Raw genomic sequence first — 72,089 nt, 5'->3', positions numbered from 1 at the left:
AAATGAGCCATCATAAAAATGCAATCAACATTCAAAGGAATCTTCCAAAAAAAAAAAAGGACTGGGAACTCACGAGGGTTGAGTACCCTCTCAATAACGAAGCGTGACCTTCACTCCTACCAGGATTTCAGGGCAGCCACTGAATGCATACCCTGCTGATTATCCCTGGCAAATCATTCAGCTCAGTGTGACTTCGTGGATCTGAGATGGGGTAAAACCAGGGAAGAATGTACTTGGAAACATAAGAGGCTGAAAAGAAGGCTGTGGACCAGCATTGGGCCTTGTTGGTTTATTTATTCTTTTCAAAACAGGAGGGAGTGCGTTTTCCTGGTCTTCAATACAAGAGGGATTGAATAAAGGGACTTACAAGGGGTTGGCTAAAATGGAGTCCCCCACCTCCAATTAACTTCCTGGAGATGATGCCTGTAAAGGCAAACAGGCAACACAAGAGGTGTGTGCATGACTGGGGTCTTGTGGCTGCCTCTAAATCAGGCTGAAAACCTGTAACAAGGACCAGAGTCCTGGATCCACCACCCAGGGCAGGAAGCAGAGCCAAGACTGGCAGGCAGGCCCACACTCCACAGCCCTGCCCCCGCCATGCCCCCTGTGACATCATCCTAGGTCTCTTTCATCTCCAAACTTTAAAAAGGGTGGGGACAAATTCTTTCTTTACCTCCTGCTTTCTCTCATGACAGTCATTTTTAAATACCACCATAAAGCAACCGAAAGACTAGAAGGAAGGCTCAAAGTCGTATAGGCCGGCATGTAAAATTAAATAGTGTTTTTTTAAAAAAACAAAAATATGCATACCTGAGGCCAAGGCCTAACGTGAAAGTTGGATCATGAGAACAAAACTGTATAAAAGAAAATATATTGGAACTTGCTTTTACTTCTGTTTGTTGGGAGCAGTAAGAATTCACTGGGCAAAAAAGATTCTGCAAATCTATGCTAATAAGCCCAGGCCTGGTAGAAATATTCAGAGGAGGAATGAATGGAGTGGAGAAAGGCTAGGCTCTCTTTCCATAACCCATTGAAACATTTCCTCTGAGAAAAACAAAGGATGCAGAAGAGAAGTCACTAGAAAGTTAGCCAGTTCCTGATTCCCCTGGTCCATGAAAATCTTTGGTATCGTGGCATTGTAGAGAAGAGACTGACATGTTCTAGGGACCGAGAGAGGATGTTGTTTGGAGATGGGGATCCAAAGCATCCTAAGAAGCTCCTCCTGCATCATATCATCCGACTTCAGATTTCAGTAGTTCTTACTTAAGGTATCCAGCTGGAAGCTTATATTCTTGTTTTGGGATATCCAGTGAAAGCCAAGTGCTTTATAGTCTTTCATGATGAGTTAGCTACTGGCTCACACTGTTTGGCCTTGGGTGACTCAAAGCAACCTGGTGGTGGTGGGTAGGGGAGTATTGTATTTTGCATTTAAGGAAGTATATTCTAATTATGTGACTATTACATGGGTGGCCTGTGTATACTTAACCTTTCTCTTCAAATTGCAGACTCCCTGACTTTATCTGAAAAAGGAACCCAGACTAGATACTAAACTGAGTCATGCTAAATGCCAAATGGAGCCAAAGGAAGGGAAATGGGAGAATAAGCTAGGTTCTACAATTATTTGAAAAGGACATTCAAGCAGAAATAAAATAGCTTTTAGTGGGCCATTTTTTGGGTAGGTTCAGTAGCTGTCAATCAACCTGTCTCTAAACATGCTCAACAGCGGGTAACCTGCCTAGTCCCGCTGAGAAACACGATGACAAAAAAATCCTTTTTTCCGTCCCTCACCTGCATGCTTCCTGTCTGAGCTAAAATCACTTAGGAATAAAACACTAGGAAACCCTACCTTTGATTCTCAAGGAATTGCCTCAAAAACCATACATGCAACTGTATGCAGATCGAGGCACAGGGCGGCTGGAGGGGTACTGACCTGTAAGCGTCTCCTTCTGACTCTAGGGAATGAGAATGAATGAAACCCTTGTAGGAGTCAAGATGGAAGAACCTTGAGTGAAGAACCAAGCTTTCCCTGGGTGGGATCTTAGGTGAGTGGGTACTTAGTGGTTCACAGGGGATACAAGATCACCAAGTTCCCGCCTGCCCTTTACTGTATGAATGAGGGTCTGCCTTCGTGCTGGCGTCTGTTCATGGTTTCTTAGCAATGTGTTGGAGTCCTAAGAAAACGAGGCTGGAAAAATGTGGGCCCAGGTCTCTTTAAAGCTCGCTGAAAGGCACGGAGATCTCTTCCTAGTGCCCCAAACCTACTTAAGCCCAGGAATGACCACACACCTCCGCAGGAGGAAAATCCAGGTCAAGTAGAGGTAATTTTGAGGTTCTTGTGTTTCCAAGGAAAAGGACATTCATTGGCACAGAGGTTGAGTAAAAACCCTTTAATAACAAAATAACATTCACAATGAAGCTACTTCAGTTGTCTGGCAAACTCAGCTTACACTTGATTCAACTGATCACTTTCCACAGTTTAAAAAAAAAGGAAATAAAACAGCACAACAAAGTCTACCTGGAATTTCATAAGACAAGTCTTCTTGGCAAATGCTAGTGAGCCAGACCCCAGAGTTGCTTGTTGTAAAAAGGGGCCAGGCATGCTCCTGTCTCACACACCCCTTTGTCTGCTTTGGATCAAAAATAACACTAGGACATTGTAGGTACTATAACATCTGCATCAAGAGGAACAGTTTGCAGGCTTGTGAGCTTAAGGAGAATTTATGCAAACAAATAACGACTTGACTTACTGCAGAAGACTAGTCAACGCTTTCTGGAAGGTTAAACACTATTACAATCAAAACCCGGCTTACAGAAGCTGATTTTAAAGTTCCTGTATCCACTCCCATCTTTGGCAGATTAGTAAAAGAAAAAGAAAAAAAAAAAAAAAAAGAAAACACAAAGATTACATCACAAAGTTGTCATCCTCACAACCTACTTATGAAGCTGCTCCTTCCTGTGTGTCCTCATCAGTGACAGACTCGCGTGGGATGCTCTGCTGTCTGTTGGTGGCTTCCAGAGTTCTGCATGGCAGACTGGGGCTCCATTGTGTATTCCTCATCTCCGTTCTCTTCTGCAGACCTGCAGGACCTGGCAGCTGATTTAGTTTTATGGAGAGCATACTGGTGTGGGACATAGGTATGAAACTCAATAATGGATCTCAGAACCCAAACTTAAGAATATGTGTGCCCAGTCCTCTGGGACCAAAAAGTACTTTTTGAGATGAAGAGACCTCAAAGACTGGGGAGTTCAAACAAGATGGTTTTCGTAAATTGGTTCTCAAACAAAACAAAACAAAACAAAACAAAAAAAAATAAAAAACAAAAAACAAAAAACCCAACCCCCCAAAACCTTATACTCCCCTCTAGAAAATAGACATAGCTTTGTAAGGAGCAATCTAGAGTCATTTCTGACCGTAAGGAGGAAGAGCATGATAAACCACAGGAGTGAAGGTTTAGGGACTAACGACATCTTTTTGTCCAAATAACTGGTGGAGTTATCTGTGAGAGTGTACAAAAGGCCAGGGAAGGAGCGCTGCTATGGATGCTCTGCTAATTTCAACTGGGAGCTGTCAATAGAATCCAGTTCCCAAGGGAAAATCCAAAAAAGTGAGGCCTAGCTGAACTAGCCCAAGAGGTCTGAGATGGTGAACATAAAGACAAGATTCCCTTTGGTGGAAATTAAAAATGCAGAGGTGAGCTGCTGTCTACTGCTCACTTCTAGCTTGCTCAGCTTGAGTGATATATCTGGGTTATGAGGCTCCCTATTTGTGGGGTTCTAGTAGGCTATCCTCCAGCTTGGATGACCTTTCTCATGATAAATCCAAACCCGATTAGATCTGGCTCCTGTTGAAATCCCAACAGAGGTGAAGGTATTTTTCAAGGTAATACATCTCCCAAGAAAACCGGTGTTATCACTGTCTGAGGCTGAACTGTGTACATTTTTCACAGTTTAATGTATACACAACTGTTCACGACTGCTAACAAACAATAGGCACCCATGCATAAATAATGTCTGTCGAACCAAAGGAGAGGATCTAGTACAAAATGAAAATGTTGCTATTAAGACCACAATGCATCACACTGCTAAGTTTTTAGCCTCATGCATAAAAATTAGAGCACTGATTGGCAGTTGCTAATTATAATACTACACCATTAACACATAACAATTAGCACGAACGTAGAAAATAATTCTTTTTTTTTTCAACAGAGCAAATGAACACAGATTGTTTCTTCAGCAAAATATGAAACTGTAAACTTTGGGCTCATTCTGCAACTTTTCCCCAATCCAGAATAAATAAAATCCAAAGGGGGAGGAGAAAAATAAAAAGAACATATGTTTCTTTTTTTAAGCGCACATTTTCATCTATTACAAAATCACAACCTAAACTGTATAAAGCTTTTTTTTTCCTTTTTTCTTTTTTTAAATCACAGTTACCAAAAGAAACAGTGAATAATTTATTACATACGCTATAATAACATTACTCTAAACACTATTATCTATGAGGTATATCTGAGAAAATTCGGTAAGGAATTGCGCGGTCTGCATTGCCAACATGCCCAGGTTCATATTAAAGCTTTGGAACCGTGAGGGACTAGAAAAGGGGGACAACGGGGAGGCAGAAGGAAGAGAAAGAACCTTTGGTATTAGTACAAATCTTGTTCTTTGCAGGGTTGCATTGCAAAGCACCACAGTACAATAAGCCTACCAATTTACTCTTTGGAGGCCCAGTTGAAGCTGAGGTATTCACAGGAAGGATTAAGAAAAGCACAGAGAGGTCCAGACTGGCTAAATCGTTGCTTTGGTTCAAGCAAGGCACTCGTCCCGTGGTGGTAATGTCACACTTTGCAAGTGAAGCATGAGGCTTGGGGTGGGGTTGTCGCTGAAGAGGGGTCTGCTAATTGAGATATTTTCTGTGTTCAGGCTGCCATTGCTCTTTCTAGGTCCTCCCTCCTAGGAACTCAGTGGTAGGAAGGGTCGGGAAGGTGATGTTGCTTACAGGGAATTTACTCTGCTGCTTGGTGAATTTATTGTTTCCCAGATATTCTGAAAATTTTTATTGCCAATAGGAGTTTGGTGGTCAGCTGCTTGGAAAAAAGGCCCTGTATGTTTGCCTTCTGTAGGGAGCACATATGTAGGGAGGTCTACATAGGTAGAAAAGACCTTTCACATATGTCAGGATGGAGCTTGCAAACTTCAGAAAGAAGATAACTGGCTGGACATGGTGGCTCACTACTGTAACCCCACCACTAAGCACATAGAAGCAGAAAGATTGGGAGTTTAAAGCCATCCTCTACACAACTACCTTGTTTTAAAACTTGAGTTTAAAACTACCTTGGAACCCATGAGACCCTGTCTTTTTTTTTTTTTTTTTTTTTAAGGGAAGGAAGAAAAAGCGAGGAGAAATGGTGCATATTTCATAGTCTGCAAGTCTGTTGCAAATTCTTCAATCAGCTACACTCTGTTGGTGTGTGGAACAGAGGGGTAAATTGATCTTCGATTCTTAGCTTTATCTAAGAGCCTCTTTAAAAGCTTAGTGATAACTATTATGTGAAATGTAAAACTGCAGTATCCAATAAAGAGCTCTGTAGACCAGAGATAGAAATCAGTGTGGAGTTAATTCCCACTTGACCAAGAGCCAAAAAACAAGTCACTGGCTAATGTTCTAATCACCTTGGTGAATGATCCTAATAATGATTTAGCCATTTTAATAGAACCTAAAGAAACTTAAAGAAGACCAATTAAGTTTTGATAAGGCAAAAAGAGAAAAGTAACTTTAACCATTATTTAAACTGGCGTATCCATTTGTCTGCTTTTTGGGATATTTTTCATTTGCAAGGAATACACTTTAGCGTCAAACAATGCAAGGCTTATTGTATTGCATTTCTCTTTGTAAGTATAATTGACTCAGAAACGAAATGGGAACTGTTAAGTAAAATTAAAAATAGACAATATTTTTTTAAGAAGCTGACAACTGTAACATCCTATCAAAAATGATAGTCAAGTGCCCTTGCTTGGTAAATGCTGACTTTAGAATAGCCATAGTAATTAAACTCACTAGGTCAGGATCGGGCTTTCTCTCCCACTGGTTGCAAGCTTATTTATTTAAGATGCTGTAATGGGTTTATTCCAAAGTCACATTACTGTCTGAGTCACTATGCTTCCCAGGACAGAACCCTGAATGAAGTTCAATGCTGGCCCCCTTACTTTGCAACAGATTATACTATAGACGATTCTGGATACACATTTTAGGGTGTGGGTGTGTAAAGATTATTCTTAAAGGGATGAAAATATTAATCCATGAACTATAGCTTCTGTTCATTGCTAAAGGATTACTACTGTCCTAGACTCAGATAACTACTACTTTGACCTGGGCCCCAGTGGGGTAACAGAATGAGTCCTAAGGTCCATTCCAGCATTCCTACCCAATGCATAATTCTGTAGTTGCAGTAGCTTGGGGCACTTTTCTCTGTGATAGCTCCAGGGCTATCACAGAGGTCAGGGCTAGGACTGCAAACCTTTTCCAAGCAGTCTTCTCCACCAAAGCAGAAAGGGAGCTTTAAGGAATCCAGCAACAACAGCAGCATCCCAGCATGCTGAACATTTGGGAGGGGGCAGCAGACAGATGCAAGAGACACAGAAAATATCTCTTTCCAGGTTAGCAGCCGCCTTCCTTCACATGTATCATTGTTTCTTTGGGGAGTCTGAGCTGTGGCTGTCCATACCATACGTCAGAAAGAAGAGTTCAAATCATAACAGAGCACAGGCGAAATGCAGACCGCACAGAGAAAGGAATCTTTGGTATCTTTGGTGTCGTCAACACGATTAAAATTACAAATGGAAAAAGTCAGTGAGGTAGCCTTCTTTGGTTCTCACTACAAATAGAAAGTTTTTCCGGTTCTTTTTTTTTTTTTTTTTTTTTTTTTTTTTTCCTTTTGTTGCTTTACACGCACACTGAGTTCTTTCTTGGAAGCAGCTAGAATAAGGGTTCTCTCTTTTTCGGTTTTTATGATTTCTTATTTATTTGCTATTTATTTATTTGGTTTTTTTTCCAGTTTCCATTATAGAAGCCCCAGAAATCCGGGCTGGTGACGTTGGATCTCAGCTTGAGTTCTGAAGCAGGGTCAGGCTGATCAGTCACTGCTTGTCCACAAATCTGCTCTGTTGTTCTGACAGCAAACAGACCGCAGTGCTCTCTGTTTTTAAATAACAAACACAAACTATACAGCGCATCTGTCGCAGATGCTGAATAAGTTAAATAAATAAGTTACAATAGAAAGGCTCTGAGGGCCCCAGTAATCAAGAGAAGTTTGCCTGGTACCAGGTGGGGCTTTGAACTTAAATTAAATAATTTAATAACCGTTAAACCATTTTATAAGTTAATCCAAGAAGGGAAGTACACTGGATTGTTTCCTCATTTTCATTGTAACCTGTGTTTCTTCCCCATGACACTAGTTCAGCGCTCTATGAAGCACACTGCTACACTAGAATGCTGTACCAGACGCACCGCTCTGCTCTAGATTTTGATAAATAAGAACAAAACCAAACGAAGGAAGGAGAATAAATAATTACCCAAATCCTACATGCTAGCATACAAGAAGCTAATTTAAATAAATTAATTATATCAACAGCTTGTTGGGGCACAACTGAAAGAGAAACGTTAAAGTAGAGCAGAGGAGTGGGGAGGGGTTGTCTTCATTGTGGTTTGGTTTTGTTTTGTTTTTGGTGGATAAAATGGGTCCTTTTATTCGATAGTCTAAGATAAATTAAAGCAGCAAAGTATAACTTCTAAAGCCTTATCACATTAAAGACCACTTTGATGTGACAAACGTGGAGGAAAAAATCACCCCCCCAACACACACACACTAGCTAACACAACCTCCACAAGACCACACCACCTCTCTTTCAACCCTGGAAACCAGGCCCCACTTTCTGCCACTGGTCTGCACAGTATTCTGTGTCCCCCCAAGAACCCCCCTTTTCTGTTCTTCTTAAGGTCTTTGGATTTAGCTTTAGTTACTAGAGATCCAGGATAAAGCTATTCAACCAAAGTCATTAAACATCTAACACAGACAATTAAATAATATCCAATGTTCCACCTAAAGTTGTTTGTTGTGGCTGCACCCACATGAAAGTAATTTCAAGTATGATGAATGAGGATGGTGAGATACTTTTGCTTACATCTCCGCACTTTGGTTTTCAGCATTACAAGAAATAATAAAGACAAGGTCCATTGTTAAAGTATCACATACATGTTGCATGATGATTTGAAATTTATTTATTGTAACAGATTACAATTTATATATGTATTAAGCATGTCTGTACACACTTGCATGTACACAGTCTAGACACCTCTGGGCAATGTATGTGGATGTAAAGTCAACTATGAGAATATCTGTTGAAGTACTTATCTAGATCTGTATACATTCAAGCTCACAGACTGTATAAATGTCAGGCAAACTATTCTGACAAGGACGAGCTCTATGCCATGTAAAATGACTGCTGTGAAAAATGGAGCCAAGTGGAGGTCCCCATGAAACAACTAAGTTTTGGTGATTCTTTCTCCTTACATACATTTTTCTCACTAAAAATGTATAAAATGGGTAATGTCAACCAACCTAACTCAAAACCTAGAGAGGTAGAGTTTGAATTCTATCTCTCATTTCCCCATAACTGTGTTAGTCGCTTGAGTAACTTGAGGTCAGTGAGCACTTGAGGTCCTGTGGATTTATAGCATAACCCATGGGCACTATTGAAAAGTTTTGCATATATATGTATATATGTAATATATACATATATGATATCCCATGTTAAGACTAAGTTTTGTTTTGTAAGTACTTGGAGCTTTCTAAGATAAATCAGTCATCCATATATCCTTACTTCCTACCTCGAAGCTATCCAGCTTTGCAAATAACCATCAGAAAGGCTTTTCCCTTCTTCTTCACCTGCTTCCTGCTCACTCATTTGGTTTGACTAGCAAGTTTAACCAGAGCATTACCACCCTGTTGCTACAGGGCAGTAAAAAGTCAGCCCTGATTGGGTAGGAATCTAGAAAAGATATTGTCAAAGTAGTGTTTGGACCATGTCAACATTAACCACAGATACCTACTTTCCCCTGTTTTTAATGACCCTATTTTTTTTTTTTTTTTTTTTTTTTGTTAACAACCTTGGAACTAAGTCTGTTTGTAGATTTTGAAAAAATCTAATTAGACAAGCTCCCAAAGACCCATTTCCTCCAAAAGTTTATTCCCGTGATATTTTGATACCATCAAGCTAACAGGCACATCTATTAACATTTTTGATCATGGAAAAGTCCCTCTCTGTATCTACTAAATAGTGACTGTTTGAAAATTATTCAGTTTTAATTTTCTGGCATTAAGACATGAATGCCCTATATAGACAACATTTGATTACCTGAATTTTAATTATTAATATTTGACTTTGAAACTCACTGCTTGCCTTAGAAAACTGTGTGTATGTGTGTGTGCATTTGTGTATTCACATGTGTATGTATTTGGTTTACCTTCCTAGGTTTTGTTTAGCTTTACTTTGAAATGACAATGAGATTTGGTTTCCAAAGCTGGAACTGCAAAGAGCCTTTGGAAAAACAGGAACCATGTATTCAACTCTGATCTTTCCTTCCTGCCTCAGAATGCCTGTACCACTATGTGGTACAAACAAAATACTCTATTATGTTATGGAAAAACCCTTTAAATACTGGAATTGAATTTTATTATTGTCATTGTACTTTTAATATATTAACTTTACTTTAAAAAATTCTAAGAACAAAAGAATTGAATCTTCATTATTAAAATCACATTGAAAACAAATAAAGCTGAGTTATATAAAGGCTTAAGGAAAAATGTACAATTCACTCCATAGCTTTGGATTCCTGTCACCCTATGAAGGTGAAATTTGGATGTGAACTATTCTTTCACAGTGTCCCACTGTTGCTGATGGTGGCAGTAGCCTGGAACTCTTTTTGGATTAAAAATGTAGACTGTAGAATATAGCCAAGTCCAAATGGTTATTTTCTCTGGAATTGTTATTTAAAATAAGGAAATTTAAAGGCTTTGAGAAAAGACACTGGATTAAATTCTGTAACCTTTCAGCATACTACTTTTTTTTTTCAGCTATCTAGAAAATGATACTTTGTATGGCCTGAAATTTAGACATATATGTGCACAGATGCACATACACATTTATGTGTATGTCTGTATGTATAAATAATTTTTTGAAAGCAAGTATTCTCTTTGATATGATCTGAGATAAAAGAGCCATTTATCAAGAGTTCCTAGAGGGAATTTCTTGTCTTTCTTCATGCCATCATCTTCCAAGGATGCAAAGCCCCAAATGCTGTTAATTAGAGTCAGTCACTAACCAAAGCAAGATGCTTGGTTCTGCAGTCTGAATTCCAGCAGAACCACTGTTCTCATTGTCCCCAAGTCACAAGGACTCAATTTGTAATACCCAAGTTGATATTCATCTGACCAAGCTGAAATGGGAGGAAGCCTCTGAGGAAATAAGCTTTTTTTTAGGTCATTTGACCAAAAGTCTATGGATTACAAGCAAGGGACAAATGGAAAGTGAAAAGACCACTCCCTAGGTAGGACAAATTACAAAAATAACACAGAGTCATATTCTCTTGGCTCTAGATATGACGCCCCCTACACAGGACTGCCCACATAGGATGAGTAAAGAGGCAAGGGAGATGATGTGGCTCTCCAGGAACAGGAATTTGGAACTCTCCTCACAGTCTGCTGTATGTCTTTTCTCCAGGACTGAGAGACCTCCCCCCAACCATCCTGTCCTACCCCAGTCCCATCTATGGTTGCGCTCAAGTTTGCCAGTGTGAACTGGTAATTGCTACCCTGAGGAGACCTGGTTGACCTATTGCAATAGAAGCTGGACTTCCCCCATGAGAAGCCTCTGTTGGATCTACTCACTGAGAGGAATCTAGAATAGCCTTAAGGATAAGGGCAGCTACTGAAAAAATGGATTTCTGGTGTTCTGCTCCACAGCAGATGGGAACGAATCACCAAGCCTTCCCATCAATGATGTAGGATAAGTTCCCTACTGCTGGCAGGCAGCTCTGAGCTAGTCTGGTGGATAAACCTTGCTTATCATGGTTGAGGCATAGAATAGAGATGACCAAATACAAATAAAACTCACATCATGGATCCATTCATCGACAGGTTACATGTAGAAATGCTTAAATGGACTTCAACTTTTACCACAACTTACATAGAAATATGAATACTGTCAGACAACTACAGTGGCAAACTAACTCTGGGATGGCATGAGAAATGGGCACAGTTGTGAATGGAATACTCAATGAATGGTATGTATGATAAAACAAAAAAAAATGGACAGCAAAAATTTTGGGTTATCACCAATGCAGGTTAATCTATATGTGTACTCGTACATTTAATATATATATCTCTATATATCTTTCTTTAGAAATGCAACTTTACAGCTGATCTTTTCCTTAAAAAGCTAATAGAAAAGTAGAAACTGGCAATTCTTTTTACATGTTTCCCCACCCCCAAATGAAGCCCTGTTAATATGTGGCAATCACATGAAGATGAGGTTGTAAATTTCTCTATAAATTCTTTGGTTCTGGAGAGGATGGATCACCTTGACTCCTACCCCTGATCCTTGCTCCCCTTCCCTCCCCTAATGATGAGACTGAACACAGAAGCAACCAAGTCTAATGGTTAAGCCACGGACATTCAAGCGACAATAGTACTTCCCATGCTCTGCTGAAGAGAGAAAGGAACATCTTTCAGTATCCCAGCATCTCAAATTTGGAGTCCATGGAACCATATTTTGGGGGGGGGATTCCATGTTGGGTAAAAAGCCATAAAACAAAACTAAAGGGAAACAATAAAATCAAATAAATGATCCTGTTGCTTAAAGAAACAAAATCGATTACCTTTGTACAGATCAATGATGCTATAAGTATTTTAGCCAGGCAAAAGAAGGTAATGAACTGAGACAAAAAGGTGTGAGAATCCTCATCTTTGGTATTGTAGCTGTTGAGGTTTCTGTTGCTCTGTTTCCATGTTCTTTTGAAAAACTGCATAGGCACAAATTAAAGACAATCTTTAACATTAAGATTACCGAGTGAGTTGTCACATGAAGCAGCAGCCATTGAGGCTCTTCTGTACTTTGATTTGTGTCTCAACCCTTTCTTTCAAATCTGTCTGCTTCCAAATAAAAAATAAAAAATAAGAGTGTCCCAAAAGTTCTGTTTGAACACAGTGTGTCTTCGGTGGTTTTGTTGTTTCTTAATTCTAGCGTGCTTTTTTTCCGTTGGTGGTGATTTCCAGTGATTGATGGAATCATTTACTCATTCAATGGGACAGTTCTGTTTGTTGCAGAAGTAGGTGCAGAAAAAGTTTCTTTGGTTTCAATTAAGTAATTCATACAAAAATCAGTCTCAAGTGTCTGTCAAGAGTTGTCCGAAGCTTTGGTTGGCTCCGAACACCCCGTGGTGCCCACCTGGGGCCATTCACTGGTAAATATGCACATAGTGACCTTTGTAATCTCCCAGAGTTCTGTGGGCCCTCTTCCACTTGCTAGGGAAGGTGACAACCAGAGCTGGCATGGTGAAGCCACTGCCTGGATGTTTGGCTAATGTCATTGGTGTAGCTGGTCTGCTCAGCCAGGTGGTGAGCCCAAGACAAGAGCCGAATGCCACTCAGAATTACAGAGGTGCTCTGATCTCTAAAAGTAATCACAGTATTTGTAGGCTAGAAAATGGCAGGTAACAAATGTCTTTGGTTTGCAGTATTCTGCTTCTTTGGTGTGCTGTGTTCTCTCCAGATTCTGTCAGCTGTTTTACGAGGATGAATCAGCAATGGAAGAGAGTTAGGAAGTGGCTTATTAAAACTGTTTCTTTGTAGAAAACAATAGAGGCATCCCAATAATGGGATGGGACAGGGAACAACACAAATCAGCAAGAATGAGAACGAACCAGTCGTATGCACATGGGAGGGACCGGGTGACGAGTAAATCAAGGGCACAGTAATGATCTAAAAAAATCTAGATCTTTTTAAACGATGCATTTGCTCCTGTACTGTAACAGTTAAATTGGCCTCCTGAGTGTGCATCTGCGTTCTGTACAAACAGAATTTGTAGCAAACTGCAAAATGTGCTTGAAGCCATATTCCCAATAATTCCCTAATGACTTCACAACAGTAAAGACAGATGTAAACCACTTTGTCAAACTGGATGCGCTGAAACCAGAACCTTCTTTATTTCTGTTTATCTTCTTTGTGCTTGATACTTTGAGCTCAAGTGTATTGACTATTTTTTTTTTTTTTGACGGATCCAAAAGACCATATGAGATTTCCAAGATGTAAGGAAAAGAAAAATTGTAAACGGAAATCAAAGCTTTCTAAACTATCCAGTGAAAAGATGCCTGAGTTGGAAAAACAGGTCCTTGAATTATTTTTTATTGATTTCCATATTTAAAACTTGTGCTCAGTAATTACCATTCTGATTTTTTTTGTAATGTTATGGCTGAGAATTTTAATGTACTGTGATATAAAGAGGCTAAGCACTTGGGGAGCAAATGAGGCCTTGTTAAAATTCTTCTTTTAACGGAGTATTTTGCAATTCTAAACTTTGTCTATACTCAGGCCAAATACCCACTATTACTCATGGGAGAATGATGTTAGCAAGAGGTTGACAGGGCCTGAGTAGGGCTATAGAGACTTATAGCTACGCTGAGCTTGGTTGATTCCATGCTGAAATTAACTCACTCCAAGAAGGCCCCACTTGGATCTCTGGGATGCTTAGCGTACTCAGAGGATAGTGTCTGGTTCAAAGAGATTAATTTTCAGCGTGCACTTGGACTCCGTAGCCATCTAAAATGAAACAAAAAAAAATGGACACCTGGCCTATGATTACAGCTAGATTAGAAGTTTCAAGAGAATTGTGCTTTCAAGTCACCAGTGAAGGGCCCCAGCTAAGAATCTGATGTCTTTGTGATTTTTTTTTTTTTTTGGTTTGGTTTTGGTTTTTGGTATGTGTTGTCCTCGTCTGGAGGTGACTTGTGCCCAGGTGAGAGTCCTTGCATCATGCTTTGGTACAAGTGCCGGAGGTGGATGAAGAGCCTCCTGTGCCCAGGTCATCTTGCCATTTCTCCAGGCTGCGGCGCCGGGCATTCATGAAGAAGTTACTGACGGTGGTCAGCTCCAGCCCGAGCTGCTGGGAAATGGTGATCTGCATCTCCTTCGAAGGGCGCTTATTCTCCTTGAAGATGGCGAAGAGCGTTCGACGTTGGAGGTCTGTGAACACCAGGCGGGATTTCTTCTGGGAGTTGTTCCTGTCTTTGTTTGGTTCTTGCTCTTTGCGTTTGCATGCTTGAGGGGAGAGAAGAGAAGGGAAAGGAGTCAGCGGCACTGTGAGGACCCAACCGGGAAAGTGAGCCATTGAAAACATTGACAAAGTCATATAGGGGATAGAAACTGTTAAGCTTTATTGCATAGACTGCCTAAATGTCAATAGCAAGCCAACGTGGTTCATCTTGGTGATGGAGAACATCAGCTAACAAGTGAGGATTGGAAGAAAGAAGAGCCAGGGTTGCTTTACACAGTCAAGTTTAGATCTGACTCAACTTGCTTTTTCCTTTCTCTCTTACTCCCATCCCTCTGTGTCTGCTTAACCCTGAAGCCAGCTGTGGTGAAAGAGGTGAAAAAGCCCTGCACCAGAGGGAGAACTGGTGTGTGTGGGGAGTGTCTTTTGCACATTCACCCTCTGGAACTGTTGTCAGTTGGGCTGAAATCACTCTCTGTAGACACACTAAACAAGGCTTACAATTTAAAAGATTTTAGACATTGTGAACAGGATGGGAATCAACGGGAGGAAACGAAGGCATCCTAATCCAAATCCTGTCCATCCAGATACTTATAAAGCAAAACAACAACAAATCACGGAAAATTTGATTTATTCAGTTCTTTTTTGGCCACTTTAAAGTGAAGTCAATACTTGTGTGTGTGTGTGTGTGTGTGTGTGTGTGTGTGTGTGTAGTGACTTAGGGTTAGTAAAAGAAGCCAAAATTACAACAACAGCTTTTAGGGTCCTAGATATGTTTATTACCATATGCTTTGATTTAGTAGATGTGAGCAGCTACATGTGAATGAAATATGTGACTAGGACATTATTTTATTCATAAGGATAAAATACTTTCCCTTAGTATGTGTCCTTTTAGAAGGCAGTGACAATTCTGTCTGACATTCCTCAGTGACCCTTTGGAGCAGGGATAAAGGTTATACTTGGCACAATGGGGACACAAGGTCTTGACTCAGGGCATTAGGACCTTCCCTCTGAAACCTCACAAGCCAGACCTCCATAGTCTGCACTGACGTCAACATTATTAACTTCCAAACTCTTACAGAGAATCTCACTGAGCTCTTAGCACTCTGTGACTTTTCTAGCCCAAAGTTCCAAAGTCCTCCCACAATTCTTCAAAAATCAACCATGTTTAGGTTGTTACACCAACATCCCACTTCTGATACCAATTTCTCTTAGATAGTGTTCTATTGTTATGATGAAACCCCATGACTGAAAACAACTTAGGAATTAGAGAGTTTTATTTCCATCATTATCAGAAGCAGTGAGGGCAGGAAGTCAAGTAGGGTGGGAACTTGGAGGCACAAGCTGATGCAGAAGTTATAGAGGGATGCTGCTCACTGGCTTGCTCCTTATGTCTTGCTCATCCTACTTTCTTATAGCATCTAAGACTACCACCAGCTCAAGGATGGCACTACCTACAATGGGCTGGGCCCTGCCCTATCAATTACTAATTAAGAAAATACTTTATAGCTGGATCTAACAGAGGCATTTTCTCAATTGGGGCTTTCTCCTTTCAGATGACTAGCTTGTGTCAGGTTAATATAAAACTAGTTAGCACACATGGTTCTCAGACTCCTAAGGGCTAAACAATGCAGTTCATAGAAATCACAATGTTGAGACATGAAAACACAGGTCACCATGATTTGAGAGAGTCCTGGGAATGTTGCATAGCTTCAAGGGTGTTACCTGGAAAGTACAGGGGAGTGAGGTTGGGCAGCCTCTTCTACAGTCAAATTTCTCTGGGTACCTGACCTCTAGGATGGAACTTTCTGCTGCTGGGTGGTGAGTAGATACTTTTTGCAAATCAAAACATTGGTGCATAAGTGTGCCTAGACCTTAGTCCAGGAGTTCCTACTCATTGTATTCTGAAGTGACACAACAGTGTACTTGTGAGTTTAGGATCTGTGGTTATTTAGCTGCTATACACCCTTACCAAATTCATATACTGAGATCTTAGTCAAGGGGGCAGCACTAGGAAGGTGGGGTTGAGGAGAAGTGGAGTTCATGGGGATGAAGCCCTTGTGTGTAGGACTGGTGTTCTTATAGGAGTGCTAGTGGGTGTCTTCCAAATGTGTGGGGATGCTCTGTCATACCATCATCCGTGAACCAGAAAGCAGGCCCCTGATCTATTACACTTTAGCCTCCAGAAAAACAAACTTCAGTATGGTATTTTGCCATAGCAGATGGAATGGACTGGAAGAAGATTTAACTCAAGGTCAACATTTATGAAGAAAGTGTTCTGTAAACAGAAGCTTGTCACACTAACTTGAGAACGTTATCCATGAGAGGACTCACTTCAGAAGTAACAAGATTTGATAGTATCCTCCAAGGGCATCAGGGCCTCTGGTGGGAAAATTGTTGGAACATGTCAGGTTTGACAAATAATTTCTTCCTGGTTTGTCCTTCTTTCATTAAGAATAAAATGGAGTAGGAGGAATAGGAGAAGGAGGAGGAATAAAAGAAGGAAGAAGAGGAGGAGAAAGAGGAAGAGGAGGAGAAATAAAAGAGGAGAAGGAAAAAGAAGGAGAAAAAGGAGGAGGAGGAGGAAGAAAGAAAGGAAAGAAATGAACAAAGGAACAATGAGAATGTGTCATACTGTCTTCCAAAAGTAAGGATATTCACACAAGAAATATTCTCTTAAAGGGCTTAGAGTTTTCTCATGAGGGGAGAGTTCCTGGTAACGTGATGTCAGACTACAGCTATGGAGACTTCCTGCCACTCCACCCTTGCACAGTTTTCCTTGCACACTTCATTGTACACTCCTACCCCTACCCACACCACCAGCTTCTCACAGCTTGTTGGGTTATGTAGGTTCCTATGTGGCTGCCGTAGCTCACGGCGATACTCTCATGTTACGTTTCAGTTCATCTATCAAAGTGATTCTGAACGTGAGGGTGTGCCAGAGTCACCTGAAGAGCACTTTACAAATACAGATGTGGAAGCAGCCTGGCTTTTCGAGGGTGGGGTGAGGCGAGTTGAGATTTTGCACCTAGGTTAGCTTCTAGGTGATGCTGTCTCAAATGGTCCACTTGCCTGAATAACTTGTGTTCTAAGATCTTCCAGGAGCACCTACTTATGTTGAAAGCTCTTTGGCCAGAGGTACCTGGGTTCAAATTTTGAATTCTACTTCTAAGGCTTGGGACCTCAAAGTAACCCTAACCTTTCAGGGCCTGAACCAAATAAGGAAATGCAGTGCCTGTTTCACTCACGGCACTACCCCAGCAACTCTTAGCTATAGACACCAGGCAGGAGTGATTGTCACTGTAAAAGGAGTTAAGTGGACACCTGGGTAGTGAACTTGATGATCCCTCCTCTCCATCCACAGAGCAGTACCTGTTGCAAGGGAAGGAGCCTCTGTGGAGTGGTGAGGACTCCTCTCCTAAGATTTTGAGGGGCATGTGCTCCCCACAGGCTCTTCTGATACGTAAGAAGCAATGTGTCTCACCACATTGCCACTTCAGGTCCTCAGACTCCCAGCTCTGCTCTGACCTCTGGGGTGGAGTCTTCATCTGGAGGATTAATACTAAATATTGATGCACAATTATCACCTGATAAAATCTGAGCAAATAGCTTCTGTAAACATTGGTTAAAGTCCTCTGTCAACTCATCCTCCCCCAGATTCGTCACCAGCCCTCAGTTTTCATACCAATATTGATCACCCTGCAGATAAGCCTCTGTGTGTGTTTTTAGGAGGCTGATTACACCGTGTGGGAGAAGCCCACGCTCGTTTGTCAGATTCTATTTGATGAGCAACAGATAAGACAGATATTAGATTTATAGACTTAGAAAAATATTAAATGCTTAAAATGTTCAGAACTGCATAGACGTAATAGACCAAAACTCTCTTCCGATTCCCTTCCAATTGCTTGCTGAAGCCTCTGTATTCCACAACAGCAAATGGAATGCTACAGCCTGGAGTCTGTCAATGGACAGCAAGTCAAGAAGGCCAGAATAATGACATAGTAGTAGGACTGAACTTGTTCTGGGTATTGACAGCTGAATGTTGGCAACTTGTGTGTGTGTGTGTGTGGTTTTTTTTTTTTTTTTTTTTTTTTTTTTTTTAGCTCACAAACAGCTGGGCAGTGGTTCAAATATGGCTGTGATGTGCACAGCCATAAATGGGACATGTATCACATGGCCCTCCCACCCAATGATCAGGAAAACTAGAAGAAGTACAGAGACTCTAAGAGCTGGAGCATGAGGAAGGCTGGGGCAAGACAGTAACTCTGGACACAGCAAGACCCCGGTCCTCATGAACTCCCAGAAATTGCTGGTGTCTGCAAAAGTTCAAGCCAGTCATGATGCCAGCTTGAATGCAAGAAGAGCTCACACCCCCACTCCTGGCTGAGTAGCAATTGGCAGTTGGGGGCTCCCATGAGATGGAGAGTCAGTTTTCTTTATGGGTGTGATAAGTTAGTCATACTTCAGTGGATGGCCCCTCAACCATGTGTAGTTGGGCATTGATTGGACTCCATTGATGAGCTATAAAAATGAGGACAGGAAGTTGGGAGAGGGACGTGAAAGGGAGACAGACACGTGGAAGGAATTGGAAGTGGGGATGAGGAAGGGGCATAATCAAAATACATCATATGAACATACTGAATCCTCAAAGAGTAAATTAAAATGTTGTGTTAAAATAAGCAAAAAAAAAAAGGTTAGTTGCACAGAAACATAATGAAATAAAGTTTTACTTGCTTTAACAGTCCAAAAAAAAAAGTCAGCAGATGGAATGACACGTGGTATAGGGTTGTGAATCTAAGTACTCTTAAAACAAGCCACTGAGCCAGCTACCCCTAGAGGCACAGGTAGTCTGCAGATGGTTCAGGTATTGTTGAGATACCATGCCCTGACTCACTCATGGTCTATTCAATAGGTTCAGCACCTTTAGTTTCTCAAGCACCCAACATTGTTTTACTTTGCTTTACTTTAAAAAACAGTTCCACATAGTCCTGGCTGGCCCAGAGATAGATGAGGCTATCCTTGGACTTGTGGCAATCCTGCCTCTGATACTAGAGTGCTGGGATTCTAAGCACAAGCTACCATGCCTGGACATCTGTAGCCTGGTATTTGTCACAATCATAGATCTTTAGAGTCCTTGTCTGATCAGAGTCTGTCACTTTCGTGAGGAAAACGAGAAGCCCAGAAGATTGAGTACCAACAGAATCAAAGCTAGTTCCAAGATATGGCCTCAGATTTCCTTTCTGTACATTTCTGAGAGGAAGACAGAGAAGAGGCATGACTTCCCATTTACAGTTCATTAAAATTCAGCAGCCCCTCTTTGTTGAGGGTCAGCAAGCAGGCTTAGAACTCCCCCTTAAACATCCATAGTGGCTGTGTGAAGTAAAAGTGATCTAAACCAAGGCTCAAATCCCTTCCTAAACCAAGGCTCGAATCCCCCGCCCCCTGTCTTTCTGGAGCAGCAATGCTGCCCACTGCCTGAATTTTGCACCTGGAATTAAGATCCTCAGTGGGTGCCCTTCTCGTACCAGGCTGGTACTGGCCGGTTTTGTGTGTTAATTTGACACAAGCTAGAGTTATCACAGAGGAAATGCCTCCAGGAGATTCAGCTCTAAGACATTTTCTCAATTAGTGACCAAGGGTGGGAAGGCCCATTGTGGGTGGTGCCATCCTTGGGCTGATCATCCTGGGTTCTATCAGAAAACAAGTTGAGCAAGTCAGGGGAGTCAATCTAGTAAGCAGCACCCTTCCATGGCCTCTGTATCAGCTCCTGCCTCCAACTCCCCGCCCTGTGTGAGTTTCAGTCCTGATTTCCTTTGGTGATGAACAGTAATGTGGAAGTGTGAGCTGAATAAACCCTTTCCTTTCCAACTTGCTTCTTTGTCAGGGTCATTTGTGCAGGAATAGAAACCCTGACTAAGACAAGGCTGGTACTCTCTTTAAGCCTGGCAATCTGCAACAGAATTATTACTATGAAATAGTAATAGAATCCCCGTGCAGTGGCCTCGTTAAACAGAAAGAAATACTTTCATCCTTCCTACAGTAGCAGCTTCAGGGGATGAGTGTGCAGAGATACAGTGTCTCATGGATTCTGGAGAGAGCGGCCTGAGCAAGTCCTGGGTACCAAACTGTAGCAGGATGAATGTGGTCCAAGGTGATCCCAAAGCTTGGGACCCTAGTTTGTTCCCTCATCCCTGGTCTGTATTTGTTCTAGACTTGGTTCTGCTTCCCTTCAGGTCTCAGATGTGTGGTCTGGGACTCCCTTGTCCGTCCTTGTTCTCCAAGAATCCAGCTGTCTTTTCTGTCCCTGCATCTGGCATTCTTTACTTCTTCCTCACTGCCCAGCTCACGCATCTCCTCCCCGTACAACCGTGTTTCCTGTGTGGATCTGGTAACACCCAGAGTCTTCATAAATAGCTTTTCCTTTTAACCCTCTCCCCTCTGAAACCAGGAGCCCATGCACCCAAAAGAGGTTACTACAGTTTGGATATAGTTTAAGTGCGTTCTGCCTTCCTAAGGGTTCAACGTGAAACCTTGATGTGGCTTAAGAGGCAGTCACCAGGTGGGGAAGTCTGAGGTTCTTAAGGTGGGCTTTGAGAGTAATTAATGTAATTCTTGTAGGATTCCCATTGGTCTAACATGTCTCCCTCGAGCTTCCTGCCCTGGTATCTCATCTCACTTGTCATAAAGTCTGCCATATAGCCTTCAGCTCTACAGTCCTCATTAAAGCCACACTGACAGCAACATCACTCAACTTCCAGACATCACTTAAACCCACCCCTCTTCTTTGTGGAGTACCCAGCCTGAGGTATTTCATCACAGAAAAGAAAACAGAAGTCTATACTAAGAGCTGAGATAAGGCTCTGCCTCCATCAGCCAAAGATGCTCACACCTGGGTGTCAAGAGCTACTCTGTTGGCTTGTGCTTAAGGGCCCCAGCTTTAGTACAGTCAGACTGGATGAAAGTCTGTTTAGGCTCTGAGAACTCTACCAATAAACTGAGGCTAGCTGTAGGAGGAGATGGGGTGACCCAACTACACAGTACTAGATCACTCCTAGCCAACCCAGCAGGTGACTACTGAGGCTTGGCTAAGTACAGTTGAGATCAGCCAAGTGTGACCTGGATCAGCAAAACGGCCAGGCCAACCCACAGAGTTCTGGACAGCAATAAATGCTGACTTATGCCACCGGCTTTGTGGTTATGTTATGCAACCTAATTGTGGTGAGAGACAGCAGACACTAAAGCCAAGAACAACCTTGGCCTTTCTGCTTATGGGATGAGTCAAATGCAGGGGAGAAACCTCATCTTGGAATTAAGCCCTCTTCCAGTTCTTCACTAGTCACTTTCAGCCTTACTCGCCTTACCTACCGGGGACTCTAATGCCCAACACTCTGGTTCATCAACAGGCCAGCTGTGGGTGGAGGAAATGACTTGGTCAGGAAAAATGTCTACCACGCAAACCCGAGAGCCTGAGTTTGGATGGCCAGCTCCCGTGTAACAAGCTGAACACATTGGTGGTGTCTATTTCCCCACAGCTGGAGACACGAGGGTCCCTGGAGCTCACTGGCTAGTCAGCTTCGCTGAATCAGTGAGCTCCTGATTCAGTGAGAAACAAGCTGGAGAGCAACTGATACTAGACAATAGCATCTGGCCTCCACACTCATGTTTGGGTAGACACACACACACACACACACACACACACACACACACACTGTTCCCCAGCATACAACCATTCAGTACACAGATGTTCAGACTATGTGACACTCTTCTTTCTCTTTCAAAAAAATGTGGTTTCAGGAGGTGAGGTTTAGAGTTCATGATCTGAAGGGCCAGAGAGACAGTTCCATGATTAAATACATTTTCGGTGCTGGAAAGTGACCATGTAAGACCACCCATGATGACCTAAAACTCCAGTTCCAGGCATTGTCTTCTGGCCTCTGTGGTCACTTGTACACACGTGATGTACACTCAATACAGAGACATACACACATGTTTTCAAAAGCCACTTCCCATGTGCTCAATAGTACATGAACCTGGCAGAGGGCTAAAGGCAAGTAAAAGTTTGTGGGTTCTGTTTTCCTTGATTTCTCATGTAGTTCCCGGCCTCATGCAAAAGAATAAGTTAAGGCTGTGGTGCACTTTTATTGGCTGTGTCAGAGGGTCTAAAAAGGCTTCGGAGCACCGGTGTTTCCTGCCATCACTAATTTATGTTTAAATACATACTATCTGGGATGGGTCTTGTTAGTCCCCAAGAAATAATGCAACTACACTCTATCCACTTTGTAATCAGTAAATACTCCCCTGATGAGTTCATTTTGATCTTGTCAGCACAGAGAGTGGAGGTGGGAGTAAAAACCCTCAAAGGTGTGAGTTTGGAAGTGCCTGCAGTTCTGTAGGTCTGAAGCTCACAGGAAAAACCTTTGCCTTCTCAGCTGAAGAGCCTGAAGCTAGGGATTGTATAAAAAAGGGGGTCGACTTCGGCAAGGAAGCAAATCCCAAGAGAAATCCAGGGACACTGGGTTGAAAAACATTGATGGCAAAAAGTTTACATTTGTGCCACTGGTCTTATACTTTGCAAAGACTATGGGCTTTTGAGTAAAGAAGAAAGGAAATTAACCCCCTTCACTTCTTTGCTTTTAAGAGGTGACTCTTCAGTACTGACAGAATAGCAAGCTAACCCTTTCTTTGAATTAATTTGCAGTCAAGAGTCTCTACAGGAAGAATAATAGGATCCTTTGCACTCAAAATAGGAAGCAAGCAGGATCCACACACTGGTGGTACTTATTTAATATTAATTGAGCCATCAGTGCTGGTAAATCGTAGTCCTGCAGGCTGCTTGGGCCAGCAGAGACACAGGTGCCAGCACATTGCTAACGGGACAAGGGGGAAAGAAGTTGACACAAAAGAGACTCTGTTTTATGCTCCAGTATATTGTTGGCTACCAACAGTCAGGTAGATTTATCTTGGTGGAGAAAGGACTTACTTTGGGGACCGGGCAATTTGAAAATTATTATTTTGTTATATTTTGTTCCATGTTTAGGAAGCTATAAATAGTTTTCTAGTATTCCCTGCCTGCCTGATTCCTGGTTTGTCAATAAGACACATTACAGTCCATATGCCTATAGACTCTTTACTGTGAAGTTGGTTCTTGATGCTAAACTCGGGCTGAAGAAGTGGCTCAGTGGTTAAGGGCACTCACTGCTCTTCCAGAGGTCCAGAATTCAATTCCTAGCAACCACATGGTGACCCAAAACCATCTGTAATGGAATCCAATGCCCTCTTCTGGTGTGTCTGAAGACAACAACAGTGGATATATATATATATATATAATAAATCTTTTTTTTTAAAAAAAGCTAAATTCTCAACTTCACCTTAATTCTCTCCCTTGGTCAGAGTCAAAGGAGAAAGCTGGTTTTCCTTAGAAGCCCTGTCTCCACAGACCCCAGGCCATTCCTCTGAAGTGGCAGAGTCAGCCATATCTAAAAAAAAAATCTATGTGAGAGGCCAAGAGAAGAAATGATATCCAACAACAACAGAAAAAAAAAATGGAACAGGGCACTCGTGATTGCTAGGTTCCTCTCCTCTCATATTCTTATTATTGTGGGTTTATGCTTAACCTTGGGTAGAGAAGCCTCCATTAGGCCCAGCATCATTGACAAACAAGCTATTTCATATGCTAGGCTCAGAGTTACAGCTCAGCTTATTGGATTGAATACAAGTGGTAGGAAAGAGGAGCCAGTAGGGTAGAGAGAGGAAGAGAGCAAGAGGGATGTGGGAGCTAGAAAAGGGGTCAAGGAGATGGTTCAGTTAGTGAGGCTGTGATTACTCAGTCTGTAAGTGCCTATCTTGCAAACCAAAGAGCCGGACTCCCAACCCACATGAAAATGAGCAAGGCATGCTGGTGTATCCTTGCAATCCAGTCCCAGTGCTGAGGAGACAGGGACAGGTGGGCTCCTGAGGCTTGCTGGCCAGATGAACTAGACTACATTAAGAATCCTAGGCCAGTGGGAGACTCTGTCTTCAAAGCAAGACAAATGGCACCCGAGGAATGACTCCTAAGGTTGATCTCTGGCTTTCAAATATATGCACACACACATACATGTATACATACAAACATTCTGGAGTCTAGGCAAAGAAAGGAGCTTGGTGCTGCCCATGAATGTCCGCATTGTGCTTTGAGCCTAACCTTTGATCCAGGGCATATTTCTTACCATGAAGGTGTCTTTGAGCTTCTTCTCCTCTGCACTTGAGGAAAATGTGGGTGATAGATGATGAACAGCCTTCTTTCACCTCCCAGAGTCTCTGCTGTCACGTGAGTCCTGGCCAAGTTATAAGCGAGTTGGTCTTGATAAGCATCAAGGCAAGAGTGCATTGTCCATTTCATCCATCAAAAAGCAGGCAGCACTGGGGCTGATCTTAATGCCTCAGAGGTAGTCTTTGGATAAAACTAGTTCTATTTCCTGTCCTTATTTTGCGCTTTCAAGACAAAATCACGGAAGATCTGAGAATCATAAACCGAGAGAGCTCAGATGTTTGGCTCTCCACCAGCAGCCAGCCCCAGTGGCACTCAGGAAGCACCTGGAAGCTTGCATTGAGAGACCACAAGCTTTCTGCCTCTGCTTCCCTTCCAGCAGAAGCTGTGAGAGCAGAAACAATGAACACCAAAACAGCAGGCCAGATAAATGGTCTAGCTCAGCTGACAAAACTGTGGCATTCAAAGGCACATTTACAGCCACATGGATGAGGTAAAGAGGCTAGAACTTCTACAGGTAGCTCTGTTTCTTTGGTCCTCAGGAGTGGTTAAGAATGGAAGCCCTTCCAATAAGGTTTTTTCATTTATATACTATGATAAATCTTTGGAGAACCTGCTCTTTCAAATTACAATTGTTGACCATCCCTTCTGCCCAGCAAAATACTATCTATAACAATGGATAGCATTCCTCTAAGTCACCCAGAAAGCTAGGAGCTACAAAACAAGCAGGTGATTCTGGATAGGAATATCTGATTTCAAATGGCTAGAAGATCCAGGGCAGGCTCAACTTCTCAGTAAAATCATTTCAAAGACTAAAAGGAAAGCTAAAACTTAAACTGTATTAAAAACTGTAGCTGGGGGTAAGGGGAGGGTGTCATCACAGAAGGAGAAAGGGAGGAAGGTAAAATAACACCAGAGAAATCTAGAACGAATCATATGATTATTTATTTGCCTAAGTTACAATATATATTATATTGTAACTTCAGCACTTGTTATGAAAATACTCCCAAGGACCATAGACTACCTAAAAATAGTCTAACATTGAGAAACCTTCTTTTGAATTTTTGGTCAATGGAATAAAAAAAGACTCTCAAAATGTGAATAGTTGCTGTTGCTCTTGATCGCCTCCCCAAGAGTGAAGATAAGTTTCTATTGCTGAAGATACCATGAAGTTTGGACACAAGATCTAGAGATCAGAGTTGGATATGGCTTGAAAGCCTCCTCCCCGAGGACTAGCTTTCATCATATCCGAAGGTTGTATGCAAACTTTCAAGGAATGGAAGCATCCAGTAGACCTACACCTCTATGATGCCTATGAAGTACAACGATGACCAAAATGGCATGATCACCCCAAGATGTAAGTGCAATAGTGGCGATCATGTCTTGGTATCAACTAACAACTCTCTAATTAGACTTCAGGCCCGCTCAACAGGAAAGAAATCATTCCTGGTCCTGAAAACCTATCCTACCGCCAGGGCTAGCAAGATCATAGAGGAGAACCTAAGACTTACACTTTTTACCAAACCAACATAATCCCTAAGTACATCTTAAATATGTACTTATCCTTAGAACCACAGGTAAATGTATCTCCCCTCACCAAAAAAACTTCCTGCAGCAGAAGGAGACCATTATAGAAAATCATAACTGGTGAAAAAACAGAGAACAGGTGATCATAGGGTGTCCAGCCCTAGTGGATACATCTATAACACAACTTATGCACCTAAGACCCAGGGAACAGCAGAAGGAGAGGGGAAAGAGTAAAAGAGTCAAGAATCAGAAAAGACTGCTGTATAAGTTTGTGTCTTCTATTATAACAGGGGAGCTATACCCATGAAGTCGCAACAATATGGCTGCCTAAACAAGACCTGAAGAAATGCAGCACCATAAAAAAACATTCAATGGAAAAAAAGACAGCCTCTTCAACAAATGGTATTGGTTCAACTGACAGATAGCATGCAGAAGAATGCAAATAGATCCTTTCCTATCTCCTTGTACAAAGCTAAAGTCCAAGTGGATCAAAGATCTCCACATAAAACCAGGTACACTGAAACTATTAGAAGAGAAAGTGGGGAAGAGCTTAAAACATATAGGTAGAGGGGGAAAATTCCAGAACAGAACACTAATGGCTATGCTTTAAGATCAAGAACAGACAAATGGGACCTCATGAAACTGCAAAGCTTCTGTAAGACTAAGGACACTGTTAAGAAGACAAAATGGCAGCCAACAGATTGGGAAATGATCTTTACCAATTCTACATCTGATAGAGGTCTAGTATCCAATATTTACAAATAACTCAAGAAATTAGACTCCAGAGAATCAAATAAGCATATTTAAAAATGGGGTACAGAGCTAAACAAAGAATTCTCAGTTGAGGAGCATCGAATGGCTGAAAAGCACCTAAAGAAATGCTCAACATCCCTAGTCATCAGGGAAATGCAAATCAAAACAACCCTCAGACTACATCTCACATGAGTTTAAGATCAAAAACTCAGGTCACAGCAGAAGCTGGTGAGGATGTGGAGAAAAAGGAACACTCTTCCACTCTTGGTGGGTTTGTGAGCTCATACAACCACTCTGGAAATCAGTCTGGTGGTTCCTCAGAAAATTGGACATAGTACTACCTGAAAACCCAGCTATCCACTCCTGGTTATATACCTCAAAGATGCTCCAACATATAACAAGGACACATACTCCACCATGTTTATAGCAGCCTTATTTATAATAGCCAGAAGCTGGAAAGAACCCAGATATCCATCAACAGAGGAATGGATACAGAATGTGTGGTACATTTACACAATGGGGTACCACTCAGCTATTAGAAATAATGACTGCATGAAATTCGTAGGTAAATGGATGGAACTAGAGACTATCATCCTAAGTGAGGTAACCCAGTCACAAAAGAACACACATGGTATGCACTCACTGATAAGTGGATACTAGCTCCAGAAAGCTCTGAATACCCAATATCCAAAAAAACAATTCACAGACATTATGAAGCTCAAAAAGAAGGAAGGGCAAAATGGGGATGCCTCAGTCCTTCTTAGAAAAGAGAACAGAACTCTCATAGAAGGAAATGCAAGATCAAATAGAGGAGTAGGAATTGAAGAAAAGATCACTCAGAAGCTGTCTCACCTGGGGATCTACCACACATGCAGCCACCAAATCCAAGCACTATAGCTGATCCCAAAAAGTACCTACTGGCAGGAACCAGACAGAGATGCTCCCTCAGGGACTATGCTAGAGTAATATAAATACAGCTGAGCATGCTTGCAGCTAACCATTGGTCTGAACTCGGGGATCCCAGTGAGGTTGCTAAAGAATGGACCTAAGGAGCTGAAAGGGGTTGCAATCTCATGGGAAGATGACAACATAATCAACCAAACAAACCCTCCAAAACTCCCATGGAGTAAAACAGCAACCTCTGTGTGCATTTTGAGAGACCTATTGATCCAGTTGCCTATGTAGTTGAAGATAGCAGTGTCTGGCATCAATGTGAGAAGAGGCTTTTTTTCCAGAGAGGGCATGTTTTCCCAATGTAGGGGAATGCCAAGGCAATAGGGTGTAGAGGAAGAGCACCTTAGTGAAGACAACTAGAGGGGGAGGGGATGGAAGCGGCTCGGGGTAAAGGAATAACATCTCAAATGTATATACAGAGTATCTAATAAGAAAAAGAAATGCAGCACCAATAGATATTGCTAACATGAAAAAAATCTTATGGAACTTTACACATAGGCAAAAACTACAGGTGAGACGGGGAGCGGTTGAGGCTGGTACCGTGAGAAACCAGGAAAAGCCATCGGTGAATGTTCAGCTTCAGTGGCAGAAGGCCCAGGACTGAAGAGTTAAGCAAAGAAACTGAGCCTTGGCACCATGAAGAGAGCCTACGAGAGGCTACTGGTGAAAGTAAAGCCTAGTTGCACCACAAGACCCCAGCATACTGAAGCTGCCGACACCATGGGATGACCACCAAGAACAGCAGCAATGGTGGAGTAGAGCCAGCCAGAGCCTAGAGTGTTGCAGAGGGAAGAGCTGAAGAAGTGACCTAAGCCCTTTGGAGGAGCCCAGAAAATCATGTGTGGATCCCAGTCATTGGAACAAGAAGCTATGAACTTATAGTTGCCTTGCAGATAACTCATGATGTTAGAGATGCCAGAGCAGTGGGATACCTTCTGAGGAAAGCTGCCAGTAGGGAGTGGAACCAGCCCAAGAGAAAGAAGTGTGTTGCCATCAACAAAGATGAAAGGAGTTGGATATCGGACGTGGAGATGCAGAGTTTGGAGTTTTCTCAGCTGGTTTGTGGTTTTGTTTTGACCAAATATTTTCTAACTATGACATTTTGAAATGCTAATATTTATCCGGCAATGATGAAATTATGTGATTAGCTTTTTGATTTTGATTTTATAGAGGATCACAGTTAAGGGCTTGCATGAATCTCAGAAGGGACTTTGAACTTTGGACTTCTAAACATTGTTGAGACTGTGATAGAAGATGGGGACTTTTGAAGTTGGACTAAGTGCATTTTGCATTATGTTGTGACTAAGTATAGCTCCTATAGACTCCTGTGTTTGAACAAGCCTAAGGGTGCCTGGGAGTGGAATGTGGTGGTTTGAATATGCTTGACCCATGGGAAGTGGCACTATTAGGTGTAGCCTCTTTAGAGGAAGTGTGTCCCTGTGGAGGTGGGGCTTTACAGTCTCACATATGCTCAAGTCTGACCAGTGTGATCCAGACCCAGTTCCTAGCTGCCTGCAGAAGACAGTCTCCTAGCTGCCTTCAGATCAAGATGTAGAACTCTTGGCTCCTCCAGTACCATGTCAGCCTGGGTACTGCCATGCTTCCCACCATGAGGATAATATACTAAACCTTTGAAACTGTAAGCTAGCCCTAATTAAATGTTGTTCTTTATATGAGTTGTCTTAGTCATGGTGTCTCTTCACAGTAATGGAAACCCTAACTAAGACAACAGGCAACTAAGAAATGATGAAAGTGAGAAAGATAGACCTCTCTGGGGATTAGCCCCTAACTGGTTACCTAACTAATACCAAGTGGCCAGCAGAATTATAAACATACAAGTAACACTAAATAGACTAAGCTGACTGGATTTATATATTTAGGTGTGTGTACGTGTGCACGTGTGCTTATATTTATGTATGTGTGCACTTATAGCATGTATGTATGTGTATGGACACTAAGTAAATACATGTTTTAAAACTACAAGAAAATGAGGAATGTAGGAGTGGCATTGAGGCGAAATGGACTCACTGACCGCAGTACTGAACTTTTACTCAGGTGAGCTGGTCTTTCCCGTAGGCACACAGTCTGTGTTCCCCCCTTGAAAGAATAAATAGCTTGAAGATGTACTTCAAGTTACTAAGAGTTTAATGAAACACAAAAGCTCAGGAATTTGATACTGTTCTCAAGCAGTGCATGGCCAGCATGCGTTGTGATGATCTCATCATAAGCACCCTCAGGAGGTTTACAGAACAACAAAGCACATTCTCTGGAAAAGTTATAGGAATGGCCCTATAGGCTGGGAAGGGGGATGAGGAGGAGGATGGGTGGTCTCTCTTCACATCTTGGTGGTATCTAAAGACAACATCAGCACCAATGTTTTCATTTATATGCGAATAACACAAATCTCGGAATTTAACACTGACTGCTTCAGGTACATCAAAGATGGAAAAATGTCTTCCCCTACAACAAAATAAGTGGGATATGCTTTGGTGCTTTTAGGTGAGGCCTTCATGCCCCACTATTATCCATCACTGTTGGGAAAGTAGCCGAGTAGCCATTACAATGAAACAAATCAACAACAACAGCAAAACCAAATGGGTAAGATGCTGAGATTTAGGAGGTAATGAAACCGGCTGGCAGCAGAAGCTGAACAGGTGCCCTCTTTCCTGGACAGCTCAATCAGCCAAGTATTGCACCCACTCCATGAGAGGCTGCTTATAATTAGTGATACATAAAGAGAATTAAGCAGATTACTCAGTCATCTAACAAGTTGGGATAAAAACTAGGGTAGTCTAGAGTCAGGAATAATGGTGAACACCTTTAATTCCAGCACCCAGGAGTCAGAAGCAGGAGAATCTCTGTGAGTTAAAGGCCAACCTGGTCTACATAGTGAGTTCTGAGAGGGACAGGGCCACAGAGAGATCATGTCTTAAAATAAAATAAAATAAAATAGATTAGGGTAATCTGACTTCAGACTCCTCACACTTACAGCTAGCCTATACTCTTCCCAGACAGAAACATTACATCCTTCATTACATGATAATCTCATTTTTATCTAGAGAATCAAAAAGCCCCTGAGACAGAGCATTAGAAGTAATAAAGAAGTTCAATAAGAAGACCAGTAACAAGATAAACATAGAAAAATCAATACTGTATCTATATTTAAAAGATCTGAGAGAGTAGGCAAACTGTCAAAATTAATACAAGATAATATTAATTTTTTAGACTTAGTAGACAAAACAATGGTATTTTGATATGTTATACAGAGAATACTAAAAAAATATTATGTATCTGGGATAAGTAGATGGGTCAGTGAGTAAAGAACTTGTACAAATATGGGGATCAGAGTTTGAATCTCTAACACCCACATAAATGCCAGGTAGATGTGGCAGTCTACTTGTAGAAATAGAAAAGGAGATCGTAGAGGGAAAGGTCGCTGGATAGACCAGCCAAGTCAGTGAGCTCTGGGTTCAAGTGAGAAAACCTCCCTTAGTATATAAGGTGGGATGAAATCAAACAAAACACTCTGTTGCAGCCCCCACATGCGCAAATATGCACATGTATGCATACCATAAACACATACAAATGTAAAGAGTACTAGTTACCTATAGTAAGATCAAAACAAGTACATAGACTTGATCTAACACCAAGTACTGTACAAGTCTACAGTTCTCTGGCAGAAAATGTCCAGTTTCTTAGGGGAATTGCAAGGTTTCTAAATAATTAGGGTGGCAGATTTGGCACTGAGAAGAATTCAGTTCTTTCCATATTGGTCTAAAACACAACACTGTCTCCAATCAGATACCAGCAGCCTTCCATTTCTCCTTTCCTTCTTTCATTCTTATCTGTCTTTGGAGTTTGATCAGCTAATTCTGAAATGCACAGGGGATGCTAAAGAATGCCCAAGCTAAACTGTGTGTGGTGGTGCATGTCTTCGATACCAGCACTTGGGAGGCAGAAACAGGTGGATCTCTGTGAGTTCGAGGCCAGCCTGGTCCACAGAGTGAGTTCCAGTACAGCTAGAGTGACACAGAGAGACACTGTCTTGAAGAAGAAAAAAATGCCCAGAATGGCCAAGCTGTTCTTCACAAAAAAGCATTGTGTCAACTACCAAGATACCCAGATGTTCGGTAAGGTGCCACAAGGAGAAGGCATACAACTATAAACCCACAGAACACAGCCACAAGCACAAAGGAAGATCAAACACATGAATACTTGATTCAGAAGAAAATATACCTGTAAGCTCAGAGATTCTCCAGTCTCACTGTGGGAGCAATGGGTTCACAGACGTGTGCTACTGCACTAGACTTTAATGGGAGCTCTGGATATTTAATCTCAGATTCTTGTACTCACGCAGTAAATGCTTTACCAACTGAGTGGTTGCCCCATGCCAGGCCAGGTACATTTTCTACCTCTTCTTCATTTCTTACACAAAATACAAATTCTGTATGAATCACAAATTTACATGTGAATACCAAAAGAAAAAGAGAGAGAAATGCTCAGAAAAACAATACAGGACAATATATTATAATCCTGGAAAAGAGCTCTTAAGACTCAGTAAGTATTAATTTACAAGAAAATGATCTATTAAGAGCCATTAAAATTAAGAAAGTCTGTTTACTGGAGACTATAATAAGACCAAAAAGAGAACCATGGATATTTGCCATACATGTTATTGGCAAAGGGCTTAGAGCCAGAATATATAAACTCTACTGGAAATCAATAAGCAAAGCCCAGACATCCTAATATGAAAATAGGCAAGGGATTACAGCAGGCACTTCACAGAAGAGACCTGAATGTCCAATAAATATATTTTAAAAGTTACTAAAATTATTGCTAATCTAGGAATTACACACACACACACACACACACACACACACACAAATGGCAAGAAATGTAAAAGTGTTTCATCTTCAAGAGCTACAAGGCTAGGCCTGTAGGGAGCTGACTGGACTGATGCTGAGAATGCACGCTGGGAGAGCTTGGCAGAATCTGAGCCCCATGACTGACAGTCCACTCCTAGACAGGCTCCCCTTGAGCAGCTTGTGTTGGGCACAGGCACATGCCCCTATGGGCCCTCATCACACATGTTCATGCCAACATCACTCCCAATTGCTACAAGTGCCAGCACTGTCACTCTCTGCTTGAAGCCTTCCTCTGTATTCCAGACCCTGCCTCACCCATAGGCAAGACCAGGGTTTCCCTTCTGAAATCCCCCAATCAATGAATAAAGATGGCTACTAAATGAACTGGCTTCTTTAGCTAGGGCATCTCTGAAGTGTGTGTGCATATATGTATGCTTTGTATTTCTTTCTTCCTTTCTTAAATAAATTTTATTATCTTTTTAAAAAACTTACAAATAAACACTGCACACCAAAGTTAACAAGACCCCAAATTTAAATGTACACAATTCAATGAACTTTTACACCATTAGGATGGGCATTCAGAACATTTTAATGCAAGTGGATCTTTGCATTAAATTTTATACTCAGTATCAAATATATTTTATTCCCTTACCCACCATCAAAACAAAAACAAAACAAAAAAAAAAAGAATCCATAATATGTGGTTTCAGTGGGATATTACAGAGTGCCACTGAAGGTCAAGCTCCAGTTGCTGACACTAGGAATGTATTTCATAAAACAACTTTCCTTGTATTTTCTGTTACTTTCCCAACCTTCTATTAGTGTTGTGGTTCTCAACCTGTGGGTGGCAACTCCTTAGGGGATTGAATGACCTTTGCACAGGGGCCACATAGCACCTATCCTACATATCTGATATTTACATTCCAATTCACAACAGTAGCAAAACTACAGCTATGAAGTAGCAAAGAAAATAATTTTATGGTTGGGGGGTCACCGCAGCATGAGGAACTGTATTAAAGGGTCTCAGCACTTGGTATGTTGAGAACTATTGTTCTAGTGCTTGCTAGAATCCCTTTCCAAATAGACTACTTATCTTTAATTCCTGGTTTCAGAGTCTCTATTGAAATATATGCTGTGTACATTTAGAGTATGCATGAATTACAGTATCCAGAGTGGTCCTGTTTGTTATAAGACTAGGAATGACCTAAGAGTTCGACAATAGAAAATGGTTCAGTTGTAACATACTGGTTTGATGGAGTGGCTTTCGAAAGAAGGGATAACTACCACATGAAATGATAGGCAACCACATAAAAATGCTTCAAAAAGAACCTTAACACATAAAAATATACATCAAGAATATATACATATGTAAGATTAATGCTAAAACACAAAAAGCTAAACTATACTGGCTAGGGATGGTCACAAGAGTGTTAAGAGTCTTGAAAGAAAGAGGCAATACCCCTAAGCTGAACTATTAAGGGTGTTGTTTGTCTCTGAGGAGTTTGGATAAAGCACATCATGTATTCCTTCTAGAGTGCTGGCAATACTCAGTCTGTTTTAGAATGTAAGCATGTTATCTGTCTATGTTGTATATCCATTTCCTCTGATATTAAAACTTCTGTCTTGGAGGTAAGCTTGGATAGGCACTGACTGTTAGAAAAAGTCAAAAAACAGTGTCCTAAGGAGAGGTAAAACATTCGCTCCCATAGGGAAGTTTTTGAAAGTAAGGAAGTAAACAACTCAGAGGTTCCTGGAAGTTCCTGAAACTGGCCAGAAACACTAACTCCTCCTTCTGTAAATATAGATATGCAGCAAGGACAGCTGTGAGATACTCCCAGGTGAACTCTTTCTAGAAGTGGTACAAACCAATTGAGCCACCTGGAAAGAACACGTTTGAACTTGTTAAACTGCCGGCAATCTGTGCAGTGTGCTCTGGGTCTCAGCTTTTGTGAGCTCTTACACACACTGCGGTAGGCCTTTGCTGATGTCACTCTGAGTCATTTCTGCTCCCGTAAGTAACCCCTGACCCACACTCCTGTGAGTGAACCCCAGTAAAACTCACTGCTCACCAAAGTAGAGTTGGGTGGTTTCCTCTCTTTGGTTTGTCTTTGTTCCCTGCTTGGGGTAAGCAGGTATTTGCTCATATCTTCCCAGGAAGTGTCACACGACAATGTGTTATGTGCTTCAATCTATATTTTACTTCCCATTGATACATTTGAAAAAAAACATAGATTATTTTTCCTACATATCACAAATAACCTATTAAAAAGGCAACAGAAAGATAAGCTCTTCACAATACTCATGAGTAACTACTAATGACTTTAACCAAACAGTGCAAAGGACAAATCTCAAATTCCTTTTTTCCCTTAAGGAAGACATAAAAATTGGAATATTTGTGGCTTTGACCTATATGCAATCTGGAAGATATAAATCATTTATAAACTGCAGCCTGCCCTATAACTCTCTGGAAGGGTAGAAGGACAAAACAGACAAAACAAACATAGAAACAAAAGATAAGAAGAAAAATAAGACCTGTCAGGGCTACACTTTTAGCAAAGGTCACTAAAGGTAGGCTGCTGGCAGAGCAGCCAACACATCCACAGGGCAGAACAGATTTATGGAAATAGGCCCAAGTGTGTATGGGAACCTAATGTGTAATTGAGAGACATTTACAATAATAGGGAAGAAAATAATGACCAGAAAGCAGTTCTGGTCTGAGCAGTTCTCCATCTGAGAGAGAGGCTAGCTCAGTCTCAACTTTATGCTGCCATGCCTCTCCATCATCTCCATCATCATGGCCTCTAGCCTTCTAGAACTGTAACCCAAATAAACTTTTGTATAAGTTGCCTTGGTCAGGGTGATCTATCACAGAAACAGGAAAGGAAGTAATACATCAGGTTTCATAAAACAGCATGTCTGATGGTTGACATTTATAATTCTAGTACTCTAAAGATCAAAGCAGGAGAATCTTAAGTTCATGAGTTCATGGGGGTACATAGAAAATTCGAGAACAGCCTGAACTCATATCAAAGAATCAAAACCAAACTGAACAAAGTCAATACCAACCTCAACCAAACAACCAAAACCAATTAGCATGGGAGAAACCATTTTGCAAAATACAAAGGATTTCTATGCAGAATACACAAAGAACAGAAAAAATATTATTGAAAAATTAGAGACAAAGGATGGAAACAGGACATTGTCAAAAAGAAATGTATATGACTGGAAAGTATGTATCGCCATATTCACTAGAAGTAATAAAAAAAAAACACTAAGAAACCACAAACTCTATTTTAAGTCACAAAGAAGATAAAGGGGCTTCTTTTTGGTAGGTGTGGGGGAACCTGAGGTAGGAGAGTATGTTCTAGGCAAGATGGGGCCAAACAGAAAGACTCTATCTCAAAGAACAATAATAAAGGTTGTCCAGCTGCCCAGCAATACAAGAGTGACTAAACGAAATCACCAATTTTACGTTATACCATGTAACAGTGGAAGCGGATGGACATTTTAAAGGAAACTGAGGAGTCCTGGAACAATGGGGCCCATGTGAAACCCTCATATCAAAACAGCATACTCACAATACTTGCATAATAAACTCTACAAGTACACACATAGGTAAATAAATGCATGTCTGGATGGGCAGACTCCTTTGCAGCCCAAACAGAGCTTACCCCAGAGAAGAAATGTGGGAGAAAGAGATTAAGGGGAGCAGCAGAGAGGACTTTACCTTGACTATTTATATTATGATTTTTACGTGGACAAAGTTTTTGTTTATTTCTAATTTATGTGTGTGAGTGTTTTGCCTGCCTCTGGGGTATGCACCATGTGCATGCATTGCCTTCAAACATCAGAAGAGGCACTGGAGTCCCTGGGACTGGAGTTTCAGGCAGTAGTGAGCCAACATGTGGGTTCTGGGGATTGAACTTATCCTCTGAAAGAGCAGCAAGTTTTCTCAGCCACTGAGCCACCTCTCCCGCCCCAACAACAAGGTTTTAATGTAATGCCTAGGTAAACTGAAAGAACAGTAATATTATAGCAGAAGTTTGTTTCTGAATTTTCGAATTTTTAAAAATTGAGCACCCACTACAATAGAATTACATTTTTTCTTATGTAAAAATATATATACCATAAAATGTACTTACACACACACACACACACACACACACACACACACACACACACACACACACACACCACAGTCTTAATGTAGCATGATCTCACTCTGTCTGTCCATCTAGTCTGTCAGTGAATTACAGGCCACCACACTCAGCTCTCATCTTAACTGTTTTTTAAGTGCACAGAATCACAGTGTTAACTGTGTGAACATTGTGCAGACTTTTTCATCCTGCAGAACAGAAACTCTTGCCTACTAAGCAGTTCTGTTTTCCTTCCTTCCTTCCTTCCTTCCTTCCTTCCTTCCTTCCTTCCTTCCTTTCTCTTTCTTTCTTTCTTTCTTTCTTTCTTTCTTTCTTTCTTTCTTTCTTTCTTTCTTCCTTTCTTTCTTTCTTTCTTTTTTGAGGAAGGTTTCATTTAGCCCAGCTTGGCCTTGAACTTGCTATGCAGTAAAAGATGACCTTGAATTCCTGGATCTTTCTGCCTTCACCTCCCAAGTGCTGAGATTACAGGCGTTCACCAGCCCACACCTGTTTCTCTGTGGCACACACCAGACTTTATAGTAAAACCATACAGCATGTGCTTTCCAGTAACTGCCTTATTATGTATTTAAGGTTCACTTATATCACACCATCAATCAGAACTTCCTTCCTCTTTTCTTCCTTCCTTCCTTTTTTCCTTCCTCTTCTCCCTTTCCCTCTTTCTACCCCCCCCCCCACTTTGATCTGTAACCCTGACAGGTCTCTAAGTCCCAATCTCCCAACCTTAGCTTTCTGAGTACTAGAATTATCAGCATGTGCCACCATGCCTGGCAAAATATCCTTCCTTTCAAAGTCTAATAGTCCAGTACATGTATTACTGCATGGTGTTTGCTCATCCATCTGCTGATGAACGCCACCGTTTCACTCTTTGTCTACTCCAATAAACAAAGGTGTATATGTGTGTACAAGCATTTCCTGAGACCCTGTATTCTGTTCTTTTCAAGCGTGGATCTAGAGGTAGCATTGCCAAACAAAATATTCAATCCGAGCCACCATTCTGTTTTTACTGCGCCCTCGGCCCTTTCCATCCCTACCGGTGCTGCCTAAGCCTCCAATCTTTCCACATCCTTCCCAACAGTTATTTTCTACTTGATAGCAGCTGTGCTAATAGGCCCCCCTTTAAGCTTTTGTACTAAAATAACAAAACAGCAGAGCTTTGAGAAGAAAAACTCTAGCCACATGCACGAATACCCACCACCCTTCTTTACTCCAGGCTGCACAAGGAGCCAGTGTGATGCTTATATGCCAAAGCTCCCTGGCTTCTCTCTCTCAAAGGCTCTGCTCCCCTCTGCTGTCCTGGATGTTTTCCTAAGCACAGGCCCTCACTGTAGGCTTCCCTTCTTCCTCCCCTCTGCCTGGACATCCACAGGCCTGGGACCAGGGTGCAGCTGTAACCAGACCCTACCGTAGCTGCTGGGCTGTGCAGGTGGATCGGAATTAATGGCATTAGGGGATCACTCAGGGAATACAACTGTAATTACCCCTCGGATGCTTTCTCCAGGATGACCACATGCAGAACACCAAGAGGGGAGCGAGGTAATGAATCATCAAGTGAATTAACTGGGAGCTGCTCTAATTAGCGTTGTAATCTTTCATGAAAACAGAAATGAATATAAATAATGTGGCCACGAAACCACCAGGACAATTAATGCTTGGGAGTAATTTGGGGTCAGGCAGGGATTCTGGAGGCTGTTTCCACAGGCTGGAACTTTGATAGCTCAGAGGCCATGGCTTCAAACTCTTACACAAGCAAATCTGTCATTGCATTAAGAAGAGCAATGGCTGTATTTTTTTTTCCTTACTGAGATTGGTAAGAAAACAGAGGCTACAAGTGTGAGCTCAAACAGGAGCAGCTCAAAGCCAGGTGAAATAGATTTGGCCAGTAGGGTAAAGAGGTGGGGCTTGGACAAGTGGAGAGCAGCAAAGACTGGGAAGGGAGAGCCATTTTCCTAACGACCGGTAGCCACAAGAGCCCCTTGGTGTTGGTGAAAGTGTCCCTCGGTCAAGACCACATTCCCATGCTGGAATTGATCTATGAGTCAAGTGGAGAATGTTGCTTCAGTTGGCAGAACACTTGCAACACGGACTCCTTTCCTCCCAGCATGAGTCTATAAGGATGCGTCCAACTGTGCACATTTGACCTCTGGCCTCAAATGTGAGCCCAGTAAGCTTCATTAGCCAAAGTCTACAAGTACGAACCGAAGTGTTGAAGGGACACCGAGAACGGAAAGAGTGGATTCGGTGGAGGAGTGTCCAGTCTGGAGATCTCAAAGTGACACTACTCAGGCAGACAGATGCGTCTAGGTGTCTTTGCTAGGGACACCAGAGGTGAATGTGCCAGCACACGGTGTCCTCACAATATCTCTTTCAGTCTGCATGCCAACTAGTGGGCACAAAAATCTCCTAGGTGTTTAGAAGAGGGAAGTGTGTCTGAGGCTACAGAACTAGTAATGGTGCCAGAGAAATGGTTGACTGCCAGGATCTCAGCGACAAGCCAGACTAAACAACACACGCATGCACATACACTTCCCTATGGAAGAGACACTGAGGCAAAGTCTCTGGCTGCTACTCAAAGAAGGTTAGCAGTGAGCATTATCGGTATTAGCAATTAGCAATCATTTGCTACACGTTAGTTGCTCTAAGCGTCTATATGCATCCGCCGATCTTGTCTAAGTCCAGAGACGAATACAATAAACCTTAGAGAGCTTGTCGGGCTGACTATTCTAGTGAATCCTAAAGTTTCCAAAGGGAAAGTAACAGTGAGCTTCTTTGGAACTATTTTGAAAGTATTAACCCAGTGTGTAAGGAATGCCAGCTCTCCAATCACATTTCTAACACCAAAGAGGACCACTGGAATGGTTATCTTGGTGAGATCCAGGAAGAGTGTCACCTGCAGGAGGGCAGGCCCGGGGATTAGGCTACCTCTGTGTCTCTTTTCCAAAGGGGGGGGGGCACTGATATTCACATCTCTTGTATCAAATAAGAGTCCCATGAAAAAAGTTACAAATCGGAACACTAAGCACCACGTAGGCAACAGGCACGAAACACAAAGACTTTGGAATGCCAAGGCAAACAAGCTTAATTTAACAAGGCAGAGCTTGATTACTAAGGCTGAAGCTTCTTCACATCCACAGTGTGCTGGTTAGATGTTTTTATCAAGTTGACACAACGTAGCCATGTGGGGAATAAGGGATCTCAACTGGGGAACTGCCTCCATCAGATTGATCTGTGAGCATTCTTTTAATTGCCAAATGATGTAAGGCCACCCAGCTCACTGTGGGCAATACCATTCCTAGGCAGGTGTCCAGGGCTATATAGAAAAGATATCTGAGCAAGCCAGTAAACAGTGTTCCTATGTGGTCTCTACTTCAGTTCCCGAGTCTGGGTTCCTGCCTTGAGCATCTGGACTGGTTTATCTTCATGATGGGTTATAACCTGTAAGCCAAATAAACTCTCCCCAAGTTACTTCTAGATATGGCATTTATCACAGCAGTGGAGATGCAAACACCGGGGAAAGGGGAGCTGTGTATCGCATGTATCATACCCTGTGTATGCGGAACAAAATTATCTACCCGATGGAACTTGGAAATATTTTTCAATTTAATTTTAAACAGATGATGAAGCAAAGAGAATTTAATTATGGGGAGTAATATAGAGCATGGTGATATGTTTGTCAAAAATCACGTCTGGGGGTTTAAAGTGTTTTTTCTTTTTCAGACAGCACCTGAAATATCTATGCTAGTACCATGTCCAAGAATACAAGTCTTGGAAATCAATGGGATCACCTCTCTGAATTAAGGATGCACAAAAGAGAGCAGCTGACATCCATATAAATCAGCTCAAGTAGCCCTCTGCGTACCGGACCATTAGGAGACAGGCAGAGAAGAAAATGCAAATGAACACGTTATCTGGGGCATGCTCACTAATGGAAGACATCCCTTAACATCTGCACGGAGAATTGTGACAAAACGCTCAAGTTTTTTTTTTTTTTTTTTTTTTTTTTTTTAATCCTGCTTACCATTAAAAAAAAAAAAAAAAAAAAAAAAAAGTATGACCCAGAAGAAGAACCTGGGGCTTAAGCACAAAACAAAATCCAAGACACTGTTAGACTTATCAATGAGAACAGTGTGTCTTTTGGATACTGCCTTCAAATGTTTCTGCAGTCATTGTAAAACTACACAGCTTCTGAATCTTTGGTTTGGTTTTACCAATGCAGAATAACCATGATCTAACCCCCCTCCCAATAAACAACCGTTCAATACATAGTCGGCAATACAACTATGTTGTATTGCTTAACATGTATAAGGCCATGAGTTCAATATTCAGTAATGACAAAGGAAAGGAGCAACAATGAATGTGTGCAAACATACACAACCTAATCTCTGGATGACTGTGATCCGTAGATTCTAAACTCCAGAGTGACATGAAAAACATTGGATATAGCTACAGACAGCAGCCATGGGCAACAAGGATATGACTTTCCCCCTAGAGGAAAGGAGAACCACAGTGTGTGTGTGTGTGTGTGTGTGTGTGTGTGTGTGTGTGTGTGAGTGGCGGGAAGGGCTGCTAAAGTGAATGGTAAGATGAGCTAAGGAGCTGTATTGTGCTGTTTGGGCAGATGACTATATTTAGATGTGCAGGGTCAACTCAGCTGGAATGATGTCATTAAGGAAGAACGGAGGAGATGAGGAAGGACGAGGATGGAGAGGGGGGGATATTCCAGATGGGGACGCAGTTATGCAAATACATGGGTTTGATAAATAGGACCATGTATGAAGGGAAGCAGAACCGCCTGGCTGGAGCTGGTTACCTAGGGGAGAGAGGCAGGAATATGGGTCCCTTTCCAACTGCATGTTATTCTGTATTCCTTGTCTGACAGCTATGAGCTGAAGTCCTGGTTAAGACTTAACTCTAAGATTCCCTTTAAAATTAATCGTCATTATTAATGGTACTGGTGAGAACCTGATAATGAAAAATACTCAATACTTCTAAATGATGCAACAATTTCCGATTAAGTTTTTTTCTTGAGAATATTATGTAATAACTCAGGGATGTCTATAATGATCAGAAGACATATTATATAAAGTATTTCTAAATGTATTCACAAATATATATAGATAATGTATATATCTAACCTCTGTTCTCTCAAACTTAGTCAAATAGGGTCGCACTGTCAAGTGAATAGGTGGTCCATGCTGTGTTCTAAATGCCACAGGTATCCCAATTTAGGAGACCAGGGAACATTTCCTAGAGTCAAAACTGGAAGTTGAGTTTCAGTCCATTGAGTGTGGAGGAAACACTTTGGCCCAAAATGTTATTCTGGTGTTTGAGAAACTACAGCAAGGGCAGCTTGTGTCTAACACAGAGTGAATGTATGGGACTATAAGAGAAAAAAAAATCACAGATCAGAACACACAGGGGCAGTGTGTTCCACTCAGGGACCTGGACATGGCTAATTTATGCTTGACAGACGGAAGAACAATAAGGGGGAGGAGGAGAAGAATCGGAGCTGATATCCTGACTTATAGATTAAGTTTTTATACATAGTATTGTTATTTAAAATAAAAATTTCAAATTTGATGGTGGTGAGAATGGCTGAAGGCTGAGCAAATGAAATCACTCAAAGATAAATTGTGTTTGGGGTCATTTAGGCAAAGATGACCCATCACAGACAAAAACAAGTTCCTGAAGCTTCAGAGAGAGGGGGAGAGATACCAGGGCTGGAGAGAGACCTGGAGTCCTTAGTATAGGGAGATAATAATCACATCGATAAGATCTTCCAGGGTGAGGCAACACAAATGGCCAATTAATATTTGAAAAGTGTTCAATACCCTTAGCCATCAGAGGAATGCAAATTAAAAGTACATTGTGATTTCATTTTACCCCAGTCCAAATGGCTATCTTGGAGGAAACACGTGGAAGTAGACATCAGAGAGGATATGGAGAAAGAAAGACCCTTATGTACTGCTGAAGAGATTTCAAACTAGCAAGGTCTGAGGAGAAATCAGTGCAGAGTTACCCCTCCCCCCCCCAAAACCCCTGAAAACAGGCTGTTGAAAATTGAGTGTGTGAGGGTCGGAGTGGGTGTATATTGATGTGGGCTGGCCATGTCAAGGACCCTGGAGCCTCAGATCCATAGGGAAATGGCAAGGTCTTCTCATCTCTGTGTGGATGTTGGTAGTGTGTGTAGAGAAGTCCACCATAACTTTCCCCCCTGGATATTTACAGCCTAAACACTGCTCCCTGCAGAGACTGCTCATACCACAGTTGGCTAAACGTGTCTCCTCACTCCAGCTGTGTGCCACAACCTCCACCTCCTTATTCAGCTCTATGTAACAATGCCGCCTTTCCATCCAACTCTGGGTAATAATCACTCTGCGTTTCAGGGATGCTGTGCTTTCTTCAACCAAAGCCTAGACCAGCCAATCCCAGCTTGTGTCTGTGTGTCTGTGCTGTATTTTCTTCATTGTTTGCCACCCCAGTCAGCTCTATCCATGGAGCCATTTGGGATGTATAAGATTACCATATGGTCCAGACATACACTCCTGAGTGTATCCCTGAAGGATTCTAGATGTGCATACTACAGAGATACTATACATGCATGCTTGCTGCTGCACTAGCCACACTGGCTGGAGAATGACAGCCTACACGCCTATTAACGGAAAAATGCATACAGAAAGTATAGCACACAGACACATATTTCATTCAGCTACAAAGAAAAATAAGATTGTGACAGTTGCTGCAAAGTGGATGAGACTAAAAAGCATTATGGTTCTCCAAAGAAGCTAGGTACAGATTTACATGTACACACACACATATACATACACACAGAGACAGACAGACATATGCATGCACACAAAGACACATACACACATACACACATACAGACACACAGTAATACAAAATAAGTACACTCACACAAACACACATGCATTCACACAAACATACACACATACGCCCAAACACACACACACACACACACACACACACAGAGAGAGAGAGAGAGAGAGAGAGAGAGAGAGAGAGAGAGAGCATGAAGAAGAAAGAGGAGAAGAGGACTAATGTTAGTGAGGGCAACAGAAGATACAGCACATGAAAGCGACTGTTTGACAGGAACTTTTGAGAGACAGGGAGAGAGGAAGGGAAGGACCTGAAGAGAAGAATAAGAACAAAGTGTAATAATATACATTTATAAAAGTGTTACAATGAAACACATTATTTTGTGTTCTATCTCAAAGCTTAGATTAAAATATTAAAAAAGAAAGATCTTCAGTGTTGAGTATCATTAGTGGAGAGAATCACACAGCCCAGGGGAAACACTGCTGTAGAGGGACACAGTGAGAGGAGGCTGGGGAGGAGACTGGGAAGGTGTACCCAGGCACAGAGAGACTCTTCTGTCACTAGGCTCTGCCTCCCCAACAACCACTTAGTAATAGATTAGGCCTGGACTAGGATTCCTTAAAATAAAGGCAAAGAGGGCTTTACATGTTAATTAGTTTGGGGAATGAGAGAAAGCGAGGGAGTGGGGAAAGGAGAAAAGGAGAGGGAGAATGTTATATTAGAAATTAATGGTAACAGTGAGGGTGGCCAACAGTGTGAAATTCTTCAGAGAGGCTTGTTAAGCTAAGAGCTGAGATGTGAACTTCAGTTACAATGACAGTAATGGGTAAGTACAGGTTTTGGATTTAGAAATGGCTGAGATAGAACTGCCAAAGGTTGAGGCTAACCGCACAGGTAAGGGATAATTTGAGCTACAACACGTCTCTGTAGAAATGGAGGGAGGAGATTAAGGTGGGATGAAGGGCATTTTCAAAAGGAGATGGGGGAGTAAAGGCCTGAGGCTGCTGATGTGATGAAGCAGTTGAGGGAGAGGTGAAGGGAAGGGTAGGTAGGGTCCTGAGGAGGGAGGAGAGCCTAAGGCTCAAAACAAGTCACAGGAGTCAGCCTTCAATACCAAGACCACTTCTCTCTCCTTATAAAAATGGAAGAGAGGGTCAGGGGTAAGACACAGAGTGTGAGTAAAGAACCTGCTTTTGTGCCTTCAGTGTGACCCAGAGGGAACTTTGGTACACAGTAGGAGACAACCGAATCCTTTTTAAAAATGTCCTATACATCTTAAAGTTATGAGCCTATTTAGAAAGGGGTTGATTTGGAAAGATATGAAGCTATTTTATTGTATTTATCTTTCATGTTTAAAGTCAAAGACTATAGAAAAGGCCCCACTAGATGACAACTTGTCAAGGTGTATTTTAAGAGCCACACTGAATCTATCACAAAGACAGTGAATTCAGACTATATCTTGAAGTATTGAGAGATGGCGGAGGGGGAAGGAGAGGAGAGAAATTTAAAGGGGCTATGCTGATTGTCAATGTTTTACCTAACATTGTAAAAGTATAACCTAATACCTGCTTAGAAAGGGAATCTGAAAATTGAGATTATACAGCTTAAGAAAGTTAAAGAAATCACTTTAGTCGGAGCTTTCAAGACTAGTTTTTAGATACAATCAGTTATCTTCATAAAGGGCCACCTACAACTTTAAAATAAATAGCCAAAAAAAAAAAAAAAAAAAAAAAAAAAAAAAAGAAATTCATGTATTATGCCCTGGGCCTTTTTGCGAAGAAGAGACTCTTCTGTAAATAGGTTCTGCCTTCCTAACAACCACTTAGTAGTAGATTAGGCCAGGACTAGAATTTCTTAAAATAAAGGCAAAGAGGGCTTTACATGTTAATTAGTTTGGCAAACTCAAGAGATATTTTACCAAAAGCCAGAGAGATGCAAATTATGCCCAATTATTGACTGACGGGACTCACCTGCTTCTGAGTATCAAAGGCCAGACAGAGTTAGAGGTCAGCACTTAAAGCCAGCTCTTGCCTTGTACTGAGTAGCCTCAATATCTTGGCTCTTTCTGTGTTGGGGGAGCATCTGGAAGTAAATATCTCCTTAAACACAGCCCCACCACCAGTGACAATAAAGCAGCTAAACTTGGGCTTTAGGTTTATATGAGTTGATCTCTTATTATTGGGTTTATTTGAAAGGTTGCTGCTGATTTAGTGTGAGAATGCTGCCTAATATAATGAGGCTTGTGTTTAAAAAAACCCAGCAGCGTGCAGGTGGAGAGTCAAAGCACTTACCTGCCTACATACGGGGGAAAGGGGCAACCAGGCACAGAGCTTAGAAGAAAGTTGAGATCTTAAAGCGCGTGTTGAGAATGCCTTTTAAGATGACAGGGAGAAGGAAGCTACATTTGGACAACTCTACCCTGCCTTCTTGCACAGATATCCTGCTCTTCCCCCTTGGGAGGCAAGGTGGGTTTTCTTATTTGTTTTTCCAAGAAAACATCCAATGTGAGAGGGAAATATGCAGCCCTATCCCACCCCCTTAGGCACAGAAATCTACAGGGCTGGAGTAGATTTCTACTCAGGTCAGGTCCCTACCGTGAATCTTGGCAGAGGGTCCTGCAGCCAGGCAGGGCAGCTGGAGGGCTGCTCCGTGGCGCTGTTCAAGGTGCTGAAGCTCTTCAGGCATGGAGGCTACAACCCACCCACAGGCACTAGGCTGGGGGTTGGGAGGTGATTCTGGAAACAGCTACATCCCATAAAGCCCCATCCTTAGTATTTAAGTCCACCTCACTGGCTTAGGTCTTTGCTTTTCTCTTCCTCAACCTCACCGTATCTCCTTCTCTCTAGTCTCCTTTATCATATTTTATCTTTGTGTATCTGCTTATCAGTCATTGTCTTCTCTGGCACCATCAACTTCTTCCACAGGTGGCCACGTCTCCTTGGTCCCATGCACATTTCTTGCTTTCTCTGTCACTCCAAACACCACCCAACTTAGCAGGATGTTGTTACCTCAACTGCTCAAGACCTTATTCATGGTAGGACTATTGGCTGACAATGAAACAGAGGCTCGATTCTCAAAGGAGCATGTTAGCAACAGGCAGCAATGTGAAAGATTGGGAATGAAGCATCAGTATGCGACAGGAAGTGAAGGAAGGGGCCTTGGGTAAGGTGAAGCTGACTACAGATTAGAGACTCCTAGCAGGTGGAACTGTAGTTACCAGTGTCTTTGTAGCAAGTCTTGACTCTTCCCCTATTTCAGTCTGTACCTTCTGCTTGATACAAGTAATGCATTCATATTCTGTTCATGCTAAAAGCGCTGTGTGCACATTTCTATTTACTGTAATGCATGGTAATAGAGGGAACATAAATAGACTAGGGAGGGTTTGTGGGAGGAGAGAGAGAGAGAGAGAGAGAGAGAGAGAGAGAGAGAGAGAGTGTGTTAGTGAGCACGCATGTGCTCATGCTCAGATCAAAACTGTTTAATCAGCAATAACGTGATTCAGCAGTTGGGAAATGTAAACACTTGGTGAAACTGCTTGCTTTGGTCAAAACCCTGGAGAGGCCCAAGAGACTGGCCAAACTCCAAGGAAAGCAGTGCCAGCAAGATGCCCCCCTCCCTTGGACAAGGGGCAGAGGCTGACTCCACCAGCAGATTACTACCGTGACCTTTGACTTTTTCAGCACACACTCATTTGGGTTGGGGTTAATGGCACTTTGCAGGGAGCTCCAATTGAGTAAACAAAAAATGCCTTGCCCTGTTCTAATGGATCACATTATTCTGAGGCCTAAACCTTCATCTAGGCCCCTGCAGCTGCTCTGCAGGTCAGGCTACCAATAAAGCAATTAGCCAATGAGAAAACTCTTCTTCCTGGAGGGGGGACTCTGAGCGGTCTGCTGCAGTTGCTGCCCTTTGCTTTGGGTTGTTTTTGGTTTTGTTTTTAACAGGCAACCTGAATCGGTTGGAGCTTCTTACATCATACTCCAGGATAAGGGTAGTGAAATTGTATGTTTGCTAGAAGTGATATTTTAAGGGGCTAGTCCCTTGCTCAATACAACCTAGAGAGCCCACTGCTTTCTGTTCAATTAACCTGAACCATAGCTGAACTCTGCCCTTTGAACTCACTCGGCAGATAAATACATTAGCTCACCTAAGGAATCATTAATATTTTTCAATCATGTAAGACAAACATGAGTGTACAAAAACAATCTAAGAGATAGCCAATTGAGAAGAGTTCATATGCCATGTTGAAAAAAAAATCACGAATGAATGTTACTTACGGAACAAAAAGGGGTTAGAAAAGAAAGGATGGAGCTGTGCCAGTCATTCAAGGGACAAAGGGACTTTCATTTTCATATCTGCAAGTGAGAGAAACACTAAACCATATGTAGCAACTCCCACTTTATCCATAGTGCTCTATGGGAAATTGTGTACTTCATTCCCAAACTGGCTTCTACTGTTCCCATCGACATGGGGCTAAGCCCCCTCTTCTCATGCAGTTTTGGTGTCCAAAGTCATATATGGAATCCAAGATATTGCAACTGTAGGTACCAATTCTATTCTTGATTTTCCACAAACAAACCACAACAATTATTGTGTCAGAAACAGTGCTTTTTACATGAACAAGTTTAAATGAGCCAAGTTAGTGGTTCACTTGAAATCATCTCACATTAGGAAATGTTCATAAGACACTGCTAGTCTTTGCATAGAAGCTGACTTTCATTTGTGAGAGGGGGGAAAAAAGGAGGGGCGTTGCTAAATGCATCTAATTTATCTTTATCTCTGCATGTCATTTCAGAGTGATCAAAACATGCCCAGCTGTGTCACTATATGTTTCAGTCTGATTTAATTTCACTTCCCACAATTCCGTCCCCTGCCCCCTCCCCTGCCATCCCCCCTCTTCATTTTTGTTTGGCTTGGAATGTGGGCTTAATGCCCAGCTATCCTCGATGAGAACACTTAGAGGAATATCATAGGCATGAAGGGTAAATCTATTGAACGAGGGTCTTTAACTATGTGGTTTCCTTAAAGGGAAAGGTTGGATCAATAGGATCAATATGAAAGGTTTCCCTGGCCCTGCATAAAAGGGTAAGGGCTTCTCTTTTCACTGGTTTAACTTTACTCTCTGACAAATGCAAATCAATGGATCTGTGTTTACAACAGATTCCCTAACAGACTCAGCTTGGGCAAAGCCCAAAGCCTCACCCTAGGAGGTGGGGAGACCAAACTGCTCCAGGGAGATGCTCTGGGGTAGAATGGGAAATCGCTGGTAATAGCCACCAAGCAAGAACTGGCTTAATATACATCCAGACTCCACTGCCTGTGACCTCTCCAATGGGTGGGGTAAAATGCAAGACAGATGGGTTCCTTTAAGAGTGTCAGGCAATATAATGCTCACGTTCTGGGTGCTGGTGAGGCAGTCAATACAGCTTCTTATCAATAAAGATCCGAGAGGCTGACCTCACAGAAGCTGTGCTGAGGTTTCTGCAAAGAGAGAGGCTGAACACTTGAGTCCTGTCAATGCTCATTTCACACTTCCTTAGGTGGCAACTGGGGCTTCTTGGTCATGACAAATCAAACCACAAGAATGGTGGTTCACCTTTTAAAACTGTGATGCCTCCCAGAAATTACACGATTTTGAGTCGGTACCAGTCACAGAGAAATTATGTTTCTTCCTACAGGAGAAAGTATATGTATAGTTGATTATGGGAACCAAAGTCTAATGCTGATTAAATTACACTGGAGGTGTGCTTCCGACCCAAACAAAGTCTGCTTTCTACCGAAAGAGTGAGTAATGGATTCTCAAGTAGTGAGAGATGCACCAAGGAGGTGTGCAGAGCCTGCTGGCCCTCGGGGGGAAAATGTGTGTGGACTCTTATTCATAATAAGTGCCTACAGCCTCTAAGAATTCTGCTTCCCTAGTGAGACAACCTCTATCGCTAGGCTCTGTCTGTCTACTCTGTCAGAAATCACAAGTCTGGGATATCCAGTTAACTCCCCTGCCTCCTATGTCTCTACCCAATATAACCCATGTGATCTTTACAGTCACTGTTTTGCCTGACACTTGGAAATCAAAACATTACTCTCAGAGGCACTAAGGTTGTGTGAAGGGAAGGCTGGGGTGAAGAGGAGTGGCACTGTCTTTCACCAGGAGAAGTCACTTAGTATCCTCTGAACCAGGCTGGCTAGAGAACCACACAAGACATGCATTCATCTTCTGAAGGAAATGGCACTTCTCAGTTCATATGGGCGAGAAAAGGCCCTCCAAAAGGATGAAAGCATATACTACCCAGAGAGTGTGCCCATGAAGTTTTAGCCCAAGCACCCCTGTTTCATCTTCTTCCCTAGAGCCATTTACCCAGACAATTATCTCTATTTATGCCCCCCCTTTCTGTTTCTCTTCCTTTGGCAAGAACCCAGAAACCAAATCTCTCTGCTTTCCCTTTGAGGTTTTCATTTCTCTGGAGATCCCCCCAGGATGATACCACTTTTTGCAAAGACATGTTCTGACAACCCTAGCTACTAGCCATGCCCTAAGCTACACTTTCTTCCCAAGGGCTCCTGTTCCCCTGTCCTCTGCTCTTCTGTGTTCATGGTTATTTTAAATCTAGAGAATTCGAAGGGAGGGACCTTTTTGTACCCAGAGGTGATCATTAAATGAATGTCTGGAAAGAGAGTCCGGGGTCTGGACGGTCCTGACTTAAGAATGTAGCTGTTGCTAAGACATTATAGGGACAAAGAAAACGTGGAACAATCGATTTAATTCTCACCCTACGCATTTCAGCAGGAATCCTGCCGTTTAGATTTTAAATGGGGGGGGGGTGTGATCCAAGAGCTCCACTCTGCAAAGACCACACTCAGCCCTCCTAGAGGGGAGATGGTGCCGGATAAAACAGAAGCCATCCGGAGCTTACAGACAGTGGACCTTCCACTCCAAATGCCACCTAAGCTCCTTGGGGTATCTTGTGACCACACAGCCTTGAGAGACTAGGTACTTTGCTCCCTTGTTTTAAAGAAAGCCACTGGTGGGAAGATAAGAAATTTCCACCTGATCTTTCCCATGTTCAAAGCAAAACTAAGATTTACATCTCCTTTTCTCCCCCCCCCCCAATTTTTCTTGGTGAAAGTAAGAAAACACCCCTTACCATCATGTGTAAGACACTCTTGAAGGAAAAATTAGTTTACTCATATATGTGAATATATTTATTACACACACACACACACACACACACACACACACACACAACTAAGACAGCTTTCACTCTCTCTATTTAAAAAAATTCCCTCAATGCTCCTTCTCAAAGAACAAGCCACCATTTAGCAAGAAACTGGATTAAGAACGCAGTTCTTTTTCCCTCCTCACCCATAGATGGAAAGAATAACCTCTAGATTTTTAAAAAATCTGGTGGATTGTATGTGTGTTTCAGATCAACCCCCCCCCCACACACACACACCAAGAATGGGCCTGTGGCCTCAGAGTAGGTTGGAAAAGTGTAGGGTATGTGTTCCCTTACTTGCTTTGCCTAAGATCTCAGCACACCAAGATAGAGGAGGTGAGATCCTGCCAGTGGAGAACATGATTAGTTCACCGCAGATCAGGCTATTCAGAGGGATGAGGCCTATTAGACTTTTGGTACTGATAGTGGTTCAACAGGCCAACTAACTCAGGGGTGTAAACTCTGCAATTCGGAGTTTTAGTGCTGAAACCTGTAAGAACCGGACCATTAAAGCAGTACGTTTGCTGACGGCTTTAGACACATTTCGAAACTTAGTCAAGAACGAATTTCAAAACTAAGGCTTCTCAGAACGGTTTTGATGGAGGGAGGGAGGGAGGGAGGGAGATTGAAAGGGGGGGCATTCGTAGACACAGACAGAGGGAGACAGAGACAGAGACACCCAGCGTGAAAGACAGAGTACTAGTCAGCGATCCGTTGGATCAAGTACGATGGTCAAGGGCAGGGAATTAGGCGTTTTGTTGTTGTTGTTTTGTTTTGTTTTGTTTTGTTTTGGAGCAGGATCACCAATTGTCATCCCAAATAGTGCAGAGATCGTAGTGTGCGCAGCGGTGGGTAAATGGGACCCAGGAGCCCTGTGCAAGGCCAAGAAAACCCATAGAGAAGGGAGCTGGCTCCAATGGCTGCTCGCGGGAGGAGTTGCGGTCAGACCTGAGAACCCGGCCTCAGCTGGCGTGGCCAGAGCGCCAGGGATCCTGGGCACTGGCGAGCGCTCTTCTGGGAAGAGCGAGCCGGCCGTCGGACTTACTGGAAACGTGCCGGATCAGGTTCCAGATCAATGAAATCTGGGTCCACACGTTTACGTTATTGTTGCCAGCATTAATGCTCTTTTAATCTTCTAAACATTATCAGCATCGATCTCCCTCCATATACACATTTGTTTGAGAAAGTGACATAACCACACCGTGGAAAGCCTGGAATAAAAATAAATGCGCCGCCCCTCTAATCCACCGCTCCCGGCGGCCTGGAATACTTCTCGGAGCTCGGGTTCACTCCGCTCCCTTGCGTCCCGCCTTCTACAAGCTCCTGTCCATCTCAATCTGTGTTAGGAAAGCGTTCTTTGGGGACTAGAGACTCGACACCGCCAGGACACCGGCAGTGAGCTTTACAGTTACTAATCTGATCAGCCAGCAAGCTGTCTGCTCTGCACCGCTGTGTGTTCGGTTTGACTTCCTGACTCGGATCTCCAAACTAAGCCCCTGGGAGAGGTGGGCTGGGTCCCCGGACTGGGCAAGCAAGGTGGTCGGAAATGCTGGGTGGGGGATGGAAGTGGTGGAGACCCACTTCTAGCCCTTCATTTTTAGCAAAAACCTGTCTTCCACGTCATCTAAAAGCCCCGGTACCGCGCGGCAGGAGACGCGCATGTATGAACGTCTGATCACACCACTGAGAGGGTGCGTCAAGTGGGCCCGACGGCGTCGAGTTGGTTAAGGACTTTAAACCCTCCTGAACCGAGTTTGCTCTATCCTGTCAGTTTAGGGGCTGCTTCCTGGAGGTCTTCGCGCAGTTGACACTGGAGCCCGGCTCCCGGAGGGCCAACAGCAAAGCCTCGCTCCCAGGAGGCAGAAACCTCAGTTATGACGGTAATAGCAGCCACGTTTTTGTTTTCCTGCGTTGGGAAAAACAACAAACGACAACAATAATAATGATAAAACCCCTCGTCTTTAAAGTCTCGGGTTTCCTCCACCAAGTGATGGACTCTCAGGGTTCTTCCCTGAGCTCTTGAGGTTCCTCCTAGTTGGCTTTTGTGCGCCCGTGCAGAGGCCCTGGAGGATCAAAGCCAGAGAAAGTGTGCTCAAACCTGCGTGAGTTTGTCCTCGGGCCAGGATAATAATAAGGGCCCAGCGGGATCCCGTCTTGGGCCACTCCCAGCCTATTTGACCAGTTGTTAGCATTAGTCGGCTCTCACCTCCCAGTGAGTGCAGAGTTTCTTTCCCTGACTTCTACGTTGGGACAATCCGAACTCCCCTAACTTGGTCCGAGTCCTTTCTGCTGAATACCCGAACGTGGCCGTGCTGACAGCAGAAAGAGTGGGAGGGTTCATAAGCTGGCTGGAAGATCCAGCTTTTCGGATGACTGGGTATACTTGACCTAAAAATAGATCTTGAAGATGGTAGCCAAATCTAAGAATCCCTCTGACCCTTGCAGAGATAGAGATAGATAGATAGATAGATAGATAGAGAGAGAGAGAGAGAGAGAGAGAGAGAGAGAGAGAGAGAGAGAGACTATACACAAGGTGGCCGGATGTGGCCCAGGTTGTGAAGGTGCTGGGCTGGGACAGTCATCCTGGGGAGTCACTGACTTGTTTAACCCCAGGATCCCAAAGGCCCAACTCCCGGATGCTTCCCAGCGGGTTTCCCCATCGATCAATAACAATCAAAGGCCTCCCTTTTCTCCTCTGTGCTATTCTGTTCCCTACTCTACTGAGCGCATAAGACCTATTTACCGGTCTCCAGCTTCTGCCGCAGCGTCTGAAGGGGCTGATCTACTGACCCCACACTGAAAAGCCTCCTATAACCACTCAACGCACTTGTAGTTGCCGATAAAACGGTCAGATAAAAAAGGCGAAGGCTCTTGTTTCCTTTCACCTAAGGTTATAAAACAGATTTTCACAGTTAAATGTTTGAGCAAAGCCTGGTCCTCAGCTACTTTTTCTGTCTGTGATCCCCGCCGGAAATGGTCTGGAAGGCTTGCTTCCAGGAGTCACCAGGCAACTCTCCAGGAGTTTGGGGATGACAGCCCCAGGTACCACACTCTTCCTCATCCACTGTAGGAAAGCTCGTTGCCGGGGGAGGTTTAACTTCCAACACAGACGGAACGCTAGTGTCTTTAAACAGCCCTGTCCTTTGCCGGACGGGCGTGAGGGGGCGGCAGCGCTCCGAGATGGGTCAGAGAGTTGTCATCGAGCCTTTTACTGTACCCCAAGGATCAGCTGCCAAGTTCCTTCTGCCCCCCCCCCGCCCCCAAACGCCGGAAAGCAACCAAACCCTGAGACCCCTTAGAGCTCCTACAGTATTGAGGAATGGGAAGTCTAAAACGAAGAGTTTACCATAACGAGAGCAATATCTAAGCCTCCAACTCTCAAAGCTTTATCTTTGCTAGGGACCAGGAGCAAATCCGAGGAGAGTGTAGAAGCGAATGAAGAATAAGCTAACGGAGAAAAAAGATTGAAGTCGGCTTCGAACTCTATTCAAAACTGTCCGCAGCCCACTGATTTTGAGGGGAGTTCTCTGGAAGAAATTTCTCTCTTTTTTTCCTTTCTTTTCTTTACCCTTTTAGATTGACAGGGGAGGTTGCCGGGTAGTGAACAAAACACAAGACTGGGCAAAGGAGGGGGCTGTAGGTGGAAACGCCTCCTTGTTCGGAACAGTGATCACGCTGCGGGACACATCTCTTAGGCCTGCTAGGCAACTGTAGGCTGCACCCCACAAAACCCGGCTTGGTAGTGGAAAAAAGTCTTGAGGGACCGGAATGGACACCTGAGCTAGAATACACCAGAGCTAGCGAGCGCCGGATTCAGAACCACACGAGCCCTCCCTAATACGAGTTTTATGCGAATTCCGGCCAACACTAATTGTTCTAGAGCACCAAGAAGCACTGAGAAGTCACCCAGCTAGGTTTGCAGCTGCGTATTGTGTGTCCTCACCAGTGGGAGGTCTGGACACTTTGCCCCTCTGGGTCCGTGGGTCAGGCCTGGGGGACAGAGCAGTCGTAGCACTCTGGGAGTCGGGTTTGCGTGCACAAAAGCTCTCGAAACAGTGTCAGCCGCAGCCCAGGCTGTGTCTTTCGCTTTTGCACCCACCGCCCATACCGAAGGTTTCAGTGTTCCTAGAACAATAGAGGGCTGTACCTCGCCTCTCGGCCGCTAGAGGAGGCACGGAGAGCCGTGCCCGCTCCGGAACAATGTAACCCGCGCGTTGACCGGTCCCCTGCCGCCGGCTGCCAGGCCTCCCAGCCACTCCACAAGGCGCACAATCAGCGCCTGCTTTAATGCAAAGGCGGAGCTTACAGTCTGCTGAGGCCAAGAAGCATTAACTAACTCGCATCTTAATTTCTCAACACCTCTGAGAGAGCGCCTTAACCTCTCCTGGAGACCTAGCAAACCCCAATAAATCCTATTAAATGCCTGCAGCCCAGCAATGGATACAGCCAAGTGAGGCAGCGCGCCCCTTCACTCTGGTGTCTCTCTCTTCCCTTCTCTTTCTAAAGCGATGGTAGGTGGGAAGGCTTGTGGCAGCCCCAAACCTTGGTCTTTGCACCCTCTTATCTGTAGGCAGTGACACAGGAGCTGGCCAGACTCCCTCACTTGGTGGGTCTCAAAGTCCTTGGGTTAACAAGAAAGCATCGGATAGGTTCTGGCACTGGTGTATCCTGGCTGTTAGTTTTTGTAGCCATAAGGCTGTACCTCCTGCCAAAATGACTGACTAAAGAGAGAAGTTTGCCTGCTTCTGTGGGTAGGAGGTGAGTGAAGAACTTTCTCCTCTCTAAGGATCAGAGCTCACTAACAGTCAGAAGCATCTATCTAAGGAGACCCTAAGGCATCCTGGAAAACTCAAATCTGTTGTCCTGGGAGTTCAAGCGCCTACGGTTTTGGCGGAGGGCTGCCGTTCTCCATTTTCATAAGTCCCGAAAACAGGGCTTTGCGAGTCCCGAAAACAGGGCTTCGCAGATCACAAGAACAGGGCTTTGCGTGTCCCGAAAACTGGGCTTTGCAAGTCTCCAGAACAGGGCTTTGCAAGTCCCGAAAACGCTTGCGAGTCCGAGAGCAGGGAGGGCTTTGCAAGTTCCGAGAACAGGGCTTTTCCAGTCCCGAAAACAGGGGCTTGCAAGTCCCCCAAAACAGGGCTTCTAGGGGACACTAAGAGTCCTGACCCCGTCTCACACTGAAGGAAAGGTTGGTACACTGGTAATAGGGCTAAGAAATGGGGGGAGGAGGCTGGTAATGAAAACTCAGAGTCAAGGAGTGCGAAAGCAAGAGATGAAAAAAGGGAGGGGAGAAATAAGGGAAGACAAGAAAGTGAAAATGGAAGAGAAAGAAAAAAGAAAGGGGTGTAGATAGAGGAGAAGGGAGAAAAGCTAAATAGAGCCCGCACACAGACCGGCCCCACAAGCACGCTGGAGCAGTTTCCCCAGCAGGCTGGCTGCCCCGCTGCCCTTGGGGCTTACCTGCCAGGCGTAAGGCAGACATGCGCTGGAACTCTGGCTCCTGCAGCCATTTCCACATCCTGCGGAAGGTCTCCCTGCCAGATTTGAGTTTACTCCAGGGTTTGGGATTCCGGAGCAGGTCGGAGAGAGTCCCCTGAGACCGGCATAGAACCCTCTGTGCGAAGATCGCCTGTGGGATGCTGTAGCGCTTCAGCTCGGCGGTGATACGCTGGGCCACCTCTTTGGTGTTGATCTCTTCCAGCTGCCCCGACGTGGCCACCTGAGAACCCGAGGAGGACGAAGGCGGCCGTTCGCGGCTAGGAGCCAGCACTGGCCCATGGGACTGAGTGTGGCCAGGGTGGTGCAAGCCATTGAGGTGAGACATCATGGCCGCAGGCGGGGTGCCCAGGCCTCGAGACAGGTGTTGCTCACCGCGGGTCAGCATGGCAGTGTGGTGCGCGTCGAAATTGGGGCTGAGCATTTTGTCATGGCCCGGCGGACCATAGTTGGGCAGGCTCTGCTGAGCATTGTGAAGGCCACCCAGCCCGTTGCCCAGCGGCGTGGCAGCTAACGGAGACAGGCTCTGGCTCATACTAGGCATCTCCTTGTAAGGGCTATAAAGGTTGTTCATGGACGGAAGCCCGCGCTCGTCCCGCATCAGAGTGAAGCTGCCACTGACGTTGCCGGACAGACGCTGATGGTGATGGTGGTGGTGATGATGGTGGTGAGGGTGGTGGTGAGGGTGCGGGTGGTGGAACTTGTCTGAGACCGTAGAGATGGGTGGCAGCGGCTGGAGCGGCGTCAGCGTGGTGTAAGTGTTGCTCATGCCCATGCCTGGCGGGGACGAGTCGCAGGACATACTCATGGCGTGGTGCAGCGGGATGGAGAGCTCCGGCCGGTAGTCGCTGCCGTCCAGGATCGAGGCCATACTGGTGACCATGGCCGAGCGCGACGCCGCGGCTGCTGCCGCCGCTGCGGTGCCCAGCTCCTGATGCGCGCTTGGCGGCGGCGGGCCGCGCAGAGAGCCGGCAGCACCGCGGCCCGCGTGGTGGGGGCTGGGGCTGGCCAGCAGCTCCTGCTCATGGCCCGGGCCCCCGCCCCCGCCCCCTCCGCCCCCGCCGCCGCCCCCGCCGCTGCCGCCGCCGACCGGCCCGTGCAAAGTGCCCAGACTTTCCATTGTCAGCTCCGGGTTCATGGCGCAGCCTTCTAGGTCTTTGGTGAGGCATCGATAGGCGGTGTAGGCAGCCTTCATTCAGTCCATCGGGGCCCGGGGGCGGTGGGAGCGGCGGGGGATGCCGGCGGGCTGGCTAGGCACGCGTGGCGTGGTTCGGCCACGGGCTCGGGGGCGGGCGTGGGAGTGCGGGAGTGTGTGCTGGGGTAGCGTGCGTGCGGGTGTGTGCCCCGGGCTGCGGGCAGGCGCGCCCGGGGTGGGGGTGGGGGTGGGGGTGGGGGCGGACAGGGCGTGCGTGCGGGAGAGTGGAGGGGGTGGGGAAGGAGGGAGGGATCACCGGGCCCCGCCGGTTGTGCGGGCGCGCTGCCTCGCCATGTCCGAGCCCACTCTGGCGCCGACGTCTTCTGTTTGGGTGAGCGGGAGCTGTCCAGAAGGGCTCTGCCGCTTGCGGGAGCAGCCAACCTATCCTCCCGGGCCCAGGGCGGGACCGTGCCCGATGGGCATGAGGAGAAACCAATCGGCAGTAGAAGCTGCCTCGGAAGGCAGACCTTCTCTGAGCAGCTGCCAATGGATATAGAAGGGGCGGGGCCGAGCGTTTCAGGTTTGGCTGACAGCTCGGCTCGCCCCCCCACCCCCATTTTTTTTTTTTTTTTTTTTGCTCCTGGAACCAAGCATCAAGGAGAAGAAGGGAGGAGAAGGGGGGTGATGAGGAGAGAGAAAGAAATAAGAGTGCGGTGGACTAAGGGGAATTGTGTGAGAGATCCCGCTTTCTGCCTCTCCTGAGCAGCTATGATTTGGGCTGATTGCTTCGGTTTCTTTAGTCTCACCTCAAAGCTTTCTTCACTCTTGCGAGCTTGTCGTACGGTAAAAACAAACGCGCGCCTCCTAGCTAGCCACTTCCCGAGAGTCCCTCGCCGGGAGCTAGCAGGCTAGCTTTTAAAATGCAGGCGCTAATGTGTTCTAATGCACGGTAATTTTCCGAGACTGATATGAGTGCATAATCTATAGGAGAGAACAACTCGAACGCCTGGGCTGTTTGAGAGCTGGGGCCGCCGGCGGCGGAAGGTTCACATTGACGGCGGCGCAAGCGGCCCTAATGCATGCAAAGTTAACACAATAACATCACTTAATTATTTGGCCAGCCCATAAATCTCTCAGTTATGAGGCTTCAGAAGGGCCCTACTAGATTGCAAAACGAGACAAATTCCAGCAGCTGCGGTTTCGAGGTGACCGAATGCTTGCTCTTTCAAAGAACAGGGAAGGAGGGGGAGAGTGTAGAATGGGTCTGGGGGTGACGATTGTTATAGATATTCGCAGCCCAGCAAACTTCTCCCGGGGGGCAAGGTGTATGCAGTATAGTGGGGACAGTACCCGCGGATCTTTTCCTCTATCAACACAAACACACACACACACACACACACACACACACACACACACACACACAGTCATTCGCTCACATCGTTTTCCTGGAATCCTTAAGAGGACTGTTCACCCTAGGTTGCTGCTGTGGGTAGGTAACCGTAGCTTTCGCCGGTATTTACATTCTCCGATCCGAGCCTGGGGCATTGACTACCTGGGAGAACGCTCCCGAAAGCAGTAGCTTTCAAAAGTACACCCGTCTTCCTAGAATTACCGTTGTTTGACAAACCCAGGTCGGGAGGTCGGAGTGGAGGAGATTTCCGCGAACTGTGTGGGGGTTGAGGGGTGGTTGAAGACAGCCAGAGAGACCAACACTCTGCATTGAAAGCCATAAAAGTAATAGATTCTTCCAAAGCAGGTTGCGCTCCGTTTGCCTCCGAAGATTCAAGCTAGCTGAGGTTGCGCAGATGTTGCCTTTGTTTAAAGAGACAGTAATTAAGGACAGGGTGGACATAAGTTTGAGAAGCGTGACCTATTTTCTTTTGATCAGCTGTCAAAAGAAGAGCAGGGGGTCTTCTTAAGACAGCCCCCCTCCGACCATTTCCAGCTGTTAGAGAAAACCTGATAAGAAAACAAGGACAACCCACAATACTGTATGTGCCTTCTTGGGACTAGAGAATGGTTTGATTCACTTGGAGAACAGTTCTTCTCGAAATGACCTTTCCTGCTGTTCTGCTCTCTTTTCCAGCCACAGACACACCCCACTACCACCCACGAATGTATGGTGATGTTATTCATAGATTAACTTCATTGAACTTTGGCCAACATGTTGTCAATTACTCTTTCAAATAGCATCCTCTGTGACACCAAAGCGTGGGTAAGAAAGGAGCACACCCCTGTTCTTCCCCAGACCTCTACTTCCCTAGCTGTTCGCATCTTTGTATCTTCATTGTTATAAAAGAGACAGGTGAAATCATGTTTCTGCTTTAGTCCCCTTTTGCATCCTTCACTGTATTTGTGGTGGCTGGACACAGGAGAATTTGAATTAGCTAATTTGAATTAGCTAATGTCTGAAATACACACCTTGTCAAACAAAAGTTCTCCAGACAGTAACCTGATTTGGTCCCCTAGGGCTCAGTCACAGAACCCCAAACAACAGGGCAAGTCAGGGCAGGGAAAGGTGTCCCTGATAGATTCTAGTGCTGGAGGTGACTTAGAGTTGCTGTTGTCCTGGCATCAGGCTTCAAGGAGTAATCAGTCACCCCTAGGCTGGAGCTTCGTACAAACAGAACCCTAAACATATAAATTCCACTTAAATAATTTTTTCAAAAAGCTAAACTAATTTGCCAGACCACCAAGATAACTCTGCTCCTGGGAATTACATTTCCTTGCTGAGAGCAGCAAGGTGAGTTGCATTTTCCCCCATGCCTGGCTTCCTCCTTCCCCCCTCCTCCCTTCCTCCCTCCCTCCCCCCCCCCCCCACCTCTCAATCAATATTGACGATCTCAGGAAAATCATGAAATCGCATTGGGCTTCTTTGTACATAATTTCATTGGGTTAAATTAGAGCAGATTTTTTTTTCCACGATGCTTTTAAAATAGCTTTGATGTTCTATATTCCAACTCAGAACCTAATTAAAAGGGAACTGAAAGGGTTTGTTTACTTAGCACTTTAATTTTTACTGATTTGGATTTTACATGCCCCCTTCCCTTCCTTTCTAAAAAGGGAACATTGCTTATCTCCCCCTTATATGATTTTAGTTGTAGCAATACTAATGAAAAATTGTAATGCTTTGGTGTTTCATTCTCATTAGGTCTTTAATAAAACAAAAGGGAAGGGCAGCTTTTAAATCATCTCTTGTTTAGCCCCATGCTCTGCCTTAAGCTTAACAAGTTCTTTGGGTCAGGGGTTTGCCTTTTACCCTGAACTTATATGCCACTCTCCCTCCTTCTCCAGCATTTGACTCACAAATAGTCTATGGAAATGTAGTGCCAAGATAGCCATGTTCCTGTTAGAATTCAAGGAACTGTGTCAGACACCGTTCCAGGACCTGGAGATCCACTTCTCAGTACATCACGCCTGCAGGTTAGATGTCCTTTACATTCAAAACTGGAAGTACACCTAAAGTGTTCGACAGCTAGATTTTTTTTTCATGGTAGAAGGAAAAAAAATCTGAGCTTAAGTTAGAAATTTCAAGAAAATACTGAAAAATATTTACTGACAGTTTTTCATTTGTATCTTTTTCATGTTAAAACCGGGGAGATTCAGTTAAAACAGGAATTCCATAAATTATTCACAAAAAAATACAAACACCCCTACGTCAATACAATCTGGATAAGATACCGGAGGCTTTGTTTTAAAACAAAACAAAACAAGCAGACAGACAAACAAACAAACAAACAACCCCACCAAGAGTAGCTATAGCTGGGTTAGAGGAAAAAAAAAAAAACACCAAAACACTCAGAATATATCCAGGTTTTATATTGGCCCCAACATATTTGAGCTACAGCTAGGCTTATCTGAACAGTACCAAAGGGGGTGGGGTGGGATGATGTTTTGGGCTATTTTATTTTTGCCCTTCCCCAAACCATCTGGCGTGTGAGTGTAGGGGTATTGATCAGGGTCTGTGAGCTGCAGACCCCATGCCAATCTATAGCCTTTCTGGGAATCAGCATCGCCCATGAATTGCAGCTGTCTGTGTAGCTCCGGGACAAAAATCATCACACACACACACACACACACACACACACACACACACACACACCACAAAGTACCCCCCTTATCAAACACATCATCCATTCCTGGGTAAGTCAATATCATTTCTTTGTCATTGTTCGAGGGAGGATTGTGCAGGAGAAAGTTTTTGTTGTCTCTGTATGGCTGCTGCTGCTGTTTCCCCAGCCTTTCTTTTCCTCCCTTTCTTCTTTCTTTCTTTCTTTCTTTCTTTTTTTTTTTTTTTTAAAGGAAGGAGAGCAATTTTCCAGCCATTGAATGGTAATGGTTTTCCAGTAAGGCCTCAAGCATTTATATAAATCCTACAACAAACGCTGTTTTAATATTGTGGGGGAATTTCAAGAAGAGAAAGAAATGTCTTGTGTTGCTGTAAACCAATAATAGCGGTGATAATCGAGGTTTCCCTTTAACGACGGAAAATTTTCTTCCCTTTCTCAGAGTCCCGTGTAATAAAGACCCGGGGCTGAGGCTCTGTGATTACATGTGCAGATGCGTAGTGGGTGTTTGTAGCAGTGAGGGAGCTTTCGGAATTGTGGCTCTGTTTGATATCTCCATTAGCTTCAATTTTCTTGCGTCTGAAAGCTTGGGGCTGGTTGAACTCAGGAAGGAGAAAACTAAAACTAAGCACAGGCCAAGTCCCTCTAGCTTCTCAGCCTGAAAAATCCACCAACGCTTTTCAAATGTCCTGCTGAGTCTAGGAAAATTTAAACAGACAAACAAACAAAAACAAACAAAGGCATCATTTAAAAATGTTTTTCTGTTGGCTGAGGCCAAATCAGTTCTTCAGTAAGACAAACTCCTGCCCCTTCTTAGGAATCATGTGAAAAGTAAACTCTAGGCAAGCAGATCCTTCAGAAAGTCTGCCCCTGACTATGTGCGGCTGGCAAAAGACAGTTTGCTTAGGGATAAAGAGAGCTGGCGAAGGGGAGTTGTTGTTGTTTTTGTTTTTTTCTCCCCCTTACCCCCAGCTTATCTGGTCTTTTTGGGGAGGGTGGATGGGAGTGGGAATGAAGCTGTGAAAGCCTGCTTCAGGAGAAACATTTTCTTGGAGCCACAAGCTCAACTCTGTGACTAGAAGGTGGAGTTGGATGGGTGGGGGAGGTGGGGTTATGCTTGAGAGTGGGCTGGAAGGGCAGCCAACCAACCAGTGGGTCTACCTGCTTAGTTTTATAGAAATCCAGGAACTAGGTCGGCTAACCCTAATCCCTCTCTACTCTCATAGATTGGAGACTGCTGAAGTTTGGTGCCCAGCTGTGCCCCGTTGGTCTAGCTCTGTCTCTCTTCCCTGTTTTAGTTGACAGTGGGTAGTGGAGCCTCTGAGCTGGACAGACCATAGCCCAATCTTGACAGTATAGACTTTGCCAAAATATCCAGAATTCCAGCCCACACCCTTTCCGGGTCTGATTTTTTTAGGCTACCAACATTTCCGAAGCTTCTAAGAGAAACACTTTCCCCCTAGGGGGAAAAGTAAAGATAACAATGAAGTCTATGGAGGAAGTTGAGGGTTCTAATTAAAGGACTTCTTTGGGCAGGGAAGAGAAGCGTGGAGAAGGTCACTTTTCTCTAAAACCATGTGAAACTTTTAAATAAGCAACTTGAATCGATTAAAGCGAGGAATTCCCCCAACCAGACCACATGAATTTCAAGTTCCCCAATCCAACCGCTTAGGTTTTCTGTTCCCCTTTTAGGATTACCTGTCACCTCGGCCTCAAAGTCACTTTGGGGTAAGTAAGTAACTTCCCTTGCACCTCCTCCTTAAAGAGGGTTTTCCAGATGTACTACCCAAGTGGGCTGAAGATAAAGTTTTCCTTTTTGGTCAGTTGTCACCTTACAAAAGGAGACGGGGCGTGAGGTCCCTTTGTCCCGGTCAAGTTGCCCGTGAAATCTTTTTGTTGTCTTTTCTAAAGAAAGGCAAAAGTTGCAGTTGGTTGTAAAAAGGACAAATTTAGCTCCTTGAAAATGGAACAGTTTTTAAGTTGCCCGGAGACACTGAGTACAGCATTACTGCTTTATTTATTGTTCTCTGAAAACCGCCATTTATTTGTTCTTCAAAGAACACGTTTTGAGGGCTTAGCATTGTTTATTCATTACTGCGGATACCTAGTGCTTTCTTAATAAAGACGAGAGTTTAAGCTAGTTTTCAGTTGTGTAGGTAACCACGGGAGAAGCTTTTTTAGCTTAAAGTATTTTAGACACTGGCCAGAATTGAAACTGGAGAAACAGAATTTTCGATTAAAAAATTTTTATTCGGAAACTAATAAAACAGAGGAGTCTAGGAATATTTATTTGAATTCGTTCCGTTTATTAAAATCGTACAATTTTAAAGACGTTTTGACTCGTTGCTCTCAAAGAAATTAAAAAAACCAAATCATCCTGAGTTATCTTTAGAGCTAACCCTAGTAAAAGGCACAAAGCACTTTGAGGTTGTTTTAGGAGAATTTCATGACCGCAAAAATGTCTCGATGTCACCTTAAGAATTCTGCATCGTTTTGCTTGCAAACGCTTGTCATTTGAAATCAACACTGGCGGCCCGCTCGTTTGCAGGTGACCAGGGGGTTGTGGTCATTCTAGAAGCCGGACTTGCACTGTGAACCGGAGTGCTTCCTGGCCGGACTTAATCGGTAAGAATGCCGAGAAGGAAACTGAGCTCCGAAGACCTTCAGAGCCCGGGCTGAGCGAATCAACCGGCCACCCTGCGAACTGGGGGGGCCTGGGAGACCTGTTGGCCCCAAGGACGTAGCGTTTGCACCGGGAAACGTCCGACTTGGAGCCGACTGTTTGGGCGGGCCAAGCGCGGAGGCCTAGGGAGTAGGCTAGAGGTGGTGATCGAGATCGCTGGGAGTGAGTCCAGACAGTGCGGGTGAGGTTGCAGATCAACGAGGCGGGTGTCGAGGCCCTGGGGGTTGGTATGGAGGCCCGAGTGTGCAGGAGACAGGCTGGGTGCCAGAACTTAAGAAGCCCCGCATATTCTTCAGATACCATAGGGACTGGACACCGAGTCCCTCCCTGGGCATGGCCGCCAGGTGGTCGGAGGCCGAATGTCCTTGAGGCTGGTATCAAGGTTGTGGGGGTGACTGGTGTGCAGGTCATGAAGGCAGAGTGGACGTGGAGACAGTGGGTGCCGGGTTGACGCTGTGGAGGTAGGTTCGAGTCCCTGGGGGCAGGCATGCAGGCTGTCGGGGGTTGATGTGCAGTCTGTAGGGGCTTCAGTGAGCCGGTCTGATTGCCAGACAGTCCACTCTGGCTGGTGAAGGTTTCCTTCACGAGCAGGGGGCGGCGCGGCCCAGCCAGTGGGGAGGAGGGGGAGGGAGGAGGGAGGAGGTCAGGATTGATGTCTAAATCAATGCGGTTTCTAGGCGCTTCTATCTTCCTCAAAGACAACTGGCCTTCAGAGGGTGGATTTCCTGTCCCTTCGGTCTGCACAAAACACGGCCGCAGCTCCGAGCGTGGGACCTGAGTGTTTTGATTTGGATCTGCAACCTGCAACCAAAAGGAAGGGACTGTCGAGCCCGAGCGAGGCCTCTGCGGAGTGCCCAACTTTCCCTCACCTTCCCCAGCACACCCAGAAAGGCGCCCCCTCCAGGCAGCTCTCCCAGCCTAGGCGCAGGCAGAGGCCTGCCCTCTGGCCGTCCTCACAGCTTCCCACCGACTCCCAGTTTGAACGGATCTAGGAGGGGCCCTCTATACTTCGACGCCAGGCAGGCCTGGCTGCCTCTGATTTAATTATTCACTGATGAATCAGACAGCTGCAATTGTGAAAAATCAGCGCCCACTATCGATTCCAGGGCCGAATGGGGGTGGGGAGGCTGCAGGGAAGGCAGGAGAGTGGCTAGGCCCTGGGGTGCCCTCCACCCGCGACCTCAACCGGAGGACGGGTTAGGCGCGGTGCTCCGGACCAAGGAGAGCTCTCCACACCCCTGGGGCCGGTTCTCGGGCACTGGGGGATAAGGGGGCAGCTGTCCCCACCCACGCCTGACCGGAGAGGGAGAGGCGGACTCCCAGCAACAAGTTCCTGAATCTCTGCAGCTGCCAGGGATGTGGGTGGCCCGGGACTCCGGTCTAGCTCTGAGGGACGACTGTTTGTCCTCCCGAGAAAGAAATACCCTTGTCCCCAGGATGGGGGAGTGCTAAAGGGCCAGTGCAGTCAGAGCTGCATCTGAGATGCTACAGCGAGGACATGGTTTGATGAATCCATTGACCCAATGCTTTTGTCTTCCTATCTACACTAGACAAGCACGGAAGCCAATACACAGGCTTCATATCACTTATTGGTCCACAGAAAGACACATATATGGATTTTCATTACAATTTGAACTTATTTTTTATAATTCATTTTTATAGAAATCACGTTCTGCACATCCGAGTCAAATTAAGCACTCCTCTAGTATTTCATTTCTCCCCAAATCTTTTAGAAACCACTTTTAAGTATTACTGATCTTTCCTGGGAAGTGTTCTTCGGGTTTTATTTGGATAGGGCTGAGCGTCAGATCCCTGGAGATCCGACTGTGGTAGCAGTGGGGAGGGCGGGGGTGAGGGGTAGCTAGGGCTGAATCCTTCCACTGAGCAAGCAGTTTTCAGAAAATGGCCTTTCCTTTCTTCCCCACTTGAGTTGGTTCAGTGGATTTTAAATCTGGGGTAACCTAGTTTGGGGGTTTGTGTGAGCACAAACCAGCAGGACACACTCTGGTAAATTCTTTCTCTTGGTGTAAATTGATAGCAAGACAGTAAATTCTTAGAGACATTCTGAACACCAAGTCTTACATTAAACGAGAGGGGTTTGTGACATGCCCTGTTCAGAGTCTTTTAACAGGCAAGGAGACCCCTTATCGAGGATACAGGCGAGGGTTGGGTGAAGATTTTTTAAGGATCTACAGATCAAATGATCTGTCCTGATTTGATAGAGCCAGTGAAAGCACATGTGTGTGTGTGTGTGTGTGTGTGTTAGTACTTTTTGTTTCCCCTCCCTTTCTCTTCCTCCAGGTCTCCCCATCCCCATCCATACTCTTGGCACATCTTCAGATGCTCCCTTGGAAAACATTTATCTCTCTTTCATACTCCTTCTTTCTGGCTTCAACTGCCCGGACAATAGATATTCCAACTCTCTCTCTCTCTCTCTCTCTCTCTCTCTCTCTCTCTCTCTCTCTCTCTTAGTCATTCAGAGTTAAGACAGACAGACAGCACACCAGGGGAAATAATATCAAGCTTAGTTTATATTTTTAAAGTTTTTTTGGTTTGGTTTTTTACTTGACTCTTGTATCGAGAAGATCTTGCATTTTTAAAAAAAGTATGATAACTTATGCGGAATGTAATTGGAACTGGGTCAAAGAGTGGAAATTGTAGTGATAGACATAGCGTTATGATAGGGAATTGATCTCCTTAGCCCAGTTTTCCACCTGAGAAATAGTCGAGTGTCTACTATAAGTCTACTAGTGGTTTTGTTTGTAAGTAACAGAAGCTGCCTTACACTAACTTCAGAGGGCAAGAACTTCAATGGACTAAACCAGGCAGCAGACAGAACTATAGGAAAGCCAAAGCACAAACCATGGAGGGAGAACAAAGCAGAGGAAGGAGCTAGGATCTTGCCACAGGCTGCTGAGCAAGCCTTTGCTTATGCTGTATTTAGGTTGCTTCCACTAAGAGTAACTCCTATCTAACCCCTTAATATTTTGTCACCTTTACAAAAGCTAGCTGTGCGTGCATGTGTGTGTGTGTGTGTGTCCTAGTGCATGTATCAGAGTCCTAGATTGCTGCTAGGACTGGAAACAGGAGCACTGTGTTCCCCCTCATAGTGCACACATTAGGAAACCCCCTCAAAGGGGTTGAAGTGGCAGAGTGTTTGGGCATTGGGAACAAAGAACTGCAGAAGTGTGTAAGCACACACATGCTGTGAGCAGAAGTGTGTAAGCACACACATGCTGTGGGCAGAAGTGTGTAAGCACACACATGCTGTGGGCAGAAGTGTACAAGCACACACATGCTGTGGGCAGAAGTGTGTAAGCACACACATGCTGTGGGCAGAAGTGTACAAGCACACACATGCTGTGGGCAGAAGTGTGTAAGCACACACATGCTGTGGACAGAACAGGCAGCAGTCTGGAGGTGGTTCTTGTCTCATGGACCTTGTATTTTCAGTAAGTGATCTCCTCCCTCCCACCGTGTATGTTTCTCTGTCTGTCTGTCTGCCTTTCTCCCTGTTTTAATGTAAAAACAACAAAGAATTATCCAGATCCCATTTATAAAACAATAGACTATTTTAACCTTTTGCTCTTTTTGGTGTGGCCGTCTATTCATCAGGAGAACTTAAAAACCATCGGCTTAGGAGGCTGAAATGTTTAGTCAATGACCTTAAATCTCAAGGTCAAAATGGGCAGGGACCAGCATTTTTGTCTTTCCTTACTATTCGCCAGATAGTTGATGAAGGGCCTTGAGGTTCTCCAAGGTCCCCCGTATTTAAAACTTTATTGGCATGGGTTAACTATTATGGAAATTGAATCTTTAAGTTTCTTTATATTTTTAATTTTTTATAACAAAATTTTTAATCAATTTTTTGAAAATTTTGTACAATATATTTTGACCACACTCACCTTCTCCTAATTCCTCTTACAATACACTTCTTCATTCTTACCTCCCTCCAACCAACACTAAATTTTCATTTCTTTTACCCATCCAGGCCAATGTGTGCTATCTAACTAGCCTTAGGAGTGAGGCAAAATAGGCTCTAAAGGATTAGGCTTACTTTCTGTGGGCTTTTTAAGTGTCTTGATTCTGAATCTAAATGGTTTTGGGACTTCTGGCCTTAAAAAGCTATTTCTGGGGACTGGAGAGTTGGTTCAGCAGTTAAGAGCACTCATTGCCCTAGTAAAGGACCAGGATTGGCTCTCAGTACACATGATGCCTCTCAGCTATCTGTGACTCTGGAGGACATGATACCCATTTCCTGCCTCTTCCAGCACCAGGCACATGTGTGCTTGCATGCAGGCAGCCAAAACACTGACACACTGAAATGAAATGAAACAAACCTCCCCCCCTTTGAGACAGGGTTTCTTTGTGTAGCCCTGACTGTCCAGGAACTTGCTCTGTAGACCATGTAAACCAGGATTGCCTAGAACTCAGAGATCAGCTTGCCTCTGCCTCCAGAGCCCTGGGATTAAAGGGGGTGATTACTACCACCTGGCTTTAAAAGAAATCCTTTTTAAAATAAAGTTATTCTGATGAGTAAATGGTTAACAAATGACCTCATATCTTGGAAAGCCTTCAGCATTGTCTTTCTCAAAAAATAAATTTCATTTCCAGTTCCACATGGTTTCTGTCAGTGGAAAGGTGTTACTTTCCATTTCTAATTATACATTTAGCTTTTCTCTGCAACTCATTTTCAGACTAAAAAGGCAGAAGTAAGGGACAGAGGCCATGAGAGAATCAGAGACTGTTGTCATTTAAAGTGATTGTCTCAGTTCATGCCACTTCTAGGAATTTACTGTAGATCTCTAAGTATTTCTTTCAAAAAGAGTTTTAAGCTGTTTGGGAAAAAAACTACTTGACAGGGTGAAATCCTTCCATAAAACTCTTGTTTTTTCAACACAGAGCTATACTGATATTTATTTTAGCATCAAAGTACCTCGACTGGAAAAGCTGAGGGAGCAGTTGCAAGGGTCATGTTTAACATCAGGTCTGTTACCCAATATAAGTAAACAACAGCAGCCCTCGATATCTTTGCATCCTTGTACTAAAAAAGTTGGGCATTGATCAAATAAACATACCTTAAACTAATGCTCTGTATAATCCATTTTAAAAAGTGAATAACCTCTTTAGACATCAAACCATCATCTAAAGATACAAACACTTAAAATACTGATTTCTACATAAAGGTCTAACTTAGCAGAGGTGGGAGCAGGGGTGCCACCCTGCAACTGGGTGCTAAAGGAGTCTCTTAATTCCTAATGGGCTGAGATTTTTCCCCTGGTTTGTTTGCCTGTTCTCTCATCTACTTCAAATCCTTTAATAGCACATTTGCCAACTTCCTGGATGAGATTTGTAGTAGGAAATGTTGCCATCCTAGGACATTCTCTCTCTCTGTCTGTGTCTGTCTTTCTGTATCCTTCTCCATCCCCCTCCTCTTTCTCCAGAAAGGATTTTTTTTTAATTTTAAAAGATTTCCCCCTTAAAGGACATTTATTTATTTAGTGTGTATGTGTGCAGGCCCATGGAGATCAGGACAACATGCAAGAGTCACTTTTTGCCTTGAACCACGTGGGTTCTGGGGATTTAACTCAAGCTTGGGGCTGTTGAGAAGGATCTTTACCTGATATGAGACATCTTGTTAACAAGAAAGAATTAGGCAGTACATTGAGCTCCATAGAGACAGAGCCAGGGCAAGCGAGAACCGGACGGGCACTGGGCGACTCTGTTCCTTGCGGAGGAAAATCAACTAAACATGGGCAAAGGAGATCCTAAGAAGCCGAGAGGCAAGATGTCCTCATATGCATTCTTTGTGCAAACCTGCCGGAAGGAGCACAAGAAGAAGCACCCGGATGCTTCTGTCAACTTCTCAGAGTTCTCCAAGAAGTGCTCAGAGAGGTGGAAGCCCATGTCTGCTAAAGAGAAGGGGAAATTTGAAGATCTGGCAAAGGCTGACAAGGCTCGTTATGAAAGAGAAATGAAAACCTACATCCCCCCAAAAGGGGAGACCAAAAAGAAGTTCAAGGACCCCAATGCACCCAAGAGGCCTCCTTTGGCCTTCTTCTTGTTCTGTTCTGAGTACCGCCCAAAAATCAAAGGCGAGCATCCTGGCTTATCCATTGGTGATGTTGCAAAGAAACTAGGGGAGATGTGGAACAACACTCCCGCGGATGATAAGCAGCCCTATGAGAAGAAGGCCGCCAAGCTGAAGGAGAAGTACGAGAAGGATATTGCTGCCTACAGAGCTAAAGGAAAACCTGATGCAGCGAAAAAGGGGTGGTCAAGGCTGAAAGAACAAGAAAAAGAAGGAAGAGAAAGATGATGAGGAGGATGAAGAGGATGAGGAAGAGGAGGAAGAAGAGGAAGACGAAGATGAAGAAGAAGATGATGATGATGAATAAGTTGGTTCTAGCGCAGTTTTTTTTCCTTGTCTATAAAGCATTTAACCCCCCTGTACACAACTCACTCCTTTTAAAGAAAAAAATTGAAATGTAAGGCTGTGTAAGATTTGTTTTTAAACTGTACAGTGTCTTTTTTTGTATAGTTAACACACTACTGAATGTGTCTTTAGATAGCCCTGTCCTGGTGGTATTTTCAATAGCCACTAACCTTGCCTGGTACAGTCTGGGGGTTGTAAATTGGCATGGAAATTTAAAGCAGGTTCTTGTTGGTGCACAGCACAAATTAGTTATATATGGGGACAGTAGTTTTTTTTTTTTTCTTTTTTTTTCCGTTTTTTTTTTCTTTTGGTTTTCTTTTGGGTTTTATTTTTCATCTTCAGTTGTCTCTGATGCAACTTATAAGAAGATAATTGTTCTGTTAACTGAATACCACTCTGTAATTGCAAAAAAAAAAAAAAAAAAAGAAATTGCGGCTGTTTTGTTGACATTCTGAATGCTTCTAAGTAAATACAATTTTTTTTATTAAAAAAACAAGAAAGAATTAACAATATTTTAATTTACAGAAATTTTATATAATTACGATATACCGCATGTTAGTCTGAAAGATGTGTATAACGAAATGGCTAAATGGGACTAACTAACATATGTGTTAACTCACTGTGTGCGTATTATGAATATTAAGAATGTAGAGTTGACATGGGACAATATAAGTTTTGAATTGACTCTTTCAGACTGAAACTAAATAATTATGAATAACTCTCCCCAAACCTTCCCAGCTACCATGTTCTTGACTTTGGTAATCACCATTACATGTTTTCTTCCTATAAATCTGACTTCTGAAGATTTCACACACAAGAAAAACCATGCATCTCATCCTGTGTGTACTGTGTGCAACTTATTTCTCTTAACGTAGTTCCCCTAGGTTCATGTGTACAAAACCACAGGACATCTACCACAATTTCCCTATCCACATGTCCACTGGTGGACACTGTTTTGAGGGTGATTCCCTGTTTCGGTTATTAAAATTGCTTCAACTGACATGAGAAAAATTAACAGTATATCTCTTTGATATACTGAGCTCATGCCGTTTGTAAATTTCTGGGCCGTCTGGTAGTTCTATCTCTTATGTTTCCTAAGAAAGGCATCTCTTAAACATATCCTTGTGGGAAAACTCACAGTTGAAATTGATTCCGATGCTTCAGGAGCATGCTGTTTCTCCTCTGTGTTTGCTTCTTCCCTTCCAAAGGCTCGTTTCTTACATGCCATCCGAGGCTTGGCCTGGTGTTGCAGTTTGTGTATAGAGTATTGACTATTTTGTTAGCTGATATTTCCAGATGCCGCCTCGCCAAGATGCTTCCAGTGGCAGGTCACAGGGCTCTTGGTTCTCCATCGTACAATGCTTTCAGTAAAATCTTTGCTGCAGGTTAGA

General features: G+C 43.8%; 2 protein-coding genes across 2 annotated transcripts; one reads left to right on the top strand and one right to left on the bottom strand.

Moving 5' to 3' along the window:
• Positions 1-14,082: 14,082 nt before the first annotated feature.
• On the bottom strand, positions 14,083-57,572 carry ONECUT2 (one cut homeobox 2; the record flags this gene model as incomplete). Its single annotated transcript, XM_080920236.1, has 2 exons — positions 14,083-14,369; positions 56,342-57,572. The coding sequence occupies 2 exons, from the start codon at positions 57,570-57,572 to the stop codon at positions 14,083-14,085; spliced, it is 1,518 nt and encodes a 505-aa protein (XP_080776362.1).
• A 12,442-nt stretch (positions 57,573-70,014) lies between these two features.
• On the top strand, positions 70,015-70,949 carry LOC308423454 (high mobility group protein B1-like; the record flags this gene model as incomplete). The annotated part of the gene is given in 3 exon segments (XM_080920141.1): positions 70,015-70,534; positions 70,537-70,551; positions 70,554-70,949. Coding segments are annotated over 3 exon segments (642 nt in total). The 3' UTR covers positions 70,661-70,949.
• Positions 70,950-72,089: the final 1,140 nt, after the last annotated feature.

The sequence above is a fragment of the Micromys minutus genome (assembly GCF_963924665.1).
Source record: "Micromys minutus genome assembly, chromosome: 8".
Classification (NCBI taxonomy): domain Eukaryota; kingdom Metazoa; phylum Chordata; class Mammalia; order Rodentia; family Muridae; genus Micromys; species Micromys minutus.
Note: the sequence above shows the minus strand (reverse complement) of the source record. Positions and strands in the feature narration are given on the sequence as shown.